Here is a 71,362-nt window from a genome sequence, read left to right as displayed (position 1 = left end):
AATAGAGGCCTCGACCTACATGTAGAGACAGATGAATAATATAGAGGCACAGTTAGCGTGGAGATAGCGAAGGATTCAGCCGTAGTTACGTCTCGGACGATGTGTGCGACTGAGGAGAAGGCAAAGGAAGTGTCTGGTGAATAGTGTATTGCTAGGAATAAGCCTGTAATAATTTGTAGAATTAGGCAGGTTGCAAGAAGTGAGCCGAAGTTTCATGATATGGAAATGTTGGATGGGGTGGGTAAATCAATAAAGCTGTAGTTAATTATTTTTAGAATCGGGTTAGATTTGCGTGTTGGGATCATGGGTGTTTTTGTAGTTGAAGTACAACGATGGTTTTTCATATCATTGGTCATGGTTGGAGTCCATGTGAGAACAATGGCATATATTTTATTTTTATTAAGTGTCTTATTAGTCATGGGGTTTATGGGATTTTCTTCTGAACCTTCTCCTATTTATGGAGGGTTAGCATTGATTGTTAGTGGTATGGTTGATTGTGTAATTATTTTGAATTATGGGGGGACTTATATGGTTTTAATGATGTTTTTAATTTATTTGGGAGGCATAATTGTTGTTTTTGGTTGTACTACGGCGATGGCTATTGAGGAATACCCTGAAGCATGGGGGTCAGGGTTTGAGGTTTTTGGAAGCTTTCTGATAGGGTTGGCGATGGAGGTGGGTTTAGTTTTATGAGTTTTAGATTTTGATGGGTTGGCAGTGATGGTTAATTTTGATAATATAGGGAATTGGGTAGTTTTTGAGGGGGAGGGATCAGGGTTAGTTCGAGGAGATTCTGTTGGTGCAGGTGCTTTATATGATTATGGGCGTTGATTAGTAGTGATTACTGGTTGAACGTTATTTGTTGGTGTGTATATTATTATTGAGATTACTCGTGGTAATAGATTATGTTATTAGGAATAGAGTTAGAATAAGAGGAATAAGAAAAGAGAGGGAGTAAAACTTGATTATACCTTTCTGAGTCGTTGTGATGGTGAAGGTAATAGTGTGGATATGTGAAATTGTTTTGGGCATAGATTTTTCTAGTCAGATTGAGTCCAGTAAGAGGGAAGATAGGTTTTGGCTTATAAGTAGATTTTGGTAGGAGGTCATATGGTGGATTGTAGTGGGATAATATCCTAGTATATTAGAGAATTTAAATACATGTGATGGTATATTTATTTTAAGTTCGTTGGTTATCAGAGTAAGGTCTAGGGCTACTAGGAAGCCCAAAGCGGTTAGGTACAGGGCTGAGAGTTTTAGGTGGAGGCGCATTGTTGATTGGGGGAGTGAGGTAGGAGAGATGTTACTGGTGATGAGAAATCCTGCTAGCATACTGCCGATTGTGAGACGTTTGATTGGGTTCAGTAGGGTGGGGTTATTCTCGTTAATGTTGATTGAGGTTGGGAAGCGAGGTTGTCCTGTTAGGGTTATGAAGATAGTTCGGGTGCTGTATGCTCTTGTCAGGGATGTGGCAATGAGTGTAATAGATAGGGCTCAGGCGTTGGTATATGACATGTTTGCAGTTTCGATGATAAGGTCTTTGGAGTAGAAGCCTGTGACAAAAGGTATACCTGTGAATGCTAGGTTGCCGATGATTAAGGAGGTTGAAGTAAGGGGTATTATTTTAAATAATCCTCCTATTTTTCGAATATCTTGTTGGTTGTTTAGGTTATGGATAATAGATCCGGAGCTGAATAGATCCGGAGATGAATAGTATAGCTTTGAAGAAAGCATGAGTACAGATATGTAGGAATGCTAGATATGGTTGATTGATCCCAATAGTAACTATTATGAGGCCCAGTTGACTTGAGGTGGAAAAGGCTACGATTTTTTGAATATCATTCTGTGTTAGGGCGCAGACTGCTGTAAATATGGTGGTGATGGCTCCTAGGCATAGTGTGAGGCTTTGGATTAATGTATTATTTTCTATTAGAGGGTGGTAGCGGATGAGAAGGAACACCCCGGCGACAACTATTGTGCTGGAGTGGAGTAAAGCTGAGACTGGGGTTGGGCCTTCTATGGCGGAGGGTAGTCAGGGGTGAAGTCCAAATTGAGTTGATTTTCCTGTTGCTGCCAGGAGAAGACCTATCAGTGGGAGAAGACTTGGGTTGGAGTTTAGAACGAATATTTGTTGAAAGTCTCATGAGTTATAATGTAGGGTAAATCATATTATGCTTAGGATAAAGCCAATATCGCCGACGCGATTGTATAAGACTGCTTGAATGGCTGCTGTGTTGGCTTCTGTTCGAGCGTGCCATCAGCCGATTAGCAGGAATGATATAATTCCCACGCCTTCCCAACCAATGAAAGGTTGGAAGAGGTTATTGGCGATGATTAAAATTAGTATAGTGATGAGAAACGTAAGAAGATATTTAAAGAATTAATATTGGGTCTGAGCTTATAGACCATAGTGAGAATTCTGTAATAGACCAAGTAATGAACAATGCGATTGGGATGAATATCATAGAAAAGTGGTCTAATTTAAAGCTTAGTGTTAATTCTAATGTTTGGATTGTTATTCAGTGTCAGTTTGAAATAATTGCTTCTTGATCCAGGAAAATGTCTAGGACTGTGGGAAGGAGGCTGATGATAAAAGTATATATTATAGTTGTTTTTACATAGTGTGGGTATGAGTGCTTTTTATTGGGTTTAATAAAAGTAATAGTAAACGGTAGGATTAGAGTGGTTAGGGTTATTATGGTGATGGAGGTATACATAGTTGTTACTTTTACTTGGAGTTGCACCAATATTTTGGTTCCTAAGACCAATGGATAGCTGTAATCCTTTAAAAGTTGGGAAAGCCGTATTTATTAAAAACGGAGGTATGGATTAGCAGTCCTTGCTAGCTTTCTCGGTAAATAAGAAGTGGTAGGCCTCTATGATTAGATTCACAATCTAATGTTTTGGTTAAACTATATTTACAAGAGGTAAAGCCTAGAATAATACTGAGGTTAAGGGTCAGGAGGATAATAGGGGCGAGGTGCATAAATATTAGTATGTTTTCTCGTGTAAAGGAAGGTTTTATGGTAGTAATATGATATGTGAGTATTCCTCGTTGTGTTGTGGTAAATATATGGAGGGAATAGAGGGCTGTGATCAGTATCTTAAGTCCTGTAAGTGTAATAGTGACATATGATCAGGAGAATGAGGTTATTATTACAAAGAGTTCCCCTACTAGGTTAATACTAGGGGGTAGGGCAATATTGGTAAGGTTTGCTGTAAATCATCAGAAGGTTATTAGTGGAAGTAGCGTTCGGAGTCCTTGGAAAAGTAGTATGATACGGCTATGGGTTCGCTGATAGTTTGAGTTTGCTAGGCAAAATAGTATGGATGAGGTGAGCCCATGAGCGATTATAAGAACAGTTGCGCCAGTAAAGCTTCAGGGGGTTTGAATGAGGGAGGCTATAATTACCAGGGCTATGTGACTTACTGAGGAGTATGGGATGAGTGGTTTTAGGTCTGTTTGTCAAAGACAGGTTGAGCTTGTTATGATTATGCCTCATAAAGATAGTATGAGGAAGGGGTAGGCTATGTATTCTGTTGTGGGACTAAGGATAGAGGTGAGTCGTATTATGCTATAGCCACCTAGTTTCAGGAGTACTGCGGCGAGGACTATTGACCCAGCAATGGGAGCTTCAACATGGGCTTTGGGAAGTCATAAGTGTAAGCCGTATAGGGGTATTTTTACTATGAAGGCTATTATGCGTACTAGTCAGGTAAGACTATAGGATCAGGTAAGACTATAGGATCAGGTAGTTGTTAGTTTTTGAGCTACAAGTGTTAGTAATGTGATGTTTAGTGAGCCTAAATTATTATAAGCATAAATTAGCATAATAAGTAGGGAGAGAGAGCCGGCTAGTGTATAGAAGAGGAGGTATGTGCCTGCGTTAAGACGTTCTGCTTGGCTGCCTCATCGGGTGATGATAATTAGGGTAGGAATGAGAGTGGTCTCAATTCGAATATAAAATATGATTAGTTCTGTAGCTATAAATGTTAAAATTAAAGAGATTTGCAAGAAGACCATTATAGAGAGGTAAAACTTTTTTCGTGGAGGGGATTCATTGTGTAAGTGGTATTGGCTTGCTGGGATTATAAGAGGTAAGAGTCAGGCGGTTAATATTAGGAGGGTTGGTGTTAGTGGGTCGGAAGATAAATAGGTTGAGTAGTTAAGGAGGTTGTTGCTGGTTTGGTTGAAAAATAACAGAGGGATAGTACTGATGATTAGACTATGCACAGTTAGGTTAATTCAGATTATGTTATTTTTGGAAAATCATGTTGTCGGTAGTAGTATAATTGTGGGGATAACTATTTTGAACATTGAAGTAAATTTAGGTTGTGGATATAGCCTATACCGTATGTGTTGGAGATTGAGATTAGTAGGGCAAGGCCAATCGCTGCTTCGCAAGCAGCAAATACTAGTAGGGCAATGGGTATAATATTAGCTAGGGAGGAATGTATGTTTGAAGCTGTAAGAGCACTTATAACAAATAGTGATAGCATTGTTCCTTCTAGGCATAGTAGGGAGGATATTAAGTGTGAACGATAGTTTAGCATGCCTAGGAGTGAGATTATAAATGCTAGTGTGATGCTTATATAGATGAAAGGCATTTGATCAGTATGACTATCATAATCTAATGAGTCGAAATAATTTGTTTTCTTTAAACTACTTACCAATTCGGCTCAATCTAGTCCTTTTTGAGTTCATTCGTAGGTCAGACTGAGAGTTAGAATAATAATTAGTATAATTGACATTTTAAGCATAGTTGGAAGCTCTGTTGTTTGAAGGGCTCATGGTAGGGGTAGTAGTAGGGCGATTTCCAGGTCAAATAGTAGAAAAGTAATGGCAACTAAGAAAAATTTTATGGAGAAAGGAATACGGGCAGGGTTTAATGGGTCAAAGCCGCATTCATAAGGATCGATTTTTTTGTGCATAAGAATTCAGTTGAGGTAGTCAGAATATGATGATGATTAGTAGTAGGGTTAGAAGAGTGTTAGTCATTAGGGTCAATACTAGGTTAATTACTCTTTTTCGAATATTATCGAAACTAGTTGATTGGAAGTCCAACTGTACTAGTTATATTAAAAGAATAGGACTCTCATCAGTAGGTAGAAACATAGAGGAATAATCAGACAACGTCTACAAAATGTCAGTGTCAGGCAGCAGCTTCAAAGCCAAAATGGTGGTTTGATGTGAATTGATAGAATAGTTGACGGATAAAGCAAGTAATAAGGAATGTAGATCCAGTGATAACGTGAAGTCCGTGAAAGCCTGTAGCAACAAAGAATGTTGAGCCATAGATACCATCGGAAGTAGTAAAGGGTGCTTCCAAGTACTCTGAGATTTGTAGTAGGGTGAAGTAAATGCCTAGTAGGATCGTAATGAGTAGAGCTTGAATTATTTGTTTTTGACTATTCTCTATTAGACTATGATGGGCTCAGGTGATTGTAACCCCTGATGCAAGTAGTACAGAGGTGTTTAAAAGAGGTACTTGTAGTGGATTTAGGGGAGTAATTCCTGTTGGTGGTTAGTGTCCTCCTAGGTGTGGGGTAGGAGCGAGGCTTGAGTGGTAGAATGCTCAGAAGAAACCAGTGAAGAAGAGAATTTCTGAGATGATGAATAGGACCATTCCACAAGGAAGGCTTTTTTGGACGGGTGTTGTATGGTGGCCTTGGTAGGTACTTTCTCGGATGATGTCACGTCACCCTTAGTATAGGGTTAATATATTGGTTAATAGGCCTAATATTAATAGAGTGGTGGAATGAAAGTGGAATCATAAAATTAAGCCAGATGTTATTAGGAGAGCTGAGAGAGCTCCTGTTAGTGGTCAGGGGCTGGGTTTAACTATGTGGTAGGCATGAGATTGGTGGGTCATTAGGTGTTATCTCATAGATAAAGGCTAACTAATAGTGTGAAAACATAGGCTCGGATCAGGGCTACTGCGATTTCTAGGATAGTCAGTAGTACTAGGAGTACGGAGATTAGTGAGGTAGCAGGGAGGTTGATGGCTGATAATGCTAGTGCAGCACTTCCTATTAGGTGCATTAGTAAATGGCCAGCTGTGATGTTAGCGGTTAAACATATAGCTAGGGCCACTGGTTGAATAAGTAGGCTAATTGTTTCAATGATTACTAACATAGGAATAAGGAGTGTGGGTGTGGCAGAAAATGGGCTAGAGAGCTTTTAGTTTTGAAGTGAAGACCTATAACTACTGTTCCTGCTCATAGAGGAATCGCTACAGCTAGATTTATAGATAATTGGGTGGTGGGTGTAAATGAGTGAGGTAGAAGTCCGAGAAGGTTAGTTATTGTAATAAGAATAATTAAGGACATAAGCATCAAGGATCAGGTTTGTCCTTTTGTATTATGGGTTGTTACTATTTGTTTTAGAGTGAGTTGGATTAGGTTTTGTTGAATAGTAATCAGTTATTAATAAGGCACTTGGAGATTGGAAGTAGTAATGCGGGGAGTAGGATGATGGGTACTGCAGCAGGCTCGTCTAGGATTGCTGGAGCGGTAAATGGAGTAAATCGATTTTTGTTTATTTTAATTGTCAAGGGTTGTTGTAGGTTTGTGTACGGGGGGTTTTTTGTAAGGGGGGTGAATAGTAATTTGTGTTTAGTAGTTTTAATTGTATAATAAGAAATAGTGTGGGGAGTATAGTTATGATAATAGTAAGTCATGTGGATGTATCTAGTTGGGGCATTTCACTGTAGAGAGGAATGTTTCTCTCGATCTTCAACTTAAAAGGTTAATGCTAGAGTAGCTGTACAGTGTATCCGTAAGAATATTTTGTAGAGAGTTGTGGAGTGAGGTGTGTTAGAAGTGGGGGGGGGTCTATAGGGTAAATACGGGTCCTATTTCAAAAATTTTTAGTGGAATTAATTCTGCGACAATAGGTATAAAGCTATGGTTGGCGCCGCAGATTTCTGAGCATTGTCCGTAATAGACGCCTGGTCGTATAGCGGTGAATGTAGTTTGATTTAAGCGTCCAGGAACTGCATCTGTTTTCAGGCCTAGGGTAGAAATTGTTCATGAGTGTAGACCGTCCTGAGATGTGATTATCATACGGACAGGGACTTCAATTGGAAGAACTACTCGATTGTCAACTTCTAGAAGTTGAAGGTCTCCTGGGTTTAAGAACAGCGAGGGGAGTATATAAGAGTTAAAGATCAGTCCCCCATAGTCTGTATATTCGTAGGTTCAGTATTATTGGTGTCCAGTTGATTTGATAGTAAGAGAAGGGTTGTTGATCTCATCTGTTAAGTATAGGATGCATAGGGATGGAAGAGCAATTAGGATTAAAATGATTGCGGGTAAGATAGTTCAAATGGTTTCTATTTCTTGAGCGTCTGTGATTTTGGTGTTGGTTAGTTTTGTTGTAAGGGTTGAAGATAGGACGTATAATACTAGGAAGCTAATTAAGGATACGATTATAAAAGTGTGGTCATGAAAAGTATTAATTCTTCTATGATAGGAGATGTGGCATCTTGTAGGCCTAGTTGAACTGGGTGAGCCATATAAGATATATAGGGTTTAAGCTATGACTTAGCTTTGACAAAGCTATGAAATAGTTTTTCTAATATCTTATTGAAAAAGTTGCAGAGTTTGCAGGGTTGGCTTGAAATCAGTTTTAGGAGGTTGGATTCCTTCCTTTTTCGCATAGTTTAATGTAGGCTGGTTCTTCAAATGTGTGATAGGGTGGAGGGCAACCGTGTAGTCATTCTAAGTTGGTGGAAGGTTGTTCAATTAATGAGACTTTACGCTTTGAGGCAAAGACTTCTCAGGTTATATAAATTATTACTACTACTGCTACTAGGGAGATGAAGGAGCCTATAGATGATATAATATTTCATGTGGTATAGGCATCGGGGTAGTCAGAATAGCATCGGGGTATTCCGGATAAGCCAAGGAAATGTTGTGGGAAGAAAGTTAAATTTACACCTACAAATATAATGGTGAAATGAGCTTTAGCATAAGTTTGGTCTAGAGTGTAGCCTGAAAATAAGGGAAATCAATGAATGAAACCTCCTATGATAGCGAATACAGCTCCTATTGACAGGACGTAGTGAAAGTGTGCTACAACATATTATGTGTCGTGTAGTACGATATCTAGTGATGAGTTTGCTAGTACGATACTGGTCAAGCCCCCCATAGTAAAAAGAAAGATAAAGCCCAAGGCTCAAAGTATTGCAGGGGATCATTTGATATTCTCTCCGTGAAGCGTGGCAAGTCAGCTAAAGACCTTAACACCAATGGGGATTGCAATAATTATAGTGGCGGAAGTAAAGTAGGCTCGTGTGTCTACGTCTATACCCACTGTAAACATATGATGGGCTCATACAATAAAGCCTAAAAACCCAATTGATATTATAGCTCAAACTATACCTATAGCCAAATGGTTCTTTTTTTCCAGAGTTATATGTTACAATATGGGAAATTATCCCAAACCCAGGCAGAATGAGGATATAGACTTCGGGATGGCTGAAGAATCAGAATAGGTGTTGATATAAGATAGGATCCCCTCCTCCATCAGGATCAAAGACGGTGGTGTTTAGATTTCGGTCTGTTAGTAGTATAGTAATGCTGGCAGCTAGTACTAGTAGGGAGAGGAGTAGAAGGATGACTGTGATTAATACTGATCAAATAAATAAGGGGGATTGATATTGAGATATTGCAGGGGGGTTTATATTAATGATAGTGGTAATGAAATTGATAGCTCCAAGAATGGAGGAGATGCCTGCTAGGTGAAGTGAGAAGATAGTTAGATCTACAGAAGCTCCTGGGTGGGAGAAATTTCCTGCTAAAGGAGGATAAACTGTTCAGCCTGTTCCAGCACCGGCTTCCACTATGGCAGATGCCAGTAATAGTAGAAAGGAGGGGAAGAAGTCAGAAACTTATATTATTTAGGCGAGGGAATGCTATGTCAGGGGCACCAATCATTAGAAGTACTAATCAATTTCTGAAGCCTCCAATTATGATGGGTATGACTATAAAGAAGATTATGACAAATGCATGGACTGTAACAATAACATTATAGATATGATCCTTGCCTAGTAGGTTGCCTGGTTGACCTAATTCAGCTCGAATAAGAAGGCTTAGAGCTGTGCCTGTGATTCCAGCTCATGTGCCGAACAGTAGGTAAAGAGTTCCAATATCTTTATGGTTTGTTGAGAATAACAGTAGACGAGCATAGGTGGGAAAAAGGAAGGGGAGGGGGGTAAAATGGCTGAGTAAGCATTAGGCTGTAAACCTAAAGACAGAGATTAAGTCCACTTTTTACCAGCCCCGAGGTGATTTTCATGTTGAATTGCAAATTCAAAGGAGCAGCTAATTTCTGCTGGGGCTTCTCCCACCTTTTTTCCCCTGCGGCGGGAGAAGTAGATTAAAGCCAGTTGGTTAGGGTATTTAGCTGTTAACTAAAATTTGGTGGGTTTGAGTCCCATTAATCTAGTAAGGGCTTAGCTTAATTAAAGTAATTGATTTGCATTCAGTTGATGCAGAGCAGAATCTGCTTAGAAATTAAGCATGGTTTGACTTACTAAGGGCTTTGAAGGCCCTTGGTCTTACTTAACCTAAATTTCTAGAAGATGGCTAAGGTTAGGGGGGAAATTGGTAAGAAGAGGGTGGTGAGGATAATGAGTGAGGGAATGAGAAGTGTGGGTTTTGTGCTTTCAAATTGTCACTTTATTTTTGTATTGTTGGATGTAGGAAGTAGTGTTATGGAAGTGGTGTAGATTAGGCGTATGTAAAAGTATAGGTTGAGTAGGGTTATGATAATTATAATGGTGGGAATGGTGAAGTTATTGTTTTTTGTGAGTTCTTGGATGGTAATTCATTTGGGCAGGAAGCCGGTTAGTAGGGGTAAGCCTCCTATACATAGGAGAGCAGATGATATTAATGGTATTAATCAGGTTAGTTTGTTTCAAGCGCGAGATAGTATGAGAGTTGTGGTGCTTGAGTTTAGGTTGAGAGCTAGGAATGCAGTGGTTGTTACAATAATGTATATAGCTAGGTAATAGATTGTGACATTTGGGTTGTAACTTAGTGTTATTATTATTCAGCCCATGTGAGTAATTGAAGAGTGTGCTATAATTTTGCATAGTTCTGTTTGGTTAAGGCCCCCTCAACTACCGACTATAATAGATAGAGTTGAGAGGGTTAGGAGAATGCTTGCATTAGTTGAAGGGTATATTTGATATATAATTGAGATGGGGGCTAGTTTTTGTCATGTGAGGAGGAGTAGGCTGGAAATTAAGGATGTCCCTTGAGTGACTTCTGGGACTCAGAAGTGGAAAGGAGCTATCCCTAGTTTTATGACTAGGGCTGTTGTTATAATTAAAGATGAAAGTTGGTTGATGTTGCTTGTTATGGTCCAGCATCCAGAGAGCAGGTTGTTGGAGATGACTGCTATTATGAGAATTATAGATGCGGTGGCTTGTATTAGGAAATATTTAGTAGCAGCTTCTGTAGAACGGGGGCTTGTCTTTTTGATTAGGATTGGGGTGAAGGCTAGTATATTTATTTCTAAGCCTGCTCAGGCAAGGAATCAGTGTGAGCTTAGTGATGTAATGAGAGTACCTGTGATTATGGTGGAGTAAATAATAAGTTGGGCTAGTGGATTAATTAGTACGGGAAGGGTATAACCAACATTTTCGGGGTGTGGGCCCGATAGCTTATTTAGCTGACCTTACTTTAGGATGGAGTGTGGTGGGTAGCACGGAGAAATTTGGGTTCTCAGGGGTAGGTTCAATACCTATAATCCTAGAAATAAGAGGATTAGGGCCTCTGTCATTTACTCTATCAAAGTAACTCTTTTGTCAGACATATTTCTAGGTCTGAGGGGGGATGTTGGAGATTGCAATAGGTGTTGAGATATGTCATATGAGAAGGGCTAGTGTGAGTGGGAGGAAGTTTTTTCATAGTAAGTGTATGAGTTGATCATAACGGAATCGGGGGTATGCTGTTCGGATTCATAAAAATAAAGAGGTTAGGAAAAGTGTTTTGGTGGCAAAGCATGTCGTAAATAGTTCTGGGAAGTGAATAGAGTACAATGTGCCTAGGAAGATTGTGGTTGTTAGAGCATTTATTATAATAATATTTATGTATTCAGCCATAAAGAACAGAGCGAATGGACCTGTGGCATATTCAATGTTAAAGCCCGAGACTAGTTCTGATTCACCTTCTGTGAGGCCAAAGGGAGCTCGATTTGTTTCAGCTAATGTGGAAGTGAATCATATTGTAGTCAGGGGTCATCATGGTAGGAGGAGTCAGAGATACTCTTGTGTTGTGATAAGTATATGAAGATTAAATGAGCTGCTTATCAATAAGATTGACAAGAGAATAATAGCGAGAGTAACTTCGTATGAAATTGTTTGGGCGACAGCTCGTAGTGCTCCGATTAGTGCATAGTTTGAGTTTGATGCTCATCCTGATCATAAAATAGACAGTTAGGCTAGATGTAGCTAGGATAAATAAAAGTCCCAGGTTAAAGTTAATTAGTGGGTGGGGTATAGGGAGAGGAGTTCATAGGAGAAGAGCAATGGAAAAGGCCAAGGCTGGTGCGGTAATGTAGAGAATGGTAGTAGATGTTGAAGGTTTTAAGGGCTCCTTGGCGAATAATTTTATTGCGTCAGCAAAGGGTTGTAGTAATCCATAAGGGCCAGCAATATTTGGCCCTTTGCGTAATTGTATATAGCCTAATAATTTTTGTTCAATAAGCGTGAGAAATGCCACAGCAGCTAGTACAGATATAACAAGGAGTAGAAGGTTTGTTGTTGATACGGTGTTAAGAAGAGGAGTTGAACCTCTGATTGTAAAGTTTTAAATTTTATGCAATTGTCGGGCTCTGCTATCTTAACAAACCCTGTTTTTGGGTTGAGTGGGTGTTATTTTGTTAGATTGAGATTAGGTCATCTATGGAATGAGGGCACTTTATGAAGTGGGCCTTATTTCTCTTGTCCTTTCGTACAGGGAGAAATATAGAATAGATAGAAACCAACCTGGATTGCTCTGGTCTGAACTCCGATCACGTAGGACTTTAATCGTTGAACAAACGAACCCTTGATAGCTGCTGCACCATTAGGATGTCCTGATCCAACATCGAGGTCGTAAACCCTATTGTCGATATGGACTCTGGAATGGGATTGTGCTGTTATCCCTAGGGTAACTTGTTCCGTTGGTGAAGTTATTGGATCCATTATAGGTGTTAGTCCGTTTTGGCTTGTGTAGCCTTAGCATAGGTTGTTCAGAGGTTTGTTTAGTTATGCTCCGAGGTCACCCCAACCAAAATTTTTAATGCAGGTGTAGTGGTATAAGGGTTGGTAGATTTATGTAGTTTTAATTGCATTAATAAATTAAAGCTCCATAGGGTCTGTTCGTCTTATTGTTTCCTGCCCCCCTCTTCACGGGCAGGTCAATTTCACTGGTTGAAAGTAAGAGACAGTTGAACTCTCGTGGTGCCATTCATGCGAGTCCCCATTTAAGGAACAAGTGATTATGCTACCTTTGCACGGTCAGGGTACCGTGGCCGTTAAACATGTGTCACTGGGCAGGCAGTGCCTCTACTACTGGTAATGCTAGAGGTGATGTTTTTGGTAAACAGGTGGGGTTGAGTCTTCTGAGTTCCTTTTACTTTATTTTAACCTTTCCTTAAGGCATGCCTGTGTTGGGTTAACAGTATGAGAAGTACTGGCTTGTTTGTATTTATTAGTACTGGGCTGTTAAGTATCGGTGAAGTTTTTTGGTCTGATTTAGGCTTATGCAATGGAGAAAATGTTCATATTACTTATATTTCTGATGGCTTCAATCTCATTACTTGTTACCAATCTGTTGTGGTCTTGCACGTTTTTACTGTTCAACCTAAGCAGGTTGTATGCGTCTAGAAATTTGTCAGTTTCTACTAGGCTTTCCAATTTGTTGTCGTATGATAGCCAGTTATGATCCTTTGAATTTCTGAAGTATCAGTTGTAATGTCTTCTTTTTTTATCTGTTGATTTTGTTTGAATCTTGTCTTTTTTCTTAGCCTGGTTAAAAGTTTGTCAATTTTGTTTAGCTTTCCAGAAAACCAACTTTTTGTTTAATCTTTTGTACTTTTTTATTTAAATTTTATTTCTGCTGTGATCTCATTTTCTTCTTTTGGGTTTAGTTTGTCCTTACTAGTTCTTTAAGATATATTGTTTATTTGAAGTTTTTCTTTTGTTTGGATGGTAGGCACTTCTAGCTATAAATCTCTGCCTTTGTACTGCTTTCTGTGTAACGTAAGTTTTGCTGTATTGTGTTTTCATTACCATTTGTTTCATAAAATTTTTCAATTTCTGTCTTAGTATCTTCATTGACCCACTAGTCATTCATTCAGGAGCGTATTGTTTAACTTCCATGTGATTGTATGGTTTTCAAAATTACTCTTCTTACTGACACCTAGTTTTATTCCTTTGTAGTCAAAGAAGATGGCCATGGAGACAGCAGCGTGGTTGGAGTGGTAGGAGCCGGCCATCAGCGAGAGCTGCTCCGGGCCTGGCTGCTGAGTGCTAGAGCCTGCGGCCCAGTGGCCTACTTCACTGTGGTTGGTGGTGGCGGTGACAGAGACTGCAGCATGACCAGAGTGGTAGGGCAGGGGCTATCGGGGCTGCACTTTTCGCAGTGTGGGGTGGGTAGGGGGCACTATCCAGGGTGTCATTGCCTGCATTGGGGGTACTAGTTGGCAGCACTGTAGAGGGCTGCACTGCCTACAGTGCAGGGGGTGGGTTATAGGCACTTTCTGGGGCCACAATGCCCATGGAGGAGGACAGGTAAAGGCACTATCGGGTATACGCTGGTGGCAGTGTTGGGGGGTGGAGGTGGGGTGCGCTATTGAGGGCAGGACTGGCCGTGAAGCGGGGGCGAGTTCGGTGCTATCAGGGGCTGCACTGCTGGCGGCAGTCAGCAGAGTTAGCAGCAACAGTGTGGCATCCAAGGAAGGAGCGGTTCTGCTCTCCCTGGACGCCACACTCCAGAGGGCCACCTACTCTTGCTCGTACTGGAGCACGGCAGGCGCACAGTGTTTCCGTGGGAATCCTGAGCGTGGCAGAGCCCCCACACCCACCGTGGCTCTTGGGCCCATGCACTCTGGGTCTGTGCCTTAGAGGCTGCCAGGAGCCCCGGGTATGGAGTAGCAGACACCATGGGGGAAAGGGCCCTGTGCGTGGAGACATCCAGAACAGGAATTGGCTCCTGGGTGTGGAGGGCTGGGCTGGGTCTGAATTTTTCTGCTGCTCCTGTTCCCCAAGGATTGCAGCCCCAGTGGGCCCAGTGGTTCCTGTGGAGTGGGGAGCTGGGTGCTGTGGTGTCTCCAGCACCCACTCCAGGCCCCAGTTCCTGGCCAGCTTGGGACAAAAGGAGAGGCTGAACTTTGGAGGGTGGGTGCAACTGCCTTTGCTGAAACTGGCCCCTGCCACCCAGTCCCTGGCATGACAAGTTGAGGCTCTTAATGATACCACCCCTCACATCTTCCTCTAGGCTTTTCTGGCTTTGCCCACCCAGCTGCTCTGTGCCAGGAGGAGGAGGAGACACCTGGAGCCTGTGACACCACGGATTGCCTCGCTGAGGCTGGGTGGCAGCGACGGAGACGGCAGCGTGCTGGAACGGTAGGAGAGTGACCACGCTAGGAGGTCAGGCGGCTAGAGCCAGGGTTGGGGGTCAGGCTTACAGCGATGGCCGGGCTGCGGCAGTGTCCGGGTGGTAGAAGCCTTGTAGGGTGGGCTGTTGCATAGGCAATGGGCCTGGCTTTGCGCTGCCACTGCCGTGGACATGGCCCTGTACTGCCCAGCCTTGCACTGGCCCTGCCCTACTGTTACCTAGACTGTCTTGGCCCTGCCTCTTGTCCTGCCCCTGGTCCTGTCATGGCACTGGCCCTGCTAGTGGTCATAGTCCTGCTCCTGTTCTGGCCTTGACCTGGCCTTGGACATGTCCTGGCCCAGATTTGTTCTGGCCCTGCCTTGGCCCATCCCTGCCCTGGCCCCACCATGGCCCTGCCTGTTGTGCCCTCTCCTGGCACTGACTTTGCCCTGTCATGGCACAGTGGTGCCATTGACCTGCCTTACACTGTCCTGGTTGTGCCCTGGCCCTGCCTGGCACTGGCCTCTCCCTGGACCTGCTCTGACCCTGCCTTGGCCTTTGCCCTGCCCTCACTATGGCCTGGACCTGCTCTGACCCTGCCTTGGCCTTACCCTGTCCTCACTATGGCCTGGCCCTGGCCTTGTTCTGGCTTAGCCCGGGCCCTGGCCCTAGCCCTGGTCCTACCGTATCCCTGGCCTTGCCCTTATCCAGACCCTGCCCCTGCCTCTGCCCTGGCCCTGGCCTGGAACCTGGTACTGTCAAGGACTTGGCCCGACTCTGCCATGGCCCTGGCCCTGCTCTGCCTTGGTCCTGGCCCTGACCCAGACCCTTTCCTGGCTGTGCCTTGGCCATGGCCTTTCCCTAGCCCTGAGTTGGCAGTGGTCTGCCTCTGGTCTTGCCACCACCCTACCCTGCCATGCACTGGATGTGTCATCAGCCTGCCCTGGCCCTACCTTGTCCCTCACCCTAGTCTTCGCTAGGCGCTGCTCTGGACCTGGCCCTAGCCCAGACCTGGCCCTGACCCTGGCCCTGGCCTTTGTCCTTCCTAGCCCTGGGCCTGAAGTGGACTTGGAGGTGTCCTGGCCCTGGAGTGACCTGGCTCTGCCTTGGCCTGTTCTTGCCCGGCCCCTACCATCACCTTGCCCTGTTCTGCCCTGTCCTAGTACTGACCCGGCTGTGGCATTGCCCTGCCCTACCCTGCCTTGGCTGTGCTCTGGCTCAATTCCAGCCCTGGCCCCGCCCTGTGCATGCCATGACACGACCTCAGCCTTGGCACTAGCCTGGTCCTTTCCTGGCATCAGCCCTGCTCTTTCTACAGACCGCCTTTTGTCATGTCCTGCACTGGCCATTCCATGTCCTGCCCTGCCCTGACTCAGCCCTGGCCTTGGCATTGCCTTTGGTCCTGCCATATTTCTTGCCCTGTCCCTATCCTGACCTTGGCCCTGACCCTTACCTTGCTCTAGCCCTGCCCTTGCCCTTACGCTGCCCCTGGAACTGTCCTGGCCCTGGCCCTGCCCTGCTTCAGACCTTGCCCTGTTTCTCCCCTGGCCCTGACTGTGAAATGCCTGGCCCTACCCTGGCCTTGCACTGCCCTGGCCCTTGCCCTGACTCTGGTCCTGTCACTGGAAGAGCCCCAGCCCTGTTGCTCGTCTTCCCATGGCCCAGACCCTGCCTTGGCCCTTCCCTGACACTGTCCTGGACCCTGGCTGTGCCAAGAACCTGCACTGTTGTTGCCCTTGTTTTGCTCCTGTCCCGAACCTGGTCCTGCCCAGGCCATGGCCATGGCCCTGTCCCTGCCCTGGCTGTTCCCTGGCCCTGCTCAGGTCTTGGCACTGTCCTGGCCCTGCCCTACCTTGGCCCTATGCTTTCCTGGCCCTGCCTTGCCTGCCTTGGCCCTACTCTAACTTTGACCCTGCGCTGGCCCTACCTTGGCCTTCACTCTAGCCTTGCCTGGGCACTGTGCTGGACCTGGCCATAGCACAGACCTGGTTGTGGCCCTGGCCCTGCCATGGCCCTGTCCCAGACCCTAGCCCTGCCAGGTACCTGTCCTGGCCCTGCTCTGGGCCTGGCTTTGTCCTTGGTTCTTAGATGACCCTGGCCCTGACCCTGCCCTTGCCCTGGCACTGGCCTTGGACATGTCCGTGGTCCTAACCCCGGCCCTGCCCTGGAGCTGCCACTGTCTTGGCTGTGCCTTGGCCCTGGCCCTGGCCCTGCCACAGCCATAGACCTGCCCTGGTTGGTCATGCCCTGCCTTAACCCAGTGCTTCTCTGGGCCTGCTCCACCCTGCCCTGGCTCCACCCTGCCTTTGGCCCTGCCCTGACCCTGCCTTGGCCCTCATACTGGCCCTAGTGCAAACCTGGCCTTGCTCTGGCCCTGTCTTGGCTCTGCCCCTGTCTTGGCTCTGCCCTGACCCTGGCCCTGAAGTGGATTTGAAGGTATCCTGTCCCCGGTTTAATCTGGCTCTGCCTTGGCCCGTCCATCTCCTGCCCTTACCGTGGCCCTGCCCCTTCCCTGGCTCCGCCCTGGTCTTGTGCTTACCTTGACCGAGGCCTTGGCCCTGCCCCAGCCTTGTCCCAGACCTGGCCATGGCCCTGCCCCTGCCCTGGGCCGGTGCTGGCACTGGCATGGACCCTGGACCTGGCTCTTGGCTACTTAAGGCCATACCCTGGCCCAGCCCTCCTCCTGACCCTGTCCTGGCCCTAATTTGCCCTGGCCCTACCCTGGTATGCTATTCAGGCCCCACCCCTGACCCTGTCTCTGTCCTGGCTCTAGCCAAGTTCCTGGTCCTGCCATGGCCGTGTTCCTGACATTGCCCTTTCCTGGTCCTGGCCCTGGCCCTGCCCTGGCCCTGCTCTGGCCCTGGTCTGAACCCTGGCCCTACAGTGGACCTGCCTAGACTCTGCCTCTGGCCCTACCTCTTCCCTGGCCATACCCTTGCCCTGGCCTAGGCTCTGGTCCTGGTTCTTGTCCTGCCCCAGCTGTGGCCCTGGCCCTGCCCTGCCTGTACCCTGTTCTATCCTGGCTGGCCCTGCCGTGGCCTGGTGTTGCTATTGCCCTGTCCTAGCCTCCCTTGCTTTTGCCCTAGATCTGCCCTGGCCTTTGCTCTTGTTTTGGTTCTACCACTGACTCAGCCCTGGACCTTCCCTGACCTTGTCTCAGCCCTGTCACTGCCCTGGCCTTGCCTTGGCATTTGCCCTACTCTCTCTAATGCCTGGTTCAGGTCCTGCCTTGCTCTGCTCTTGTTCTGTCCTGGCACAGCCCTGGCCCTGGCCCTAGCCCTGGTCCTGCCCTTATGCAGGCCTCACCCTGCCACTGCTCTGGCTTTGACCTGGACCTTGGCCATACAGTGACCCTGTCTTGACCCTTTCCTGGCCCTGCCAAGGATTTGCCCCGGCTCTGTCATGGCCCTGGCGTTTTCTTGGATTTGGATGTGTCCTGTCCCTTATTTGCCCCGGCCCTTCCCTAGTTCTGTCCTCCACTTCTCTGGGGTAGGGACAGGGTCAGGACCAGGCCAGGGCAGGGTCAGGACCAGGGTAGGGCCTTGGTAAGACCTGAAGATGGGAAGGGTCAGGGCAGCAGCAGGACCAGGGAAGGGTCAGGGCCAGGGATATGGTAAGACTAGGGGCAGAGCCAGCGCTAGGGCTGAGCCAAGGCAGAGCAGGAGAGATTACATTAGGTTATTATTTAGAAATTTTGTTTTAGATTTTTAAGGTAACTATAGTAGTCATAATAATATCTCCACTATGTTGTTTGTAATAGCAATATTATTTGCAGTAAATAATTACTAAATTTTAACTTATACTTTCTTTGCTTCCGGTAGTGTTCTGTGAGTATAATTTTATAAACACGTATATATGTGAGGCATCGATTCTCACAATTACTCTATGTGCTGGGTACTTATGGGATCCCCATTTTCCTAACGTAGGAAACAGACCAAATAGGTTAAGTACTTGGCCAGATTACTCCCAGCACTTTGGGAGGCCAAGGCAGGGGGATGGCTCGAGCTCAGGAGATTGGGACCAGCCTGGACAACACTGTGAAACCCCATCTCTACTAAAAATGTACAAAAATAGCTTATTAAAGTTTCTTGTAGGATTCTGGTTACAAAACACTGGTCAAATACACAGGGCATGGTTTGGGCAGGGCCGGGAACAAGGTCGGGCCAGGAAGGGGCCAGGGCCAAGGCAGGGCCAGAGCTAGACTTGGAGGTGTCCTGGCCCTGATTTGTCCTGCCCCAACGTTGGCCCAGCCCTGCTCTGGCACTTCCTGCCATGCCCTGTCCCTGGCCTGAGCATTGGCCCTGGCCCTGTCCTGCTTCTGGCCCTGTCCTGGAGTTGACCAGGCGTTGCCATGGCCCGGTCCTGCCATCGCCTTGCCCTCTGTCCTGGTGCTGCCGTGGCCTCAACCCTCGACCTGCCCTGACCCTGCTCAGCCCTGGAACTAACCTGACTCTGCCTTGGTGCTGGTCCTCTCCTCTCTATGGCCTGGCTCTGGCCCTGCCTTGTACATGCTCCGCCCTGCATGTCCCAACCTGGGCCCAGCCCTGGTCCTACCGTGTTCCTGGCCCTGGTTGTACCCTTGTTCTGGCCCTGACCCTGCCCTGGCTCTCTTCTGGCCCTTCCTTGGTCCTGCTCTGCCCTTCCATGCCCTGGCCTTGCCCTCACCCTGCACTGGCCCTGCACTGGTCCTGCTCAGCCCTGACACTGCCTTGGCCCCGGCTCTGCCTTCTCCCGAGCCTTGTCCTTGCCCTGCCCTGGCCTGACCCTGGGCCTGCCATGTCCATGACGTGGCCCTGGACCTGCCTTGCCATTCTCTGTCCTGGCCCTGTATTGTCCCCACCATGCTCTGGTCCAGCCCTTGCCCTGGTCCTGTTGCCAGTCCTGCTACTACTATGGCCCTGCCCTGTTTTTGGCCATGCCCTGTGTTACTGTAGCCCTGCCCTGCGTTGGCCCTGGCCCTACCCTGGCCTTCTCTTATCCTGGCCTGTCCCTACCCTGGCCTTTTCCACCCTGGCCTTTTCCACCCTGGCCTTTTCTACCCTGGCCTTGCTGTTCCCTGGCCTTGTCCTGCCCTGGCTCTGCCCTTGCTCTGGATCCTCCCTGGTTCTGCCTTCTCCCTGGCCCTGCCCTTGCTCTTGTCCTGTCCCTGGCCCAGCTTTGTCCTGGGTCTGACCCCTGGCCCTGACAATGCCCAGGCCCCACACTGGCCATGCCTTGACCCTGGCCCCTCCTTTGGCCCTGCCCTGGCCCTGTGCTATCTTAGTCCTGCCCTGGCCCTACCCTCACCCTACCCTGGCCCTGCCCTACCCTGGCCTTGCCCTGCCATGATCTTGCCTTTGGCATGCCCTGGCTCTGGTTCTGTCCTGGCCCTGCCCTTGCCCTGGACCCTCCCTGGCCATGTTTTTTCCCTGGTCCTTCTCTGGCCTTGCCCTGGCTCTGGCCCCTTTCTGGTCCTGCCGTGTTTCTGGTCTGCCCTGTCCATGTCCCAGACCTGGCTCTGGTCCTGGACTTACCTCTCCCTGCTCTGCCATACCCTGGCCCATTCCTTGCTCTCCACTGAAGCTGGCCTGCCTTGGCCCTGTGCTACCCTAGACCTTCCCTGACCCTCTGCCAGCCCTGGCCCTGCCATATCCCTGCCCCGGCCCTGGTTCTGCCGTGCTTTGGGCCCTGGCCTTGGTCCTGACTTGTCACTGGCTGTGACCCTGCCCTTGGTTTTTCTTTGGCCGTGACCCTGCCCCCGTTCTGTCCTAGTCCTGGCCCTGTCCCAGTTCTGGTCGTGCCCTGGCCCAGCCCTGACTGGTCAGTGCACTACCTTGGCCCTGCCCTGTCCAACGCTGCCCATGCCGGGGCCCTGCCTTGGCTCTGGTCCTGACTTGGCCATACCCATGGCCCTGCCCCTGGTCCTGCCATATCCCTGACCCTGACTTGGCCCTGGTCCTTATCTGGCTCTGGTCCTGCGCTGCTTCTGGCCCTGCCCTGGCCCTGGCACTACCTTGGCCCTGGCCCTGCCAAGGCTCCCACTTTCCCTGGCCTTTCCTTGACCTTGTGCTACCCTGGCCCTGCCATGCCATGGCCCTGCCTCTGCCTTGGCCCTGCCTCTGCCTTGGCCCTGCTCTGGGCATGGCCTTGGCATTTGGCATGGCCCTGCCCTCCCCTGCCCTGCCCCTACCCTGGACCTGCCCTACCACTACCTGGCCTGTCCCAGCCCTGCCCTGCCCTGACCCCATCCTGGCCCTGTCTTGGCCCTGTGCTACCCTGTCCCTGCACTGTCCTGGCCCTGCCCTTGCACTGGCCTTTCCCTGGCCCAGGCCCTGGATTAACAAAGTTGTATAATCATCAATCACCACTGATTCTATGCAGAACATTTTCATCTTCCCAAAAATAAACCTGTTAGTAGTCACTCCCTGTCCCTCTCCCCTCGCAGCCCTTGGCAACCACTATTGTAGTTTTTTGTCTCTGTGGATTTACTTACTCTCAACTAGACATTTCGTACGAATGGAAACATTCACATGCCTTTTCGTGTGGCATGTACCAAGATTTTTGAAGTATACTTTTTAATTTTTGTCTGATGTTTTCTAGATTTTAAAGTTTAGATTTTTTAATCTTTCTGGATTTAGGTTTTTTTGTTTGTTTTTTTGGGTTTTTTTTTTTTTTTTTTTTTTGAGACAGAGTTCTTGTTGTCCAGGCTAGAGTGCAATGGCGTGATCTTGGCTCACTGCAACATCTGCCTTCCAGGTTCAAGCAGTTCTCCTGCCTTGGTCTCCCTGATTTAACCTGGCTCTGCCTTGGCCTGTCCCCGCCCTGGCCCTACCATGGCCCTGCCCCTCCCGTGGCTCTGCCCTAGTCTTGTGCTGACCCTGACCCAGACCTTGGCCCTGCCCCAGCCTTGTCCTAGACCTGGCCATGGCCCTGCCCCTGCCCTGGACCTGCGCTGGCACTGGCATGGACCCTGGCCCTTGCTCTGGCCCTTTGCTAGTTAAGGCCATACCCTGGCCCAGCCCTGGTCCTGATGCTGTCTTGGCCCTAATTTGCCCTGGCCCTACCCTGACCCTGCTATTCTGGCCCTAGCCCTGGCCCTGTCCTGGCCCTAGCCCCATTGCTGGTCCTGCCATGGCCCTTGTCTTGACATTGCCCTTTCCTGGTCCTGGCCCTGGCCCTGCCCCAGCCCTGCTCTGGCCCTTGTGTGAACCCTGGCGCTGCAGTGGACCTGCATGTAATCCCGAATAGCTGGGATTGCTGGCATGTGCCACCGTGCCTGGCTAATTTTGTATTTATAGTAGAGATGGGGTTTCTCCATGTTGGTCAGGCTGGTCTTGAACTCCCACCCTCAGGTGATCCGCCTGCCTTGGCCTCCCAAAGTGCTAGGATTACAAGTGTGAGCCACCATGCCTGGCTAAAAAATATGTTTTAAAAAATGTATTACCAAAAAAAAAAAAAAAAAAAAAAACTAGCTAGATGTGGTGGCAGGCACCTGTGATCCCAGCTACTCAGGAGGCTGAGGCAGGGAGAATTGCTTGAACCTAGGAGGTGGAGGTTGCAGTGAGCTGAGATCATGCCACTGCACTCTAGACTGGACAACAGAGCGAGACTCCATCTTAAAAAACAAAAAATGAAATAATAAAGTAGTATTCTTACCCTTTTCTACTCACATTCCCACTGAGCTTATTAGTAGTATTGGCTGATGTGTATCCTTCCACTCACATCTACTTACCCATACATTCAAATGCAAAATACACACATGCAGGATGGTTGTGGTTGTATTTTAAAATGAAATTATTTTATGCACATTACTTTGCATCTTGCTTTAAGAAAATATTTTAGCTGTTCCTCAAAATAGTTGATAGAGATTTAACATATTCTGAGTCCTCAGCAGACGGCTTGTGAAGGCAGCACCACAGCAACAGTTGCTCAGAGGGAACTGATTCAGGAACCTCGATTTAGCAATAGAGCCTAGGGTTTTCCAGCTCAGTGTCTTGAGCCTGTCTCTGCTGGTCATGTCAGTTACGTACTATTCAATCCAGAAGGTGCTATTTACATTGTAGTACATACATAGTCATTGCCTACTGAGTCATATAGATAGAAAAGCCAGTTATAAATTTTATGCCCCCCGTTTGCTGCAGCTGTCAGTGGTGAGAAGAATGATTGAGTGTAGCTATAGGAGACTACTTCCATTGGCATGCCGCCTGCCTAACATACACAATTTTGTTAAGATATACAGATAGAATTATTATGCTAATAGCAAATATTTTATGTAGCTCACTATGTTCCACGTACTCTTCTAAGGGCTTCATGTTAATCCCCAGTTATACACCTGGTTGGGGGAGGTGACTCATGCCAGTAATCCTAGCATTTTAGAAGGTTGAGGCAGGAGGATCGCTTGAGCCCAGGAGTTTGAGACTAGCTAGAGCGATATAGTGAGACCCTGTCTTAAAAAAAAAAAAAAAAAAATTTAAATACTTACTGAGGCATGGTGGTGCATGCCTGTAGTCCCAGCTACAATGGGAGGCTGTGGTAGGAGGGTCACTTGAACTTGGAATATTGGGACTGCAGTGAGCGGTGATCAAGCCTCTGCACTCCAGCCTGGGTAACAGAGCGAGACTCTGTCTCATAAGTAAAACGTTTTGTATAGATTCCCATAGAATTGAGTTAGACATCAGGCATAGAATTATTAGCCACTTGATGTCTGGCTTGAGTGTAAAACACGTAATAGGGGGCAGCTTTAAACCATCTCAATCAATAGCCTCTAACTTCTCAAGAAGGTTCTTATTTCATGAATTTCTAAGCGAGAGACTACCTGGATGAAGACATTTGGTGGATACCATTTTGAGATGAGGAATCTCAGTTGGGAAGCAGGGAGACCTCTGCTTTACTGGAGCTGCCAATGATATAGTTGAGTGTCCCCCTGAAAGAAACTTTAGAACAAGACTTTCATCATGCCGCATCTCTATGGAAAAGGAAATTCTTTAAAAGAAAACAAAGGCAAACAATTGATAATCTGATTCTCATGGGAAAGTTTTCATTATAAAAGAAAACAAGGGCTGGGTGCCATGGTTCATGTCTGTAATCCCAATACTTCGGGAGGGTGAGGTGGGTGGGGAACCTGAGGTCAAGAGTTCAAAAACAGCCTGGCCAACATGGTGAAACCCTGTCTCTACTGAAAATACAAAAATCGGCCAGGTGTGGTGGTGTGCACCTGTAGTCCCAGCTACTTGGGAGGCTGAGGCAGGAGAATCACTTGGATTCAGGAGGTAGAAGCTGCAGAAAGCCAAGATAGCACCACTGCACTCCAGCCTGGATGACACAGTGTGACTTCATATCAACAAAAAATGAAAAACAAATAAAAACAATGTATAATGGTCAAAAAAGGACGAAAGAAAGAAAAAAAGGACAAAGTATACTGGTCAGTATTGTAACAGTGAGATAGTCCCTCTTTGAGATTAGAAAATAACAGTATACTCAGAGTAGCATCAATAAGAACCAATGTAAAATAGACAAGATTCACTATCTACAAAAGTCATCTGCACCAAGTAGCAACGTATGAGTGTGTGGTTGAGAATATGGTCAAAATATGTGTCCTAGAAGGAAGAGGCCTCAAGAGAAAGGTCAGAGCTGGAAATGTAGATTAGGGAATCTAGGTCAAAGTTTTGAGATTTTCAGAGTCCTGAGAGAATTTAAAAGGTGAAATAGCTGGGTGTGGTGTCTCATGCCTTTAATCGCAGCACTTCGGGAGGCCAAGGCAGGCAGATCATGAGGTCAGGAGTTCAAGATCAGTCTAGCCAACATAGTGAAATCCCGTCTCTACTAAAAATACAAAAAATTAGCCAGGTTATGGTAGCACATGCCTGTAATCCTAGCTGCTTGGGAGGCTGAGGCAGGAGAATCACTTGAACCCAGGAAGTGGAGGTTGCAGTGAGCCGAGATCATGCCACTGCACTCCAGCCTGGGTGACAGTGGGAGAGTCCATCTCAAAACAAAAAACAAAAACTAAACAAAACAAAAACCAGAAAGGAGTAGAGCTGAACAACACAGGTTGCTGCATTTAGAAATGAAGTGGGGTCAGAGGAGCAGAGGGAGCATTTGGTCACCGCTCGCAGTTGCTGCTGAGTAAAGCGGAGTAAAGTCCTTGACGACCCTTGGAGTTTTTTATTGGAATTATTAAAAATCAGATTTCAGTATAAAAAACAAAGTAAGTGATGAAAAATAGATTTCTAGATGAGACCATGTGTCATAGAGTCCAATGGAAGGGGAGAAACAGGGTAATAGAAAAGCCACAAAAAGTAGACAAAGGTTGTGTTTTTGTTTATTATAGAAAAAATAAACTTTATTTAAAGAGAAGTGATTAAGAGAAAGGGAAAAACTGAAACCTATGGGTGAATACTTAGAATGACATTATTTAACTCAGCCTGAAGACAGATGAGGATCAAAAATGTAATGAACTAGATAAGAGTTTTCTAAAAATCATGTTAGTAAGATGTAATTTAAGAAAACTTGGTATATCTTAAATATTAATGACATTTCTAGAGTATCTTTAAAAACTAAATATAAATATAACTACTATTTTTTTCTTTTTTTTACTAACCCTTAGTATTTTATGTGTAAAAACCCTCATTTGTAACAAAGATTGTTGGCAGTTTAAATTTCAGAAAAGATAATGATGAAAGTATGAATCATTTTTAGCAGTATTAAGAAAAATTACTATTTTTGAAATCTGCCCTCACTGGCATCAGGTTTATAAAATGCACTTTATACACCTGCCTAAATAAGTATTACTCATCCATTTATGAAAAATACGTTTGAGATAAAAGAAGGGTCTCTAGATTTTACAAAATAATTTTAAACACTTTTTTTAAGACTGAAGAAAAAAATGAAGAATTAAGAAAACTTTTTGAGTGAATATCATCACTGGAATATAATGTGAATCGAATAAGAAAGAAAAATCATTAACTAGAACAAAAGGCAACTGGGTAAGGTTTTCCTATTGTAGAACATGTTAACCATTTATTAATTGATTTAACTCTAATTTTACTTGACTAAAACCTAGATACAAATTCATGTTATGTCTGTATTTTCATAATTAAACGAATTCTATTTTGAAATGTATTTTACAAGCTCACAACACAACTTTATAGGCATCTGCGTCGTGGGGGCAGGAGTCAGCTGAGCTGCTGGGGCAAGGTGAAAGTTTTTTGAATGCCAAAATATTATACTTATTTTATTTTATTATTATTATTATTATTTTGCTGGGGGACAGAGTCTGGTTCTGTCTCCCAGGCTGGAGTGCAATGGCCCGATCTCGGCTCACTGTAACCTATGCCTCCAAGCAATTCTCCTGCCTCAGTCTCCTGAGTTGCTGGGATTACAGGTGTGTGTCACCATGCCTGGCTAATTTTTGTATTTTTAGTAGAGACAGGGTTTTTCCAAGTTGGTCAGGCTGGTCTCGAACTCCTGACCTCGTGATCTGCCCGCTGCAGCCTCCCAAAGTGATGTGAGCCACCGCGCCTGGCCACTTACTCTTTAATGGTTTTGAAAACAATGACAAAGCCTTGGACAAGTAATGTCAAGTACACTCTTCATTATCTAGCTTGAATTTTGATTTCTGAAGATATTTTTGCTGTCTGTGGTCATTTTTTCTTCCCTTTGTAGTAACCTCTGCTGCATTCAAATTCTTTAAAGACCTATTTGTGTCATTCTTTAACATCAAAATTTACCTTGATATGTAGCTTATATTTTGTTTCTGCTTCTTTCTTTTTCTTTTAGATATAAAACATATTGGAAGTTTACTCATTTTACACAGTACCTCCGTTGTATACATGAAGTATACATGTTATAAAACTTCTGTTTTACATAAATAAATTTCATATATATATAAATATATGTAAAACCTAAAGAAAAAGTAAAATGAGCATTCACGTTTTGATCACTTTTTTTTTTAATGGAATGTGTCTTTGAAGCCCTGAACACAGCTACTTCTCTATTTATTTACTGAGCACTTAAGTTTGTTTTTGAATCTAATCGACATTTTTCTGACATTGCCTTTCTCTACATGGTTTTGTATCTCTTTCATTTTGTTGACATCATGTCAGCAAAGATCTCTAGATCTCTTCTTCAAAGTCTGTAAATCATCACACATCTCTCTGCCCCTTTCCCTTTTTCTAAAACGGCCTGTTTCCTTTTTCTCCTCAACTCAGATACTAAAGATGTTTTCTTCTCTTTTTCTACATTGAATGATCTCCTTGATGCTTTTTGTGTGTACTTTTTTCTCTTCTTATAGACTGCGGTCAATGGGTGTCAAAATGTATTTTTGTGTCTTTTTCAAACATATGTGTTTTACTTTTTTATCTTGGTTACTCATCTCTGGGTTATGGCTTATATTTAGTAATAGGTTATTTTACTTAGCATACCAACATGGATATGAATAGTTTATTTACAAGAAGTGTAGTTAGGCCAGGTGTGGTGGCTCACACTTGTAATCCCAGCACTTTGGGAGGCCAAGGTGGGTAGATCATTAGAGGTCAGGAGTTCAAGACCAGTCTGACCAGTGAAACCCCATCTCTACTAAAAATACAAAATGAACCAGGCATGGTAGTACACGGCTGTGATCCCAGTTACTTGGGAGGCTGAGACAGGTGAATCACTTGAATCCAGGAGGCAGAGGTTGCAGTGAGCCGAGATCACACCATTGCACGTCGCCCTGGGCAACAAGAGTGAAATTCCATCTCAAAACAAAACAAAACAAAATGTATGGTTATAATATCACTTTACCTGCTATATATGCCATAAATTATTCTTCATATTATTTATCTAAGATTGTAATTTCATATAGAATGCTTTCAAACTATGTTCAGTTGAAACTGAAAGGATCATAGCTTATAGATTTGTTTCTTTGATATGCCATAACATAACATCTTTTTAAACAATTATTAAATAGTTACTCTTAAAAATACTTGACTTACTATGTACATTTTTGCAGATATAAGAAACTCCTGGAAAGGACAATAAATATGTTATATGTATTTGGAAATGAAGACTTTGGTTTCCATGGAGACTTAAAAACAGATAAACTGAAAATGGATATTCTGATTAAGAAGCTAAACCATAAGGTAATTTCTTTTAAAAAAATTATTTTATCTTAAGGTCTAGATTACCTGAGCAAGGCATGCAGGTGTGTTACATAGGTAAACGTGTGCCATGCCATGGTGGTTTGCTGCACCGATCAATCCATCACCTAGATATTAAGCCCCACAGGCATTAGCTATTGATCTTGATGCTCTCCCTCCTGACCCCAACAGGCCCCAGTGTTTGTTGTTTCCCTCCCCAAGTCCGTGTGTTCTCATTGTTCAGTTCCCACTTAAAAGTGAGAAGATGCAGTGTTTGGTTTTTTGTTCCTGCATTAGTTTGCAGAGGATAACAGCTTCAAGTTCATCCATGTCCCTGCAAAGAGCATGACCTCATTCGTTTGTATGGCTCCATAGTATTCCATGGTGTATATATACCACATTTTCTTCATCCCGTCTATCGCTGATGGACATCTGGGTTGATTCCATGTCTTTACTGTTGTGAACGGTGCTGCAGTGAACATACAAATGCATGTATCTTTATAATAGAGTAATTTACATTCCAACATACGGTAATTTTAAATCAGTTTTGGGATCAAAAATCACATAATTTGGGAAAATATTAATAATGAAAAAACCCAAATTCTGCCAAAATATGTTGAGAAAATAGAGGATAAATATATCTTTTCAGATTTTAAATGCATCAGGCTCTTAGTTAATCTTCCCCAGAACTGGGAAGACCTAGAAGGGGAGAGATTGGGCTACATTAATGAGATCCATTTCAATCTCTTGGCCCTGCAGCGGCCATTTCAAAATATGTCAAAAATATATTTAGGGGTTAAATATTTTTATTTCCTTCAGCTTCTTCTCTCTGTGATGCTGGACCGGAATCGGGTTAGAAAGTGAGCCACATTATAAAGTTAATAAAACCCATCTGATGAGATTTTATAGTTTGAAGTGTGTGATTCCCAGACCCTGTGGATAGAAATTGGAGCCAAAGAAAACAAGGTCTTATTCCTCAATATAAATCTCTCAGTGCTTTAAGCAGTGAAAGAAAGATTTTTCATTTAATTTTACTGAGTTGATACTAATGAAAAGAATAGTTTTCAAAACATGAATCCTTTTTTCTATAAAAAGGACATGCTGTTGATTCTCTTAGGCCTTGACCTCTGGCCAGTGATCTGAAACCAAGCAACATCTGTCTCCAGATCACTAGTACCAAAATCACTAGTACCAAATTAATTAGGGGTGGAGGATAACAGGTTTATTGAGAAATAATGAGCACACCATGCAATTCACTAATTATAATATACAATTCATTCACTTTCATATTTTGAGAGAGTTCTGCAGTCCTCGTTACAATCAATTTTAGAACATTTTCATCACCCTAAAAACAAACCCCACATTATTTAGCCATCTTCACTAGTTTCCCCTTCCTCCCTCAGCCCTAGGGAACCACTCACCTTCTTTGTATAGATTTGCCTATAAGCCTCTGAAATAAAAAGCAAGCGGTCTACAGTGACTGGCTTATTTCACTTAGCATAATTTTTCATGCTGCATCTGTGCTGTAGCAGGTATTGATGCAGAGTTTTTGCTCCTTAGTTCAGCTAAATCTGGGTTCTTCTGTCATGACCAGGAAAAATTAAGCACGAAGACACATTGAAGGGTGAGGAGGACAGAATTTATTAAGTGAAAGGAAAGTGCTCAGCAAAGAGAGGGGTCCTGCAAACAGGTTTCCACCTCACAATTGAATACCAGGAGCACATGAGCTGAAGTGGTCAGGCTCCTCCCCTGCATAAGGCGGGAATTCCTGGTGACTCCTCCCCATCCCGCCAGTGCTTGTAGGCCTCCAGTCCTCTGCCGGCATGTCCAGGCAAGACAAGTCCAGGTTCCCTTATCTGCACATAACATTGCAGAAATATCTATTCAAAATCTTTGCCCATTTTTTAAATTGGGTTATCTTGTTGTTTATGAATTGCAGACATTCTTTATATGTCCTATATATGTAAGTCCCTTATCAGATATATGCTTCTCAAATACTTTCTTCTACTCAGTGTCTTACCTTTTCACTTCTTGATACTGTCTTCTCAGGCACAGCAGTTTTCAATTTTGAAGTCCATTGAATCCATTTTTCCTTTGGAGTCATAGCTAAGAAAACACTGCGAAATGCAGTCACAAAGATTTATGCCAGGGTTTTCTTCTGAGGGTTTTATAGTTTTAGCTGTTACAGTTAACTGTTTTGAGTTAATTTTTAAATAAGATATCTGGTCCAGCTTTATTTATTTTTTGCATATGGATACCCAGTTTTCCCAGCACCATTTGTTGAAAAGACTATTCTTTTCCCATTCTGTTCTTTTGTTAACCTTGTATAAAATCAATTGACTGTAAATGTGCAAGTTTATTTTTAGATTATCAACTCTTAGCTTGTTTATGTCTATTCTTATGCCAAGGCCAAATCGAATTTAATGAGGAGTTTTTTTCCATCATATTGCATATTACCAGATGTCTTATGTCATAATAAAAATTAAATGTAGTGGAATATCTTTAACTTCACTTTTTGTGTCTCGAAGATGTCTCTGGCCAGCTTATACCTTACTTAGTCTAAGACATGATGGGAAGTCAGGCTTACAAGACACACTTGATTTCTTTTTTTCTCCGTTCCAACCTTTAGTCTCTTTTCCATTGCCCCACTCTATAGTTATATTTGCGGAAAGTTTTGATCACAGGATATGCTGACGTAGTCTAATATTTAGTGCATTATGTTTTGCTAATTCATTGTACTTCATAGAATCTTCCATAGCTGTCTACCATCCAGGAAGGAGAAGTTTAAGTCTGAGCTGCCAGCTTTCCTCAGTGGAAATCAAGTGAAGTCATCATCTTTCAGTTCGCAGATCCTCTTTCCACCTGGTAGCTGGTTCTCTCGGGTAGCATTGTGGCTAATACTTTTCTTGGTGCCAATCTTGCATTCTCAGAAACCACAGTTCCCTGTATTGACCTCCTTTTGCTGAAACAGAGATGCACAGCTCTGCTTTCTAGCTCAGTAGATGATTCTTGGAATATAAAGTTTAATTCATTCCAAGAAAAAGTCTTAGGAGTGCAGCACTTCAAAATCAGGTAACGTTCAGGCAGTTTATCAGAGACACGTAGTAGATTAGTATTTTGACTTTTGAAATTTCAGAGTGTGCTATAGAGACGCATTGTGGCATAACATAGAGATGGGATGGTCTTAACTCCTCCATACAAACAAGCTTGAAGTAAGGTGAAGGAGAAATTGCATTTGATGTCTTAGCACTCAAAGCGTGCTGTTTATTTTGCTTCTTTGAAGACTAAAAATCATTCCATAATGTTCTCCTTATTTCCTCACTGAGAAAAGGAAAATGAAAATTGAACACTAGATCGATTAATAAATACTCAAAGCTTCTTCTTTTAGGATTTTAGTTCATTGAAATCAGGTAAATGTCTGATTTTGGTTATGTAACCAAGTATTTCTAGTTGTTTCTCAAATCATATGTCTTCTTGCTTCCCAGTCTGGTCTCCTAACTTGAGGGGAAATTGTAAGGAGACACCCTGGCCTTGTTATCAGAGCTCATAATTGAAGGGGGTTTTAGGAAAAGTTCCTCCTCAGCAGCTTATGTCTCTCTCCTGGTTATCTGCTGCTTCTCAGTAATGTTTGCCATCAGTGAATAAATCTCAACATTTATTAGATCCTACTTTAAAGGAGACTCTTTTCTGCTACACAAGTTATGTTTCCTGTCCTTTATTTTTCTAACAATTACCCAGAGTTTTGTGACTTACAAGAAAAACATTTCGTTTGTTCATGAACCTGTGGTTTGGAAAAAGCTTGGCCAGGAGAGCTTGTCTCTGCTCCCCTCAGCTTCTCTAGGAACAGCTGATCATTTGGGGAAATGGAATCATCTGAAGCTTTGCTCACCCACGTGTTTGATGGCTGATACTGGCCATTGGCTGGAACCTTGGTTGGGGCAGGCAGCATGAACACTGACCCTGGCACTGCCAGGCTGTCTTTGTGGCCTGATCTCTCTCACAATCTCTGGGGGCTGAGTTCGAAGGGAAAGCAGTCTGAGATAGGGAAGCCACATGGCATCCCTTTTACTGCATTCTATTCATTAGAAGGAAGTCAATAAGGTTGGCCCATATTCTGTTTTTAAATGGGATGAATATAGCCTCGCTTCTGTTCTAATTGACATATATATATATATATATATATATATATATATATATACACACACACACACACACACACACACACATAATTATGGCCATAGAGTGACATTTTGATACATGTACATAGTGTGTAATGATCAAGCTAACTAGCACATTTACTACTTCAGTCATTTTTCATTTCTTTGAATTATGAACATTCAAAATCTTCTGGCTTTTAAAAAACATACTATAAATCATAGCCATATTCACCCCACAATACCACAGAACACCGGAACTCATTCCTCTTATCTAACTGTAATTCTCTATCCATTAACCAGCCTCCCCTCTCCTACTTCTGTGAGCTTTTTTGTTGTTGTTAAGAGACAGGACTTTTCTAGTGTAGTCTGGGCTCTGGGCAACTGTAGTCATCCAGATTGGAGACAGTGGTTTGATCATAGTTCACTGTAGCCTCAAACTCTTGGGCTCACATGATCCTCACACCTCAGCCTCCTGAGCAGCTGGGATTATGGGCATGCAGCACTGCACCTGTCTGATTTTTGACTTTGTAGAGATGTCTCCCTATGTTGTCCAGGGTGCACTGGAACTTTTGGCCTCAAGTGATTTTCCTGCCTTGGTCTTTTAAAGTGCTAAGAAATAACAGGCATCAGCCATGTTACCCAGCCCTCAGTTTTTCTTCAGCTCCCACACATGAGTGACAATGTGCAGTATTTATCTGCACTTAACATAACATCCCTCAGACTGATCCACGTGGCCACAAATAACAGGGTTTAATTCCTTTATATGGTGAATAGTATTCCATTGTGTATGTGTACCACAGTATTTTGTCCATTCATTTGGTGGTGGACATATAGGTTGATTTGATACATTAGCTGTTGTGAATAGTGCTACAATAAACATGTGAGGACAGGTATCCTTGTGATCTATTGTTTTCTTTTCTGTTGCCTGAATACCCAGTAGTGGGGTTGCTGGGTCCCTGGGCAGTCCCATTATTAGATTTTTGAGAAAAACTCGTGTTGTTTTCTGTAGTGGCTGCACTAATTTACCTTCCCACCAACAGCATGTAAGAGTTTCCTGTTCTCTGGAGCCTCACCAGCATTTGTTATTTTTATATCTTTTCAATGATAGCAATGTATTCAAATTGAAGCAAGATTATATCACATTGTAGATTTGATTTATATTTCCCTGAGGATTAGTGATACTGAACATTTAAAAATTTATTTGTTGGCTATTTGTATTTCTTTTTTCTAAAAACAAGTATAGTTAGATATTTTGTTCGATTTTGAACTCAGATTTTTTTTTTAACAGTCAAGTTGTTTGAGTTTCTTGTACATTTTACATATTAGTCCCTTATCAGATGAATAGTTGACAATATTTTCTCCCACTCTACAGGTTTTCTCTTCACTCAGTTGTTTGCTGGCCAGAAGCTCTTTAGCTCAATGTACTACCATTGGTCCATCATTTGTTTTTTCCTATGCTTCTGATTTCTTACCCATAAAAATCTTTGTGCAGACTAATGTCCTCAAGCCTTTTCCCTATATTTACTTACAGTAGTTTGATAATTTGGGGCCTTACATTTCAGTCTTCAATTGATTATGAGTTTCTTTTTTATATGATGTTACAGAGGAAGCTAGTATCATTCTTCCCCATATGGATATTTAGTTTTCCCAGTGCCATTCATTTGAAGAGACTGTCCTTTCCCCAATGTATGTTCTTGGCACCTTAGTCCAAAATCAGTTGGCTTTAAATATGTGGATTTATTTCTGGGTGCTGTATTCTATGGCCTTTACCCCAAGAATCATGACTTCTTAAAATGCATTTCATATTGTCCTGAAACATTTGCAGTCTAAGGAAAGGCTTATGGCATTGAATCCTTATTTACAGGATTCATTATTTTGTGTCTTTTTGAAATACGGTCTTTGTCTGTCATCCAGGCAGAAGTGCAGTGGTGTGGTCATAATTCACTGCAGCCCTGAACTCTGGGTACAAGCCATCCTTTTGCCTCAGTCTCCCAACTAGCTGGCTCTACATGCATAAGCCACCATGCCCAGATAATTAAAAATAAGTATACACACACACACACACACACACACACACACACACACACACACACACATACACACATATATATAGACATGGGAGTATCACTATTTTGCTCTTGCTGATCTCAAATTCCTGGCCTCCAGTGATCTTTCTGCCACAGCCTCCTAAAGTGCTGGAATTACCGGCATGAGCCACCATCCCTAGTATAGAGTATTAAATTATTTTCAAAGTCTTATTCCCAGAGCCATTTATTGACTTTGGCCTAAATCACCCACTATGATATGTCTGACACCGTTTTGACATATTATGGGGAGTGAGGATGAGGGAGGGGGTTAGACACTTTTCACTGAGAGATCACTTAGTGCCATTGAAGGAGGAACAGAAATGTATTATCAGGAAAATAAAAGTCAGATGAAGTGCAAAAGTTCTCTGGAAAGATGATGACAGTAAAGCATATATTTTTGTGACTCATGGTAGCTTTAACTTTGCTCTTAAAATTCAGAGTAATTTAAGGCTTTACATTTGAAGAATGTACTGTGTTACAGATAACATTTTATTGCAAGTAAATACTTTTCAAAATTTGCTATTGGTTTTGTATTAGATTATTCTTAGTCTATATCAAACTATATTATTTTATTCATGCAGTTTGATGATCTTATGGCAGAGAAGGAAGCTGTATCTTCAAAATGTGTCAGTTTGGTGAAAGACAATCAAGTTCTTCAACAGGAGTTATTATCTATGAGAAAAGTACAACAGGAATGTGAAAAACTTGAGGAGGATAAAAAGATGTTGAAAGAACAAATATTAAATCTTAAGACACATATGGAAAACAATATGGTAGAACTTGGCAAAGTACAAGAATATAAATCAGAGCTAGATAAAAAGGCAATGCAGGCAATAGAAAAATTAGAAGAAATCCATTTACAGGTTAGTTTTTTAAATCAGGTAAGTTTATTTGTAATGTGCTTTCATTTATTTCACTGCAAACTGTATTTTGGATATGTATATATTGTGTTTCTTCTGCCTCTCTTGTAGCAATTTGCTTTGTAGAGTTCTAGAAAAAAATGGCATCTGTTTTTTCTTTTAAACATTTAAATTTCCATTATTACTATAACAAGATCAATCTTTCAGAGTAATGATTCTCACTATGGAGTCATTTGATGATTAAGACCAGTTGGCATAAGAAAAAATTGTGATTTAGAGATTATGTGATACTTTTAAATTGGTCTTAAGCTACATTGTTCTTTGATCACTTTTTAAAATTATGAATGCATTCTATTACTTCTTGTATGACCAGATTACATTAACAGTAACATAATTATGATTTCAAATTTGTATAAATCAGACTTAATTCTGAATTCAGTTATTAGTTTTTTTGATATTGCTGATAAATATGTTAAGCTCCAGCCTTTTTTTTTTTTTTTCTTTTTTTGAGACAGAGTCTTGCTCTGTCACCCAGGCTGGGGTGCAGTGGCCGGATCTCAGGTCACTGCAACCTGCACCTCCCGGGTTTACACCATTCTCCTGCCTCAGCCTCCCGAGTAGCTGGGACTACAGGCGCCCACCACCTCGCCCGGCTAGTTTTTTGTATTTTTTTAGTAGAGATGGGGTTTCACCGTGTTAGCCAGGATGGTCTCGATCTCCTGACCTCATGATCCACCCATCTCAGCCTCCCAAAGTGCTGGGATTACAGGCTTGAGCCACCGCGCCCGGCCCAGCCTCTCTTTTTTTTTTTTTTTTTAACATATTCAAAATTGCTCTTTGAATCACTGACTCAAAATGAAAGGCAAAAATCATATGGTAATTAGGTTATAATTGTTTTAAAAATGTATTCTTTTCATTCATTTTAGACACAAGCACAACATGAAAAACAATTGGAGCAGTTAAGCAAGGATAACATGGCTTCACTAAATAAGAAGGAACTCATGCTTAAAGATGTGGAATGTAAATTCTCCGAAATGAAAACTGCTTATGAAGAGGTTACAACCGAATTGGAAGAATATAAGGAAGCCTTTGCAGCAGCATTGAAAGCTAACAATTCCATGTCAAAAAAAATAACAAAGTAAATCAAAACATACAATTGTAGGAAATGAATTAAGCTCACTAATTTGTTTTGAAAACATAATTTTTAGTGAGATGGCTTCAGGAGATTAGTACGAAGTGAATGCTAATTTGATAATGTAATTTTGGAAAATAATGTTAGTAAATAATCTTACCTTTAAAATATTAGTCAAGGATAATGTCTGTCCCATTTCTATTTTTTATTTTTATTTTTTTGCTTTTGTATGACTTTTTTCCTCTGAAAACTCTCATGTAGTTAATCTGATCTGTTAGTTTTTGTCACTAAGTATTTTTGAAGATTTATAATTCATAAAGCGATCTTGTTATAAAATTACTTGTCAGAGTTTCCCTAAATAGAAAGATTAATGAGTTTAATTTATTCTTCGGTAGATCACAACCTACACCCAAAGTGTCGAGTGGTACTGCTACTCTGGGCACAATCGTTTTTAATTGTGATTTTTAGTATTATCAATAGAGGGTGTCTCAAGAAAGACTATTTGTGTAACATTTTCAAGATGTTACAGAAAGGCATCCTTGTGAAATAGGGAATAATTATCAAGGAATTTAAAGAAGTGTAATTCACAAAGTCGTTAAAAAGTAACACCTTGTTCAGCCTGAAGATTTGTGTGGAAGGGAGAAAGAACAAGCCCCCCACTCCAGTGCCTTGGTCACAGTGCTGGGGGCTAATTGCCTTCAGCGCTGCTTTAGTTCTTTTTATTCCAAGCCACACCATCTAGTTCTCCCCAGGAGTTGTTACTCTGAGTTCTTCCTCAGTGCCAAATGCTTAATTGTTCCCAGATAATGGGTGAAATGTACAAGGGTGAAACCTAAAATTTCTTTACTAAACAGAACTATTCCTAGATTTTTTTTTTGTTCATTTTACAACATGATGTTTTGATATAATGATTTCCAGTGAAGTGGTTCTTATACTCCAACAAATCAACATATTCATTTTCCCGCATAGTTACCCTTTAAATACAAGTATTTCTAATGGAATCTTTAGAATCTCACAAGTGGAGCCATTTTAGAAAGCAGCAAGTTTCACCTGGTGAGCCGTGCATCACTGACAGCCATTTCCCTCCCCGTCTACTTTGTTTGAACTGCTTGTTCAGTATAAATTACCTTAGAAACACGGGTGCTTCTTTAGGCTTACAACAGGTATGCTGTCACACATCTTCGGTGTGAAAACACCGTTTAGTGGGTACTTTGGTTTACTCTCAGGGCAACGTTTTAAAAACTGCAAGTCATTAAGAATCATTTAAGGAAAAATGAAATACTAAGCATTTGTCTTTGCTGTCTTTACAGATCGAATAAGAAAATAGCAATGATCAGCACCAAGCTCCTTATGGAGAAAGAGCGGATGAAACATTTTCTCAGCACTCTTTCTACAAGGCGAGACCCAGAGTCACCTTGTGTTGGAAATCTTACTAGTAGAGGACTCAACAGAAAATATATTCCCCAAATGCCCATCAGAATTCCTACTTCAAACCCACAGACTTCAAATAACTGCAAGAACTACTTCACTGAGGTTAGTTATATGATCGTTTCTCTTTTGGCTTTCATTTCTCTAATATAATTCCTCTTTGTAATTTGGTGAAATACTGAGTTCTGTTGACTTATGCATGTTAAGTAAAGATCATAATTAGCTATGTTAACACAGAAAGGAAATGGGAACTTTTCATTTTTTAATTCCCTGGAGCTCCCATTTTCAAGAGATACCCATTTCCTAGCTTTATTCAATACATGTGACTAAACTGACACATTTAAAATGTCTTTAAAAGCTGCATTTAAGTTAGGTTTTAGAAATTGCATGTTATTGCCGAATAACTGACGATATACCTTGAGATGCTTTGGCTTACTCTCTAATTCTAGTTTAGTTGCAGTGCATACTACCGCCTTTTTTTTTTTTTCTTTTCTTTTCTTTTTTTTAATACAGTGTCTCATTCTGTTGTCCAGGCTGGAGGGTCGTGGCACCATCTCGGCTCACTGCAACCTCCACCTCCCAGGTTCAAACGATTTTCCTGCCTCAGCCTCCCAAGTAGCTGAGACTACAGGCGCCCACCATTACACTCAGCTAATGTTTGTATTTTTAGTAGAGAAAGGGTTTCACCCTATTGGCCAGGCTGTTCTCAAACTCCTGACCTTGTCATCTACCTGCCTCAGCCTCCCAAAATGCTGGGATTACAGGCATGAGCTACTGCGCCCAGCCCATGTCACTTTTAAAGTTTGTTTGCAGCAGACACCACGGTGACTCATGCCTGTAATCCCAGCACTTTTGGAGGCTGAGGCAGGTGTGTCACAAGGTCAGGAGTTCAAGACCAGCCTGGCCAAGATGGTGAAACCCCATCTCTATTAAAGTACAAAAAAATATTAGCCGGGTGGGGAGTGGGCACCTGTATTCCCAGCTACTAGGGAGTCTGAGGCAGAGACTTGCTTAAACCTGGGAGGCAGAGGTTGCAGTGAGTCGAGATCACACCACTGTTCTCCAGCCTGGGTGACAGGGCAAGACTCCATCTTGAAAATAAAAACTTTTAAAAAAGTTTATTTGCACCATCTCAACTCTTCCCACCCATAATCACAACCGAATGATTGGCATCCAAACACTTTACCACATATGGATGTTTATTATTTAGTAGAATCCAATTTAATTGCATTTTATGAATTAAACAAAACCCTAAAATGTTAATTTCCTTTTTTATGTTAAAAGCTTTGTGCTTGGCCAGGTGCGGTGGCTCAGACCTGTAGTCCCAAGGCCTAGAAGTTTGGGACGCTGAGACAGGTGGGACGCTGAGACAGGTGGGACGCTGAGACAGGTGGAACACCTGAGGTCAGGTGATTGAGACCAGCCTGGCCAACATGATGAAACCCGTCTCTACTAAAAATACAAAAATTAGCAAGGCATGTTGGCAGGCATGTGTAATCTCAGATACTCAGGAGACTGAGGGAGGAGAATCACTTGAACCCAGGAGACAGAGGTTGCAGTAAGCCAAGATCATACCACCGCACTATAGCCTGGGTGATGGAGACTATCTCAAAAAAAAAAAAAAAAAATCGGTTTGTGCCTTTCTTACATAAGAGTACGTCCTCTGACTATAAAAATCCTGGAAGAAATCCTAGGAAATGCTCTCCTGGATATCATGCTTGTCAATTAATTTATGGCTAACTCCTCAAAAGCAACTGCAAGAATAACAAAATTGACAAGTGTGATCTAATTAAGCTAAAGGGCTTATGCACAGCGTGAGGAACTATCACTGGATTAAACAGATAGCCTAAATAATACAAGAAAATATTCACAAACCATGGATACAGCAAATGCTTATTATCCAGAATCCATAAGAGACCTAAACAAATCAACAAGCGAAAAATAAATAACACCGTTAAAGCTGGGCAAAGGCCATGAACAGACACTTCTCAAAATAACATAATGTAAGTGGCCAACAAACACATTAACAAATGCTTACCATTGATAATCATCAGAGAAATGCCAAATAAAACATCAGTGAGATACCATTTCACACCAGTCAGAATGACTTTTGTTAAAAAGTAAAAACATATATATATAAACATATATATATATGTTGGGGAGGTTGTGGAGGAAAGGAAACACACACTGTTGGTGGCAATATAAATTAGTTCAGCTGCTATGGAGAGCAGTTTGGAAATTAAGTACTAAGAATGACCGTTGGATGAAGCAACCTCATTACTCTACTAGGGATATGCCTAAAGGACAATAAATCATTGTAACATAAAGATGCATGAACATGTGTGTTCATTGCAGCACTATTCAAAACAGCAAAGACATGGAGTCAATCCAGGTGCATCCAAGGTAGATTGAAAATCCAAGCTAGATTGGAGAATTCCATATATACAATGGAATACTTTGCAGCCATGAAAAGAACAAAATCAGGCCCTTTGCAGCAACGTGGATACGGCTGGAATCTACTACCCTACTCAAACTAACACAGAAACAGAAACCAGATATCTCCTGCTTTCACTCATGTGAGAGCTACATATTGGGTGCACATTATCATAAACATGGGAAAAATAGACACTGAGAAATAAGAACGGGGAGGGACAGAGTGGGCCAGGGTTGAAAAACTACTTATTGGGTCATATGCTCACTACTTGTGTGATGGGTTCAATTGTACTCCAAATCTTGGCATGCCTCAATATACCTTTGGAAAAAACCTCCACAGGTACCACCTTAATTGAGAATACAAACTAGAAAAAAAAATTAATAAAAGAAAAATTTACCATAAAAAAGTTTAGTATAAGTAGAGAATAGAAATTTCTTTTTAAGATAAAAATTTATTGGAGTAAAAAAACAGATTAAACTTTTATAAAGGGGAGAGTTCTGCTAAGAATTTCAAAGTAATGCATTCATTGTAAAAGATGACTTTAATTTTCTTTTTCTTTTTTGAGAAAAGGTCTCACTCTGTTGCCAGTCTGGAGTGCAGTGGTGCAATATTGGCTCACTGCAACCTCCAACCCCTGGCTTCAAGTAATTTTCCTGCCTTAGCCTCCCAAGTAGCTGGGACTACAGGTGTGGGCCACCACGTCTAGCTAATTTTGTATGTTTAGTAGAGACCAGGTTTCCTCATGTTGGCCAGGATGGTCTCGATCACCTGACCTCGTGATCTTCCCGCCTTGGCCTCTCCAAGTGCTGGGATTCCAGGCATGAGCCACCACACCTGGCCATTGTTTAACCTTTGTACTAATAAACACCACCTTTCTAAAATTATGTATATGCAATAGACCAATATTAACTGTGTTTTTGTCCAATTACTCTAAGCAACATTACACAGATACATCCTCTGTTATCTAAATTAAAATAAGTAGAAAATTTACTTTATGTATGTGATTATTTTTCTTTTGAAGCAAACTTCAAGTTATGTCTAGTCACTAAAAATACTAAAGACCACAATTTGTAAGTGATATATTATTTTCATGATAATGTTTTTTGTTTAACTTAAACATTATTATTATTTTCACTTATTTTAGATGGAGCTGGACTGTGTAGAACAAATAATTAGAGAGACAAAGAGAAGTATGTTACCAAAATTTATTCCTTAAATTTAGGTTTATTTTAGAAATAAAATTTAATAACAAATGGCATTCCTTTTCATTGTTGGGTTAGTAGATACCATCTTAAGTATTTTTCTCTTATGCACATCTAATGAAAGATATGAAAACAAAAACTTCCACAGAGAAGACTGTCCTTGTGCACCATAAATTCATCACATCCCATAGCTTCAAAAATTCCCAAGAAGTCTATGCATCTCTTTTTCACTGGCTCTACACTTTGTTAAGTTTTTCCATCCTCATGGAACTGTCAGCCAGCACCCTGAAACGATTCTCAGAAAACAAAGGCATCATCAAGTTCTCAGGGTTTTGGTAGAGATTGAAGGCCAACAGATGTCAAATTCATTCAGAAATACTTAGCTGAGCAATAACCCTTCGTAGGCAGTCACTTCACAAGTGACATTTTAAATCTCCTGTCATTTACTGTGTCATTGGCTTATGTCTGTTCTCAGGAAAAGTTCCAACTTTTTCACCATGAAATAAAAACACCCACATCAATGTGATTCCTGTCAAGTTACTCAACCTTGTCTCTCACCACTTACTGCACTCTGCCCTTTGCTCTAGCGCCAAACTGGATGGAGCGGAACTCTGCAGGGCTCTTCCCCACCTCAGGCTCTTTGCCTGCACCTCTTCCCTCTCTCTGATGAGCTTTTCCTTGTCCTTCAGGTATCAAGTTATATTATCTCCTCCACCAGAAAGCCCATGATATTGACATAAAAGTGGGATAGAGGACCCTTCTGTGTGTTCCAGTAGTGCCCTGCTGTATACCTCTCGTGTATCCATGACTCCATATGGACATTGTCTTGTCTGTTTTTTTAGGGTATAGCTTATGACTGTTGGGAGGTGGACAATACCATCTTCATCTTGAAATTCTAGTGCTGGTTCTAGAATCTTAGCATGTGTCTGTTGAGTAGATGAATGAAGAATGGAAAAGCTCTGATATTTAAACACAATTAGATTTAATGCCATGTGTAAATTATTTAATAGTAATTTTGTATTGTAAATGTACATACATATTTCTCATTCTTATTAACTCTGATAAAGTTCTCAACTCTTTAGTTTTTAAAATCACAATGAGCTAACCAAAGTGTTTTAGGTAAAGAACATAATTCTTTGTTTTTCTTTCCAGCTGTTGCTGTGTTGGACACTTTCACCCGTCTACTTTCTTCTACAGAATCCACTGGTAAGCCACATCTAATCAAGAAAATATTTAACCATAAAATCATAAGGACAAATTTTGTGATATGAAAGATTATAAAACTTTATTACTGGGCTATTTTCACAACATTTTAATTGTTTCTCATAAAATATACAACATCACAATCTTTACCGAAGTAGGATATTTTTGTATCATATGTATGAAGATAACTTGTAGGGTATTTTAAGTGATGTTTTTCAGTCTCTTCAGTTTTAAGTGGATCTTGCAGATGAAAACCAGTATTATTGAATTTGACATACTGAGATTGCCCAAATGCCAGCTGTTTAAACAGCCAAACAACCAAGTCATCATTGATTCTTTAGTAGAGGTCATCGAAGACTTACTTGCATGTCACAGTCTTTATTACTTAGGAGACCTAAGGAGTACCTGCCAGGCTTGTCCATGCTAATGTTATGATTTTCTTTTTGTAGTTGAACCGTATTTTGCGTGGTGATGATCTGAGGCTCTGTAAATATCTGGTTACTCCTCAAAACACACTAGATTTGGCATTTCATGGATGACTTGTGTTTGAGCAATTATTACTGCAATGGTTGCCAGGTGATTATTTTCTGATTCTCTTCTTTGTTCTACATGGAGAAATAAAACCAATAAATAAGGGAGAAGGGAAAGCTCATGATTCTGGTGCTCCAATTCCCCAAGATTAGGCCAGTGGTAGATATTCTAAGCTGACTCTTTATGTCTTTTTGATTTGTGCCTGTTACTCTGTCAGCACTTTTTTACTTTCTGGCACAAGATGTTCTAAGATAATCTTGTGTTTTCTCTGCCCCAGCCCTGAAATGAGTGATTTTCCTTAGAGGTAGAGGTGGAGCCACTGAGGAAGCACAGGCGAGCCCTCCCCAGCATGTGCTCACTGGTCCCCAACAGAAGAACAGCTGCTGCATCCACTGAGGTACCAAGAAACTAGCAAAGGGCCTTCTGGCTGTCTGGGGACAGTCCTCATGTGGTCCCTGGCTCAGCCTCAAGGGTTCTGGGTTAGTCTCCCTGCAGCCTCTGTGCTGTGTCTCTAGATCGGGCTCTGCGGGAAGGGCCCCGGGAGACCCAGCAGCACAGGGTGTCTCGTCTGCCAAATGTCCCTCCCTTCCTCCCACTCTGACACTCAGGGATAGGGTAGATGGGGTTTCCAGGCTGTGCCAGGCCACCTCACTTTCTCCTCTGAGATGAACCCTGAGGGCCTTGGGGGATGAGTGTGAAGCTGGCTACCTGGAGCCTGAGGCTGACTGTCTCTCCCTGTGTCTTGGAGGAGAGGCCTTGTCCCAAGAAAACCCCCAGGGCTTGACCCCTGGGCATGCATGCAGGGAGGGAGGGTCTGTGGGCTAAGGGGGGGCATGGTAATGAGACTTTAAGCAGCACTGTTCAGGGGCCGGGTGGGTAGACCGTGGTCAGAAATGACCTGGTCATTAGGACCTAGTCAGTTGGTACCTGATCACCAGGGGCCTGGTTAGTGGTGTTCTCCTCCATAAAGTTCTCATCAGTGGGGACCTGGCAACCTAGTCATTGGAAGCCTGTTCAGTGGGGACCTGGTCAGTGGGGGTCTTATTAGTGGGGCCTGATTGGTTGGAACATATACAATGAAAAACTGGTTGGTGGGGGCTCTACAGTATACCAGGGGCCTGGTCCGTGTGGGGCCTTGGTGGCTTGGTGCTTGGTCAATGAGGGCCTGGTCAGAGGGGACTTGGTCAGCTGGGTAATGATCCATGGAGATTTGTTCAGTGAGGGATGGGAGGGCGGCAACCTGGGAAATTGTGGTCTTGTCAGTGGGAACCTGGGCAGTGGGGACCAGGTCAGTGGGAAATTGGTCAGTGGAGTCTGGCCCATGAGGCCGATTAAGTGTGAGCCTGGTTAGGAAGACATGGTCAGTTGGGACTTGGTCAGTGGGACCTGGTCAATGGAGGAGTGGTCATTAGGGGCCTCGTCAGTAGGGATCTGGTCAGGGGCGGCTGGTCAGTAGGAACCTGGCCATCTGGCCACTGTGTGACCTCAGGAGAGGGTTTGTCTGTGGAGTCTCCTTGCTTCCATCTGCAGGGAAGGTGAGTCAGGGCACCCTGGCAGGTGGTTGGTAAAAGAAGATGAGAAGATGTGTTGAATCCAGCACTGTTTGGCAGACCTACAACTTTACACAGGACCTGTATTCCACCTAGAGAGGATGCCAGCCCTTTCTGCTCTACCCGGTGCCCCTCCTTTGTCTGCATCCCCAGGACCCCCATGGATGGGGAAGGCAGAGATTGGAGAGCACCTGTAGAGGCTCTAATGCTGGCCACGGGCCCTGGTTGTGACAGTGGTGAGACCTGGGTGCTCCCCTGAGTGTAGAAGCTAAGCCTGGCCAGAGAAGCAAGACAAACACACACATACGCACACACACAGGCACACACACATGCACAAACACACTGCATGCACACGTGTCAGTTCAGGGGGTAGAGGACACTGACCCTGGGCCCTCTTGACCCAAGCAGGTTCCAGTTGTGCTGGGTTGTGTCACCCCACGATGTCACTGTTGCTGAGCCCCCATCGCCTCTGTGTTGTGGAGCAGTTAGAGGCACACAGCAGAGTCCGTGAGTGGCTCTGCGTGAAGGACTGTTTTCTATCTGAGAAGCACATCTCAGCACAGCTGACTCATCAGACTCAGGTGAGTGGGACCTGCTCTCTTCTCTTCCTCCTGGCTTGGGGACAGTTGCTATCAGGTGGGTGGTTTTGGCCTCTGGGCAGCTACTGAGGATAAATCCTAAACACTCACCGGGTGCCTGTTCTGCACTGACAGTCATCTCATTCATCCTCACAGCAATTCCATTCTGAGTCTCCTCTGGACACCCCCAGGACCACCAGGACAACCCCATCAGGGCCCTGTCACCAGGCCCAGTCTGGCTCCATGATAACCAAGACGCAGGTCCAGAGACAAGCGCCCTGCATGGTGCCTGCATGTGACTCCCCTTGGTGGGTAGTGACCAGCTCACCATGGAAGAAGCCAGGGCAGCATGCGGCCAGCTGCCCTGCAGCCTCAGATGACTCCTGGGCCTTAAGAAGTCATTCTTAAAGGGAAAGCTGGTCACTTTGAGGTCCCTGGAAGGAAGGGTGAATGTGTCATCCCAACAGCCCTGGCAGCCAGCAGCATGCCATCCATCTTCTCACCCGATCTTTGTGACAGAGGCCACCTTCTGGGGCACAAGTCCCATACCTAAAGGGTCCTATCTCAGTCGGGCCTCATCCTGAGCCCTGGGATGGGAGAGGCACCATGCACCCCCCTGCAGCAGCCAGGAATACCACCCAGGGGACTCATCCTTCTGTGGCCCTGGCCAGACTTAGAATTTGGCCCAAGACAGGACAAGCTCAGTCAGAGCAGCTTGTCAGGACCCAGGGCCTATGTATGCCAGACATGGCCACGCTGGCTCAAAGAGCAACCAGCCACCTCTGCAAGGGTGTGCCAGGAGCAGGTGGACCAGCCACCAACCTCATCCACTCAAGAAAACAGAGATGGCCAGCTTCTCACACCCTGAGTGACCACCACCTGACAGCTGATGAAGTGGAGGCCTGAGGAAAAGCAGATGGCACTGGGGCCCTGCTTCCAGGGCAGAATAACTGATTGACCCTGACTGGCAGTGAGTTGGGGACTGGTCCACCTGCTCCTGGCACACCCTTGCAGAGGTGGCTGGTTGCTCTTTGAGTCAGCTTGGCCTTGCCTGGCATGCACAGGCCTCAGTGCAACAACTGCGCTGCAAATGGAGCCACATAGAGGGTATGAGCAGCAGGCTCAGGAGCAGGCTGTGCGCTGCCTTTGGGGCTCCAGCCCATGCATCAGGGCTCCTACAGCACTGTGGGCTTCTTGGGTGCCATGAGGCAGACCACAGGCCATCCTGAGGAGGACTCTGGTAAGAGCTTCCTTGTGTATGTGGATGATGTCCAGGATGTTGGCCTGGTGTCCCTGAGGCAGCACTAACAGGTCCATGACTGGGTCCAGGTCCTGCCTGGGCTGATTGGTGAAGATCTCCCTGGCAGCACTGAAGTGGCATCTATGTTCAAGTGCAGAAAGGGCCCAGTCTGGTGGATGAACCACACGGCCAGCTTCTGGGTGTGGGCAGGATGCCACATCCTTTGTCACTTCCCGATGTGCCCCACCAGCACTGAAGAGACAGCCTGGAGACAGGGCAAGAGGAAGGCTGAGAAGGATGAGATGGTGAGTCCCAGATTCTTCCTGTCCCTGAGCCCACCCTGAGTGACCCTCAACCTTTAGGAATGGGAGAGCAAGATTGACAGCTTCAAGTACTTCACCGAGAAGATAGACAACAGGGCACTCAGCTCAACTTCACAGCCAGTGAGTTGACATGCAAGCAGATGATGGTAACAGGCTTTAAGAAAGAGCATCAGATGGCAGCCAGTACTTCAGCCTCAGCCAGGCATTGGAGTTGGACCAGGCCATCCACTTCACCATAGAAGCCTTCCACACTATCAGTGAGCTCTTTGCCAGTCAGCCCAGGCAGGACCTGGACCCAGTCATGGACCTGTTAGTGCTGTCTCAGGGACACCAGACCAACATCCTGGACATCATCCACATGCACAAGGACGCTCTTACCAAAGTCACGGAGAGCCGGCAATATGTGACAGAAGTGAAGACAGAGGTGCAGAGGCTGATGACGTCAGAATCGCAGGAACAGGATTTCTTTGGCTACTTTGGCTGAAATTCACCACTTTCATCCAATTCCAGTGAGAGACATGGACTCACAGATGCTGCATTTCTTGCAGCAAAAGATACTGTTTTTTCAAAATGCCACCCAGGAATTGATAGTGTTGAATGACTAGATACTCGATCGTGGACTGCTTCCAGTTCAAGGATTCATTCTACAGAGAATAATAACACTAGAGCAAAGAGCTAGTGCACGCTATCGGTGGTAGCACAAGGATGGTTTTGTGATCAACTGAAATCCAGGTGAATACAGAATTGTGTAGGAAACAGTTAATATGATGATACAATAGAAACAGTAGCAAACATGAATTAAATCATGCTATGAATGCCTAAACTACCATTGTAACTTTTGGAAGAATAATACCACTTTACTGCTTTTTGAAGTATGAATATTTTAGTGTATGTGCTATAGGCCTCAAATCCTATAAAGAATCTCCAAGAAGTTGGCTGGATAAAGCCTGCTGTGGATGTCTTTATACTCAAAGATTGATGATGTAATTTGCATGTTTGTCCCCACCAAATCTCCTGTTGAATTATATTTCCTATTGTGGAAGGTGGATCCTGGTGTAAGGTGATTGAATTATGAAGGCAAATTTCTCATGAATGGTTCAGCGCAATCCCCTTGTAGCATCCTCACAATCATGAGTGACTTCTCATTAGATCTAGTCACTGAAAACTCTACGTCACCTCCCTACTCTCCGTGTTTTCCTCTTGCCATGTGAGACAACTTACTCACTCTTTCTTTGTCTTCCACTTCCACGATGATTGATAGATGTCTGAGGCCTCCCAGAAGCAGAAGCCACTGTGCTTCCTGTCCAGCCTGCAGAACCATGAGTCAATTCAACCTCTTTTTCAAAACAAATCATACAGAAAATGGCAAATGAGGATTGGAGCATTGCTATAAAGATACCCAAGAACATGGAAGCAGCTTTGGGACCATGTCATGGGCAGGGGTTGGAAGAGTTTGGAAGGCTCAAAAGAAGACAGATAGATGAGAAAACTTTTGGAACATCATAAAGACTGGTTAAATGGTTGTGACAAAAATCCTGACGGAAACATGGACAGTGAAGGCCAGGCTGAGGAGGTCTCAGATATAAGAAGATTTCTGGAAAATGTCTTCCTTTTGGATATGGAAAGCTTATACAATGCCTGTACCATCATTGTGCCTTAGAAGCAGTGAATTCCCTTTCTATTTTCGAGGCTCATAGGCAAAAGGGACTGTTGCCTTGACTCAGATGAGACTTTGGACTTTGTAACTTTGAGTTAATGCTGAAATGAATTAATGCTGAAATGAATTAATGCTGAAATGAGTTAATACTCATGCTGGAAAGGCATGATTGTATTTTGCAATGTGCGAAGGACATGAGATTCCTGGGATCAGGGACTATTCTGTCCCTGTGTCCCTACCAAAACTCATGCGGAATTCTATTTCCTAATGTTAGAGATGGAGCCTAGGTGACAAAAGATTTAGTCATTAAAGTGTAGGGGTGGATCATTCACGAATGATGAAGCACCATCCCCTTGATGCTGTCCTGAGAGTGAGTGAGTGCTCATGTGATCTGGTTGTTTAACAGGCTGTGGAACCTCTGTCCTCATTCTGTGTTCCTCCTACTCCTGCCTTAGGAGACATCTCGTCGTCCCTTGGCTTCATGATATAATTAGGAGGCTTCCTGATTCCTTCCAGAAACAAAAGACACTAAGCTTCCTTCACTGCTTGCAGAATCATGAGTCAATTAAACCTCTTTTATTTACAATAATAAAGAAAAGTAAAACTGCCAAGAGGAGCTGTGAGATGTCTTCAAGGCCTTTTTCCCTTTGTCTTGGCTATTAGCACAGGGCTTTTTTGTATGCACATTTCTGAAGTCTTCTTCAATTTTTCCCCTTAAATTGGGTTTTGCTTTATTACTACATAGTCAGCCTGCTTAGATACCTGCTTCAGATACCTGAAAAAGTAGAAGCAGGCTCAGTAGTGGCTAGCAAACAAAGATTGGAAGGGTTTGGAGGGATTGGAGCATGATGGAAAGATGAGGGACGGGGAGGGAGTGATTTAATTATGGATGGGCAGGGGGTGTGGAAGGAAATAAGGGGGGAGGGTGGGAAGGAATAGGCTGGCTGTAGGGTGGTTTCGAGGGTGGTGGGTAGTAGGCAGGGGTAGTAGCCTGCTGCAGAGGCAGAGCCTCATGGAAAACCCCTACTAGGGCAGTGCACCTGTGGCTTTGCAGGTTTGAGCCCGCATTGCCACTGTCAAGGACTCGACTCGTGTTCAGTGCCTGTAGCTTGTCCACACTGAGGGTGCAAGCTGTTGGTGGGACTATGATTCTGGGGGTTGGAGGGTGGTAGCCACCTGCGTGGGGGCTCCAAGTCCATATTTTCCTTCAGCACTGCCCTAGTAGAAGTTTACCAAGAACCCTGCCTCTGCAGCAGGCTTCTGCCTGGAAACAGCAGGGGGTGGGGGTGGCAGGCATATCCTTCACCAATGGTTAAGCACCATCTTCTTGATGCTGTCCTTGTGATAGTGTGTTCCCATGAGATCTGGTTAGATAACAGGGTGTGGCACCTCTTTCCTCTCTCAGTCTTGCTTCTACTCCTGCCATATGTAGCATGTCCTTGCCCCTAGGCCTTCTGGTATGATGGGGAGGTTTCCTGAGTCCTCCCAGAAGCAGAAGCCACTATGCTTCCTTTACAGCCTGCTGAACCATGAGCCAGTTAAACCTCTTTTCTTTATGATCATATGGAAAATTAGTGCTGTAAAGTGGAGCCCTGAAATGCTTTCAAGGCCCTTTCCTCTTTGTCTTGGCAACCAGCACTCAGCTTCTTTTCATGCAAATATTTGAAACCTTTGTGAATTTTCCCCCGAAAATGGACTTTTCTTCTTTTATTACATTGCCAGGCTGTGACAAAGAGAGCTGACAATGTAGAAGCAGGTTCAGAAGTAGGTAAAAGACAGAGGTCGGGAGAGTTGGGAAAGCTAAGAAGACAGCAAGATGAGGAAAAGTTTTTGGACCACTGTAGAGAATTGTTAAATACTTGTGATCAGAAGGCTGACAAAAGGATAAACACTGAAGTCCAGACTTAAAAGGTCTCAGATGAAAATGAGGAATTTCCTGTTAACAGGAGTCAAGGTTCCATTTGATTGGCCTTAGCAAAGAACATGGCTGTGCAGTGACCCTGCCCCGGAGATCTGTGAACTATGAACTTGGGGGTGGTGATTCAGGATGTAGCTGGTGGAATGAACATCTAGGCAGCATAGCATAAGAGGTGTCCTGTCTGCATTGAACAGCCTGTGTTCTTATGTGTTACCTAAGAAATGACTTCAAGATAGAACTTCTATTTAAATGAGAAGTGGAGACCTAAAGTTCGGAATATTTTCAGCCTGGCCAAGTGTTCAAAAAGAAAAGCTGATTTTGAGTGGGAAAATTCAAGAAGCCTCAGGGTATGTGCATAAAAACCAGTCCAGTGCAAATAGACAAGACAATGGGAAAAAGGCCTTGAAGGCATCTCAGAGACCTCTGCAGCATCCCTTGCTGTCACAGGCCCTGGGGCCTAGGAGAGAAGAATGGTTTTCTGGAAAAGCTCCATGGCCTTGCTGCTGTGTGCACCCTCAGGACACTGCTGGCTGCATCCCTGCAGCCCCAGCTCCAGCCATGGCTGAAAGATGCACAGGTACAGCTTGGGTCACTGCTTCAGAGGTGGCTTCAAGCCTTGATGGTTTCCATATAATGTGAAGCCAGCAGGTGCTTACAGCAAGAACAGAGGCTTGAGAGCCCCCATCTAGATTCCAGAAGATGTACAGAAAATCCTGGATGTCCAGGAAGAAGCTTTTCCATAAGGCAGAGCCTCATGGGAAACCTCTACTAGGGGAGCCAAGAAGGGACATATAAGGTTGAAGTCCCCACACAGGGAGGCATCATCCTCCCAACCCCAGATTCATAGACCCACAAACAGCTTGCACCCTCAGTGTGGAAAAGCTACAGGCACTCAACACCAGCCCTGTCCATGAGAGCAGCCACAGAGGCTGAACACTGCAAAGCCACAGGTGCAGATCTGCCCAAGGTCTTGGGAGCACAGCCCTCACACCCCTGTGCAATGGATGTGGGACAGGGATTCTAAATGGATGATTTGGGAGCTGTAGGATTGAGTGACTGGCCTGCTGGATTTTGGACATTTATTTATCCTATGAGTCCCATCTGTGTTTTGTGCTTCTTTCTAGCAATTTTGTTTTCTATCGGCTGGAAATGCTTACCCATTGCCTGTATAATCATTGTACCTTGGAAGTAGTTAACTTGCTTTATAATTCAGTGGCTCGTGGGCAGAAGGGACTGCAGACTTGTCTCAGATAAGACTTTGGGCTTTGGACATTTGAGTAAATGCTGGAATGAGTTAAGATTTGCGGGACTATATGGAAGGCATCATTGTATTTTGCAATGTGAGAAAACCACGAGATTTGGGGGACCAGGGACAGAATAATATGATTTATCTCTATGTCTCTCCCAAAACTCATGTGGAATTGTAATGGAAAATGTTAAAGGTGGGGACTGGTGGAAGGTGATATAATCATGGTGGAGAGTGGAGTTTGGATGGGGAAGGGTGGGGAGAACTGGGGTGTATTGGGGTGGGGAGAATTGAGGGGAAGGTGGTGGGGTTACGGGTAAAAGGCAGGGGTGGGGTGGATCCTTCACAAATGGTTAAACACCATGTCCTTGATGCTGTCCTTCTGACAGTGAGTTCTCTTCACGATTTTGGAGCTGTGAGATTGAATGAACACTGGCCTGCTGGGTTTTAGGTGTCCATTGTGCGTGTGGTCCCATTTGTGTTATTTTTCTTGGAAATTTCTTCCCTTTGCATTGAGGAAACTTACCCAATACCTGTACCGTCATTGTACCTTGAAAGAAATGAATGCACTTTTAACTTCAGTGACTCATAGGCAGAAGAGATTGTAGCCTTGTCTCAGATGAGACTTTGAACTTTTTACATTTGAGTTAATGTGGGAAAGAGTTAAGCTTTTGGAAACTTTTGAAAAGGCATGACTGTGTTTTACTCTGTGAGAAGGACCTGAGATTTGGGGGGCTCAAGTTCAGCATGATACATTTTGGCTGTGTGCCCCTAGAAATACTCATGTGGAATTGTAATCCCAAATGTTGGAAGTGGGGCCTGGTGGGAGATTATATAATCATGGATGGGAGGGCTGGGGTGGAAGGAAAAAGGGGTGGGTAAGGTGGGGAAAAGTAGGCTTGCTGTAGGGTGGTGCGAGGGTGGTGGGTGGTAGGAAGGGGAAGTAGCCTGCTGCGGAGGCAGAGGCTGATGGGAAGGCTCTACCAGGGCAGTGCACCTGTGGTTTTTCAGCTTTAGCCCCCATGGCTGCTCTCCTGGGCTGGGCTGGTGTTGAGTGCCTGTAGCTTCTCCATACTGAGGGTGGGAATTGTTGGTAGGTCTATGGATCTGGGGTCTAGAGGATGGTGGCCTCCTGCATGGCAACTCAAAGCCCTTATTTTCCTTCTGCACTGCCATATTACAGGATTTCCAGGAGGCTCTGCCTCTGCAGCCAGTTTCTGTCTGGAAGCAGTAGGGGATGGAGGTGTGTTGCGGGGCAGATCCTTCACCATCTTATGGTGCTAAACAGCACCATCTTCTTGATGCAAATGTCCTGATAGTGCGTTCTCATGAGATCTGGTTTTATAACAGGGTGTGGCACCTGTATCCTCTCTCAGGCATGTTCCTACTCCTGCCGTATGAAACATTTAATGGCTGCTTTCCTTCTGGTATGATTGGGAGGCTTCCTGAGTCCTCCCAGAAGCAGAAGCCACTATGCTTTCTTTACAGCCTGCAGAACCATGAGCCAACTGAACCCCTTTTCATTACGATCACACAGAAAATAAGTACTGCCAAGTGAATCTATGAAATATCTTCAATGACTTTTCCCCCATCGTCTTGGCGATTAGCACTGGAATTCTTTTTAACGCAAACATCTGCAGCCTTCTTGAAGTTTCTCCTGAAATGGAACTTCTTTTCTTCTACATTGCCACGCTGCAACAAAGAAAGCTGAACAGGTTAAGAAGTGGGTAACAGCCAGAGGTTGGAGAGTTTGGAGAGCTTGAAAGAAGACAGGAAGATGAGGGAAAATTGGGACCATTGTAGATACCTGTTTATCTACATAATAGCACACCTATTGGTGGGTCTATGACTCTGGTGTCTGGAGGATGGTGGTGTCCTGCGTGGGGGCTCCAAGCCCATGTTTTCCTTCTGTATTGCACTAGTAGAGGTTTTCCAAGAGGCTCTGCCTCTGCCTCAGGCTTCTGCTTGCAAACAGCGGGGGGTGGATATGGGGTGGTGGGTGGATCCTTCACCAGTAGTTAAGCACCATCTTCTTGATGCTGATCTCCTGATAGTGGGTTCTCATGAGATCTAGTGGTATAACAGGATATAACACTTCTTTCCTCTCTCTATCTTGCTTCTACTCCTACCATATGAAATATTTCTTTGCTCCTTGGTCTTCTGATATGATTGGGAGGCTTCCTGAGACCTCCTAGAAGCAGAAACAGTTATGCTTTCTTTAGAGCCTGAAGAACTGTGAGTCAATTAAACCTCTTTTCCTTATGTACATACAGAACATTAATGCTGCGAAGTGAAGCTATGAAATGGCTTCTAGACCTTTCCCCCAATCTCTTGGTTATTTGCACTGGGCCTTTTTTAATGCAAATATTGGAGACCTTCTAGATGTTTCTCCCTGATAATGGACTTTTCTTCTTTTACCACATTGCCAGCCTGCGACAAAGATGGCTGACAATGTAGAAGTGGTTCCGAATTGGGTATTAGCCAGAGCTTAGAGAGTCTGGAGAGCTTGGCAGAAGACAGGAAGATGAGAGAAAGTTTGGATCACTGCAGAGACTTGTTCAATAGTTGTGATTAAAAGACTGAGAGAAGGATGCACAGTGAAGGCCAGGCTTAGAAGATCTCAGATGAAAAAGAGGAACTTACCGGGAACAGGAGCCAAGGTTTTTTGTTTTGCCTTAGCAAAGTAATTGTCCACAAAGTGACCCTGCCTGGGAGATCTGTGAAACTTTGAACTTGAGGGTGATGTATCTGGTGGAATGATCTTCTAAGCAGCAAAGCTCAAGAGTTGTCCTGCCTACATTGAACAGCCCATGCTCTTATGTGTGATCAAAGAAATGACCATAAGTTGGAAATTATATTTAAATGAGAAGCAGAGCTTAAACTTTTGGAAAATTTGCCAACTGGACAAGTGGTCCAAAAGAAAAGCTGATTTTCAGGGGGAAAATCAAGAGGGCTTCACATATTTGCATAAAAAGGGACCCAGTGCTAATAATTCAAGACAATGGGAAAAAGGCCTTGAAGGCATTTCAAAGCTCTTTGAAGCAGCCCTTGCTGTCATTGGCCCTGGGGCTTAGGTGAAAAGCATGTTTTCCTGGGCCAGCCCCATGGCCCCACTGCTGTGTGCAGCCTCAGGACACTGCTGCCTGCATCCCTGCAGCTCCAGCTCCAGCCATGGCTGAAAGATGCACAGGTACAGCTTGGGTCACTGCTTCAGGGGTGCAAGCTCCAAGCCTTGGCGGCTTCCACATAGTGTTAAGCCAGCAGGTGCACAGAGCACAAGACTAGAGGCTTCAGAGCCTTCATCTACACTACAGAGGATATATCAGAAAGCCTGGGTGTCCAGCGAGAAGCTTTTCCAAGGGGCAGAGCCTCATGGTAAACCTCTACTTGGGCAGAACAGAAAGAGAGTATAGATAGGGTTGGAGTCAACACAGAGGGAGGCACCATTTTCTAGACCCCAGTTGCATACACCCACCAACTGCTTGCACCCTTAGTGTTGAAAAGCTACAGGCATTCAACACCAGCCCAGCCCATGAGGGCAGCTATAGGGAAAAGATTCTGCGGTGGCACCGCTGCAGAGCTGCCCAAGACCTTGGGATCCCAGCCATCACACCACCATGTGCTCTGGATGTGGACATAGATTCTGAAAAGATGATTTGGAACTGTAGTATGGAATGACTGGCCTGCTGGGTTTTTGACTTGCATGGGGTCTGTAAGTTCCATCTGTGTTTTGTCCTTCTTTCTGGCAAATTTCTTCTTTCTGGCTTGGAATGCTTACCCAATCCCTGTACAATCATTGTACCTTGGAAGTAATTAACTTGCTTTGTATTTCAGAGGCTCAGGGGCAGAAGGGACTGCAGCCTTGTCTCAGAAGAGACTTTGGGCTTTGGACATTTGAGTAAATGCTGGAATGAGTTAAGACATTGGGGAACTGTAGAGAAGTCATCGTTGTATTTTGCAGTATGAGAAGAACATGAGACTGGGGGGCAAGGGGAGAATAATATGATTTGGCTCTGTGTCCCTACCAAAACTCATGTGGAATTGTAACGGGGAATGTTAAATGTGGGGCTCAGTAGAAGGTGATTTAATCATGATGGACACTGTGGGTGGCAGATCCTTCACAAATGGTTAAATTCTATCTCCTTAATGCAGTCTGTGTGATATTTATGATAAATGAATGCAGTCCTGCTGGGCTTTGGACTCGCATTGGGCCCGTGTCCCAGTTGTGTTATTTTTCTGGGAAAATCTTCCCTTTGGATTGAGAAAGCTTACTCAGTGCCTGCACTGTCATTGTAACCTGAAAGAAGAGACTTATCTTTCACATTCAGGGACTTCTAGGCAGGAAGGATTGCAGCCTTGTCTTGGATGAGACTTGAACTTATTACATTTAAGTTACTGCTGGATTGATTTAAGACTTTGAGAAACTTTTGAAAATGCATGTTTGTATTTTTCTCTGTGAGAAGGTCATGAGATTTGGGGGTGCAGGGTCAGAATTACATGGTTTGGCTGTGTTTCCATAAAAAATTCATGGGGAAGTGTATTCCTGAATGTTGGAGGTGCGGCCTGGTGGGAGGTGATTTAATCATAAACAGGTTAGTAGCGGTGGAAGGAAAAACCAGTGGGTAGGGTGGGGAGGAGTAGGCTGGCAGTAGGGTGGTGAGAGGGTGGTGGGTAGCAGAAAGAGGGAGGAGCCTGCTGCAGAGGCAGAGTCACATGGGAAACCTCTACTAGGGCAGTGCACCTGCGGTTTTGCAGGCTTTAGCCCCATGGCTGCTTTCATGGGCTTTGCTGCTGTTGAGTGTCTGTAGCTCTTCCATACTGAGAGTGCAAGCTTTTGGTGGGTCTAGGAATCTGTGGTCTAGAGGACAGTAACCTGTGTGGACCATCCAAGCACAAATATATATATATTTGTATTATATACATATATATTTATATTATATACATATATATATTTTTGTGTGTGTGTGTGTGTGTGTATATATATATATATATTTTTTTTTTTTTTTCTTTTTCCACTGCCCTAGTAGAGGCTTTCCAAGAGGCTCTGCCTCTGCCTCAGGCTTTTGTTTGGAATCAGTGAGGGGTGGGGGTGGTAGGGGCAGATCTTTCACCAATGGTTAAGCCACATCTTCTTGATGCTGACCTTATGATAAGGAGTTCTCGGGAAATCTGGTTGTATAACAGGGTGTGGCACCTTTTTCGTCTCTCTGTCTTGTTCCCACTTCTGCCATATACAACATCCCATTGCAGCTTGGTCTTCTGGTATGACTGGGAGGCTTCCTGTGTCCTCTCAGAAGTGGGAGCCTCTATGATTTATTTAAAGCTTGCAGAATCACGAGCCAGTTCAACCTCTTTTCTTTCTGAGTATACAGAAAATTATTCCTGGGAAGTGGAGCTATGAAATGCCTTCAAGTCCTTTTCCCTGTTGTCTTGGCAATCAGAACTCAGCATCTTTTCAGGCAAATATCTGAAGCCTGCATTAATTTTTCCCCTGAAATGGATTTTTCTTGTTTTACCACATTGCCAGGCTGCAACAAACATAGCTGAAAATGCAGAAGCAGGTTGAGAAGTGTGTAACGGCCAGAGGTGGGAGAGTTTGGAGGTCTTTGAAGAAGACAGGAAGATGTGGAAAAGTTTGGACCAACGTAGAGACTTGTTAAATAGTTATACTTAAAAAGGTGACAGAAGGATGGACAGTGATGGGCAGGCTTAGAAGGTCTCACATGAAAATGAGGAGCTTGCTGGGACCAGGAGCCAAGGTTACTTTTGTTTTGCCTTAGCAAAGGACATCAGTGCACGATGCCTCTAACCTGGAGACCTGTGAAACTTTGAACTTGAGGGTGATCATTTAGAGTGTATCTGGTGGAATGAACTTTTAGGCAGTAAAGCTCAAGAGGTGTCCTGTCTGTGTCGACCAGCCTGTGGTCTTATATGTGACCCAAGAAATGACGTAAAAGTGAAACTTATATTTAAATGAGAATAAGAGCTTAAAAGTTTGGAAAATTTGCAGGCTGGCCAAGTGGTCAAAAAGAAAAGCTGATTATCAGTGGGAAAGTTCAAGAAGGCTTCAGAAATTTGCATAAAATGGAATTCAGTGCTAATAGCCAAAACAATGTTAAAAAGGCCTTGAAGGCATTTCAGAGACTTCTGCAGCAGCCATGAGGCCTGGGAGAAAAGAATGGTTTCTTTCTCCAGCTCCATGGCCCCGCAGCTGTGTCCATCCTCAGGACACTGCTGCCTGCATCCCTGCAGCTCCAGCTCCAGCTCCAGCCATGACTGAAAGATGCACAGGTACAGATTGGGTCACTGCTTCAGAGGGTACAAGCTGCAAGCCTTGGTGGCTTCCACATTGCGTTACGCCAGCAGGTGCACAGAGCACAAGACTGGAGGCTGGAGATCCTTCATCTAGACTCCAGAGTATGTACGGAAAAACCTGGGTGTCCGGGTTGAAACTTTTCCAAGAGGAAGAGCCTCATGGGAATCCTTTACTAGGGCAATACAGAAGGAATATACAGGGTTGTTACCCCCACACAGGGAGGCACCATTCTGCAAACACCAGATCCATAGACTCACTAACAGCTTGCACCCTCAGTGTGGAAAAGCTACAGGTACTCAACACCAGCCCAGCCCATGAGGGCCACTGTGGGGGTTAGACCCTGCAAAGCCACAGGTGCAGACCCGCCCAAGTACTTGGGAGCCCAGGCCTCACACCCTTGTGCTCCGGATGTGGGATCTGGATTCACAAAAGATGATTTGGAGCTGTTGGGTTCTATGACTGGTCTGCTGAGTTTTTGACTTGCATGCGGTCTGTAAGTCCTATCTGTGTTTTGTGCTTCTTTCTGGCAAATTTCTTCCTTTTGGCTGGGAATGCTTACCCAATACCTGTACAATCATTGTACCTTGGAAGTAGTTAGCTTGCTTTGTATTTCCGAGGCTCAGGGCCAGAAGAGACAGCAGCCTTGTCTCAGAATAGACTTTGGGCTTTGGACATTTTGGTAAATTCTGGAATGAGTTAAGATATTGGGCAACTGTAGAGAAGGCATCATTGTATTTTGCAGTGTGGGAAGTACATGAGATATGGGGCTTAGGGTCAGAATAATATGATTTGTCTCTGCATCCCTGCCAAACTCATATGCAATTGTAATGGTGAATGTTAAAGTTGGAGCCTAATGGGAGGTGATGGAATCATGGAGAAGAGTGTGGGTTGGAGGCAGGGGTGTGGGGGGAATGAGGTAATTTATTTTGTGGGTGGGGGTGAAAGATGAGGGTGGGGGTTGGATCCTTCACAAATGGTTAAACATTATCTCCTTAATGCTATGCACATGATACTGAGTTCTGTTGATGACTTTGGAGCTGTGAGATACAGTGAATACTGTCCTGCTGGGTTTTGGATGTACATTGGGCCTATGGGCCCATTTGTGTTATTTTTCTGGGAAATTCCTTCCCTTTGGAATGAGAAAGCTTACCCAGTTCCCGTACCATCATTGTACCATGAAAGAAAAGAACTCTATTTTAAATTCAGGGACTCATCCGCAGAAGGGCCTGTAGCCTCATCTCAGGTGAGACTTTGAGTTTTTTACATTTAGAATGACTTGAGACTTTTGGAAACTTTTGAAAAGTCATGATTGCATTTTGCTTTGTGATAAGGACTTGAGGTTCTGGGATGTCAGTGTCAGAATGATATAGTTTGGCTGTGTGTCCCTATGAATCTCATGTGGAATTGTAATCCCTAATGTTGTAGCAGGTGTCTTCATTATGGGTAGGAGTTGGTGGTGGTGGAAAGTAAAAGGGATGGGTAGAATTGGGAGGAGTCGGTTGGCAGTATGGTAGAGGGAAGATGGGGACTGGTAGGAAGGGGGAGTAGACTGCTGCAGAGGCAAAGCCTCATGGAAAACCTCTAGTAGGGCAGTGCACCTGTGGCTTTCCAGGGTTTAGCCCCGGCAGCTGCTATCATGGGCTGGGCTGATGTTGAGTGCCTATAGCTTTTCCACACTGAGGATGTAAGCTGTTGGTGCATCTGTGATTCTAGGGTCTGGAGGTTGGTGGCCATCTGCATGGGGGCTCCAAGCCCATATTTTCCTTCCGCACTTCCCTAGTAGAGATTTTCCAAGAGGCTCTGTCTCTGCAGCAGGCTTCTGTCTGGGAACAGTGGGAGTTGGGGGTGGGAGTGAATCCTTCACCAATGGTTAAGCACCATCTTCTTGATGCTGTCCTTGTGATAGTGAGTTCTCATGAGATCTGCTTGCATAATGGGGCATGGCAGCTCTTTTTTCTCTCTATCTTGCTCCTACTCCTGCCACAAGAATCATCTCATTGCCCCATGACAATCTCGTACGATCGGGAGGCTTCCTGAGTCCTCTCAGATGCAGAAGCCACTATGCTTCCTTACAGCCTACAGAATCATGAGCCAAGTCAACCTCTTTTCTTTATGATTATAGAGAAAATCAGTAGTGCAAAGTTGAACCATTAAATGTCTTCAAGGTCTTCTCTATTGTCTTGGCAATCAGCACACAGGTCCTTTTCATTCAAGTATCTGAAGCCTTCTTGAATTTTCCCCCCTGAAAATGGACTTGTCTTCCTTTACCACGTTGCCAGGCTGCAGCAAAGATACCTGATAATGTAAAAGCAGTTTCAGAAGAGGGTAGCAGACAGAGGTCGGGAGAGTTTGGAGGGCTTTGAAGACAGGAAGATGAGGGAAGTTTGGATCTTTGTAAAGAATTGTTAAATACTTGTGATCAGAAGGCTCACAGCAAAACAGACAGTAAAGATCAGACTTACAAGGTGTCAGATGAAAATGAAAAATTTGCTGGGAGCAGGAGCCAAGGTTCCTTTTGTTTTGATGTAGCAAAGAACGTGGCTCCACACAAAGAAAAGCTGATTTTCAGTGGAAAACTGAGGAAGGCTTCAGAAATTTGCATAAAAAGGAGCCCAGTGATAAGAGCCAAGACAATGTGGAAAAGGCCTTGAAGGCATTTCAGAGATCTTTGCAGTAGCCCCTGCTGTCACAGGACCTGGAGCCTAGGAGAGGAGAATGATTTCCTGGGCTAGTTCCATGACCTCCCGACCCCCATCTATGAGTAGCCTGAGGACACTGCTGCCTGCAATCCCTGCAGCTCCAGCTCCAGCTCTGGCCATGGCTGAAAGATGTACAAGTACAGCTTGGGTCACTGCTTCAGAGGGTGCAGGCTAGAAGCATTGGTATTTTCCTTATAGTGTTAAGCCACTGGGTGGATGGAGCATGAGAGTAGAGCCTCTCTGGAGATTTTGGAAGATGTATGGAAATGCCTGGGTGTCCAGGCAAAAGCATCTCAGAAACGCAGAGCCTCATAAGAAAGCTCTACTAGGGCAATGCAGAAGGAAAATTTGGAGTTGGAACCCCCACACTGGAGGCCACCATCATGCAGACCCCAGATTGGCAGACCACCCTGACAACTTGTATCCTCAGTGGGGAAAAGTTACAGGCACTCAACAGCAGCCCAGCCCATGATGGCAGCTGTGGGGCATAAACCCTGCAATGCCACAGGTGCAGAGCTGCACAAGGCCTTGGGAACCCAGCCCTCACACCGCTGTGCTCTGCATGTGGGACAAGGTTTTTAAAAGGGTGATTTTGGAGCTGTGGAATTGAATGACTGGCCTTCTCAGTTTGGAGTTTCATGGGGCCCGTAAGCCCTATCTGTGTTTTGTTTTTTTCTGGCAAAATTCTTCCTTCTGGCTGGGAATGGTTACCCAATGCCTATACAAGCCTTGTACCTTGGAAGTAGTTAACTTGCTTTATATTACAGAGGCTCACGGCCTAAGGGACTGTAGCCTTGTGTCAGATGAGATTTGAAGCTTTCAACATTTTTATAAATGCTTTAATGATAGAAGATTTTAGGGGGCTGTAGGGAAGGCATCATATTTTGCAATGTGAGAAGGACACGAGATTTGAGGAGCCAGGGACAGAAGACTACCATTTAGCTCTGTGTCCCTACCAAAACTCATGTGGAATTGTAATCAGAATGTTAAAGGTGGGGCCTGGTGGAAGGTGATTTAATCGTGGTGGAGAGTGGGGGTTGGAAGGTTGGGGGGTAGGAAGAATGGGGGAATTGTGGTTGGGGTGAGGGGTGAAAATTGGGAGTGGGGGGGCAGATCCTTCACAAATGGTTAAACACCATCTCCTTATTGCTGTGCTTGTGACAGTGAATTCTCTTCATGATTTTAGAGCTCTGAGATTGAATGAATAGTGGCCTCCTGGGTTTTGGACTTGTTTTGCACCTGTGGTCCGATTTGTGTTATCTTCCTGGGAAATTTCTTCCCTTTGGATTGAAAAAGCTTACCCAATGCCTGTACCATTATTGTACCTTGAAAGAAAGGAACATCCTTTTAAATTCAGGGACTCATAGGTAAAAGGGACTGTAGACTTATCTCAGATGAGATGTTGAATTTTTTTACGTTTGAGTTAAAGTTGGAATGCGTTAAGACTTTTGGAAACTTTTGAAAAGGCATGAATATATTTTGCTTTGTGAGAAGGATGTGAAACCGCAGGGGATCGGGGTCTGAATAATATGATTTGGCTGTGTTTCTTTACCAGAACTCATGTGAATTGTAATCCTTAATTTTGGAGATGTGGCCTGGCGGGAGGTGATTTAATCATGGATGGGAGAGGTGCAGGAGTTGGAGGAAAAGTGGGGGGGCGGGGAGGGTGGGGAGTAGGTTGTTTGTAGGGTGGTAAGAGGGTGGTGGGTAGTAGGAAGGGGGAGTAGTCTGCTGTAGAGGCAGAGGCTCATGGAAAGCCTCTACTGGGGCAGTGCTTTGCAGGGTGTAGCCCCATGGCTGCTCTCATGGGCTGGGCTAGTGTTGAGTGCCCGTAGCTTTTCCAACTGAGAGTGCAAGCTGTTGGTGGGTCTCTGAATCTGCAGTCTGGAGGATGGTGGCCTCCTGTGCTGGGGTTCCAAGGCCGTCTTTCCCTTCAGCCCTGCTCTAGTAGAGGTTCTCCAAGAGGCTCTGCCCCTGCAGGAGGCTTCTGCCTGGAAACAGTGGGCGGTGGTGTGGGTGGAAACTTCACCAATGGTTAGTCTTCTTGATGCTGATCTCCTGATAGTGAGTTCTCATGAGATCTGGGTGTATAACAGGGTATGGCACCTCTTTCCTCTCTCTGTCCTCCTCCTACTCCTGCCATATGGAACATCTCATTGTCGCTTGACTTTCTGGTATGATTGGGAGGCTTCCTGAGTCCTCCCAGAAGCAGAAGCCACTATGCTACCTTTACAGCCTGCTGAACCATGAGCCAATTAAACCTTTTTAAAAATAATTTTACAGAAAATTTGTACTGCAGAGTGGATCTGTGAAATGTCCTCTAGGTTGTTTTCCTCTTTCTTTTACTATTATAATTTGACTTCTTTTATATGTATATATCTGAAGCCTTCTTGAATTTTCCCCCTGAAAATGGACTGCTCTTCTTTTACCACATTGCCAGGCTGTGACCAAGATAGCTGAAAATGTAGAAGGAGGTTCAGAGGTGAGTAACTACCAGACACTGCACAGTTTGGAGGGCTGGGAAGAAGACAGAAAGATGAGGGAAAGTTCGGACTACTGTAGACACATGTTAAATAGTTATAATGAAAAGGGTGACCATAGAGACTTGTTAAATAGTTGCAATTCAAAGGGTGACTGAAGGATGGACAAGGGAAGGCCGGGCTTAGAAGGTCTCAGATGAAAATGAGCAACTTACTGGGAACAGGAGCCAAGGTTACTTTTGTTTTGCCTTAGCAAGGAACTTGGCGGGATAGTGCCTCTGCCCTGGAGACCTGTGAAACTTTGAACTTGAGGGTGATGATTTAGGGTATGTCTGGTGAAATGAAATTTTAGGCAGCAAATCTCAAGACGTGTCCTGTCTGTATCGCACAGCCTGTGGTCTTCTGTGTGACTGAATAAATGCCCTCAAATCGAAACATTTTTTAAATGAGAAGCAGAGTTTTAAAGTTTGGAAAATTTGCAGCCTGGCCAAGGGGTTAAAAAGAAAAGCTTATTTTCAGTGGGAAAATTCAAGAAGGCTTCAGAAATCTGCATAAGGTGGAGCCAAGTGCTGATAGCGAAGGCAATGTTAAAAAGGCCTTGAAGACATTTCAGAGAGCTTTGCAGCAGAGCTTGCTCTCACAGACCCTGAGTTCTAGGACCGAAGAATGCTTTCCCGGGTCAGTCCCATGGTCACACGGTTGTATCCATCCTCAGGGCACTGCTGCCTGCATCCCTGCAGCTCCAGCTCCAACTCCAGCCATGGCTGAAAGATGCACAGGTACAGCTTGGGTCACTGCTCAGGGGTGCAGGCTCCAAGCCTTGATGGCTTCCACATAGTGTTAAGCCAGCAGGTGCACAGGGCACAAAACTAGAGGCTTGGGAGGCTTCTAATACACTCCAGAGTATGTACGGAAAAACTTGGGTGTCCAGGCAGAAGCTTTTCCAAGAGGCAGAGCCTCATGGGAAGCCTTTACTAGGGCAGTACAGAAGGAACATAGAGGAAGGAACATAGAGGGTTGGAGCCCCCACAACCCCACTTCCCCACACTAATTAACATCAATGAAACATTCCTACCCTATTAAACCCAATCAAATGTCTCACAACTGGCAGCCTATATGCACCACTTTCCAGACCCCAGATTCATAGACCCACCAACTGCTTGCACCCTCAGTGTGGAAAAGCCACAGGCACTCGACACCAGCCCCACCCATGAGGGCAGCTGTAGGAGACAGACCCTGCACAGCCACAGATGCTGAGCTGCCCAAGGCCTTGGGAGCCCAGCCATCACACCCCTGTGCACTAGATGTGGGATGTAAATTCAGAAAAGATGATTTGGAGCTGTAGGATTCAATGACTGGCCTGCTGGGTTTTTGACTTGAATAGGGTCTGTAAGTCCCATCTGTGTTTTGTGCTTCTTTCTGGCAATTGTTTTTCCTTTTGCCTGGGAATGCTTCCCCAGTGCCTGTACAATCATTATACCTTGGAAGTTGTCAACTTGCTTTGTATTTCAGAAGCTCAGAGGCAGAAGGGACTGCTGCCTTGTCTCGGATGAGACTTTGGGCTTTGGACATTTCAGTAAATGCTGGAATGAGTTAAGACTTTAGGGGACTGTAGAGCAGGCATCACTGTATTTTGCAGTGAGACAAGGATATGAGATTTGAGGGGACCCGGGTCAGAATAATAGGATTCGGCCCTGTGTCTCTACCAATACTCTTGTGGAACTGTAATGGGGAATGTTAAAGAGGGGCCTGGTGGGAGGTGATATAATCATGGAGAAGAGTGGGGGGTGGAGGTAGGGGCATGGAGAGAATGGGGGAGGTTATTTTGTGGGCGTGAAACACAAGGATGGGCGGCGGATTCTTCACAAATGGTTAAACGCTATCTCCTTAATGCTGTCTGCATGATAGTGAGTTCTCTTGGTGATTATTGAACTTAAAGATTGAGTGCATAGTGTCCTGCCGGTTTTTGTTTTTGTTTTTGTTTTTTCTTGGAGACAGAGTCTCGCTCTGTCGCCCAGGCTGGAGTGCAGTGGCCGGATCTCAGCTCACTGCAAGCTCCACCTCCCAGGTTTATGCCAGTCCCCTTCCTCAGCCTCCCGAGTAGCTGGGGCTACAGGCGCCCGCCACCTCGCCCGGCTACTGTTTTGTATTTTTTAGTAGAGACGGGGTTTCACCGTGTTAGCCAGGACCTGCTGGGTTTTGCACTCACATTTGTGTTATTTTTCTGGGGAATTTCTTCCCTTTGGATTGTGAAACCTTACCCAATGCCCGTCCCATCATCGTACCTTGAAAGAAAAGAAATCCCTTTTAAATTCAGGGACTCACAGCCAGAAGGGACTGTAGCCTTGTCTCAGATGAGACTTGGACATGTTTACATTTGGAATGAGTTAAGACTTTTGGAAACTTTAGAAAAGGTATGATTGTGTTTTGCTCTGTGATAATGACATGAGGTTCTGGGGTATGAGGGTCAGAATTATATGGGATGGCTGTGTGTCCCTATGACACTAATGTGGAATTGTAATCCTGAAAGTTGGAGGTGGGGCCAGGTGGGAGGTGATTTAATCTTGGACGAGAAGGGATTGGGGTGGAAGGAAAGGAGGGGTAGGGTGGGGAGGAGTAGGTCGTGAGTAGGGTGGTGGGAAGGTGGAGGGCAACAGGAAGGGGGAGAAACCTGCTGCAGAGGCAGAGGCTCATGGAAAACCTCAACTAGGGCCGTGCACCTGTGGCTTTGCAGGCTTCAGCCCCCATGGCTGCTCTCATGGGTTTGGCTGGTGTGGAGTGCCTGTACCTTTTCCATTACTGAGGGTGTGAGCTGTTGGTGGCTTGTGAATCTGGGTTCTGGAGGACGGTGGCCTCCTGTGTGGGGGCTCCAAGCCTCTATTTTCCTTCTGCACTGCCATAGTGGAAGTTTCCTAAGAGGCTCTGCCTCTGCAGGAGGCTTCTGACTGGAAACAGTGGGCGGTGGTGTGGGTGGTTCCTTCACCAATGGTTAACCTTCTTGATGCTGATCTCCTGATGTGAGTTCCCATGAGATCTGGTTGTATAACAGGATGTGGCACTTCCTTTCTCTCTCCATCTTGCTCCTACCTTGACATATGAAACATCTCATTGCCGCTTGCCTTCTGGTGTGGTTAGAAGGGGCCTGATCAGTGTGGGCCTGCTCAGTGGCGCTAGTCAGTTGGGACTTGGTCAGTGAGGCGTACTTAGTGGGGGTGTGGTCAGCAAGGGCCTGCTTAGAGTGGGTCTCAGGGGTTCTAGGAGTGGGGGTCTTGGTGAGTGGGGACCTACTGGCAGACAAATGTTTGGTGTCTGGTCAGTGCAAACCTGGGCTGCGGGGCTTGGTCAGTGGAGACCTGGTCAGCTGGGGCTTAGTGGTGGCTTTGTCAGTGTGATCTGGGTCACTGGTGACCAGGCCAAGGGGTGCTATTCAGTGGAGGCCTGGTCACATGGGTCTTAGACAGCAGAGGCTCTTGTCAGTGGGTCCCTGGTCAGGGCAGCCTGGTCAGTGGAACCTAATCATTCGGGTCCTGGTCAGAGAGGTCTTGATCAGTGGTGACTTTTGTAGCCTCGGTCTATGGGGTGACCTGGTCAGCGGGGATCTGAGCAGTGCGTGTCTGTTCAGCGGGGTCTACTCACTGGGTTCCTGGTCAGAGACATCTGGTCACCTCAGGCCTGGTTAGTAGGGGCCTGGTCACTGGCAGCCTATTCCCTGGAGGCCTGGTCAGTGGACCTTCATCTATGGGGCCAGGCAAAGGGGTCATGATCTGTGGAAACTGATCAGTGAGGCCTTGTGAGTAAGGACCTGGTCAGTGATCCCTTGTCAGTGAGGCCTGGTCAGTAAGGTCCTGGTCAGTGAGCCCTTGTCAGTGAGGCCTGGTCAGTGAGCCCTTGTCATTGAGGCTTGGTCAGTAAGGTCTTGGTCAGTGAGGCTTGGTCAGTAAGGTCCTGGTCAGTGAGCCCTTGTCACTGAGGCTTGGTCAGTAAAGTCCTGGTGAGTGAGGCCTGGTGATTATGGGCCTGGCAGCGGGAGATTGGTTTATGGGAGCTGGTCATGGGGGTCTATTCAGGGAGGGTGTGGTCAGGGAGGAGCTGATGTGTGGGATCTGGTCAGCAGGGATCTGGTAAATGGGGACTGCTGAGCACTGCTGGGAGATGTCAGAGGAAATGCACATTATCAAAGGACCTGTGGACAGCTGGGATGGTCCAGTGGTGTCCAACGGCCCAGTGAAAATGGAAAAAGCAGGTGTTTAGATGGACCTGGGAGATCTTGCTCAGAGATTCTGAAAGGACAAAGGTAGAGTGGCCGGAGAGATGGTCGCAGTCTATGGGCTGCACAGGATGGATGGAGGAAGCCAGGGAACAGGCAGGGTGGACAGCTGGGGTGCAGAGAGAGGCAGGTGCATGCTGGGGGTCAGACCCTGTGAGGACTGTGGGGGTCAGGTGGGGTGGGCTCCAGGTGCACCCTCAGTGCACTGGGCAGGTCTCAGGACAGGCTTCCTGGACCCCACCCGGGTGATGTGGTCACTCCCTGGGGGACTGTTGTCAGGCCCTGGTCACCCATCCTGGGCAGAACAATCCCATCTCCAGACTGGACTTTCTCAAATCCTGCAGAGGGTACAGCATCCAGCCCAAGAGCGGCAGCCCCATGGTGCAGCCTGAGCTCTCCTTGGGCCTGAAGCAGCCCCTGCCAGCCCTACACTCCCTGGTCTCCCAGGTCCCGCTTTTCCAGTGTCAGCCAGCAGGGAGGACATGCCCTCCCTTCCCTATGTGTCTCCTGGGCTGAAATTTGTGGCGCATTGGGACAGGGATGGTACTTCCCTCAGGCCCATTTAGGGAGGGGCCTGGCTCCCAGCCTGGCACAGGTCCTCAGCTCTGCCTTGGTTGCCTTAGAATGAGATGGGTCAGTCCGCACCCTGAAGGTAAAGGTAAGAGGCTGTCCCTGCTGTGTGCTAGGCTGGTCTAGGGATGGAGGACTTAACAGGTCTTCCCAGTGTGTCAGGCCTGGGCAGCACTCTCCTGTCTCAGGACTCAGAAAGTCCAGTCTGGAGATGGGATTGTTCTGCCCAGGATGGGTGACCAGGGCCTGTCAACAGTCCCCCAGGGAGTGACCACATCACCCGGGTGGGGTCCAGGAAGCCTGTCCTGAGACCTGCCCAGTGCACTGAGCGTGAACCTGGAGCCCACCCCACCTGATGCCCCCACACAGCCCTCGAAGGGTCTGACCTGCCAGCATGCACCTGCCTCTCCCTGCACCCCAGCTGTCCACCCTGCCTGTTCCCTGACTTCCTCCATCCTCACCAGCAGGATGCGATGGGCAGAGGGACAGCCTATGTGCACATTTGGTGGCAAGTAGGAGTGACACATCATCCCTGGAAGGGGCCATGTTTCCTGCCAAAGTCAACCCCAGAACTCTGTCCCTGAGGTGTTTTTACCAAACCCAAAACCCACAACTGCCGTTGTGGCTCAAGGGTCAGCACCCGCTAGTGCCAGGACACTACTGGGAGGCTGAGGCAAGACCATACCCCATGCTGTCTGTGGCCTGAGGACAGGGTGTCTTGGAGCCATAAGGACAAGCCACCAATGGCCATTGGGTCATAGGGCCTCAGTACCAGTGTTTGCCTTTCCCTGGCTCCTTCTAGTTCAGTCCCATCAGGGCCATGGAGCCCAAGACCCAAAGGTTCCCTCCAGGAATCCTGGTGGCTCGGCTTACTTTATCGTGTTTCATCTGAGAGCAAAAATGTCAGATCAGATGCACAGAAAAATGGCTCAAAGTGTTTAATGACTAGAGGAAATCTAGGAGCAGCAAGAAGGTAATGTGAAGACAGGAGGACCTCCATGACCGGTGTCTGCAGAGCCAGGGATACAGGCACCAACGGCTGTGGCCTGGTACCACCTGCCTTTCTAGGGTGGATGGCACACTGTCCTTTGCCGGAGGACAGAAGGCCTGGTCACCAGCTTTTCTACCTGGCCCTGTAGGCATCACATTGCTGGAAGAGAATCTCATGCCAGAGCTTGGACCATGCCTTGCTCAGGGGTTAGGGGTTGTCTCTTGGTGACCTAAATGAAAAACTAGTTCCAGATCAGAGTTCCTGATGCTGAGCAATCATCCACTCTTTGAATCATGGGAGGGCAGGCCTGGTACTAGGTAGACCTAACCTCTTTGAGGAACCACAGACCCCAAGTCTGGAAACCTCCAGAATCCTCCAGCCCCTGATCCTCCCCTGGGACCCCTGTGGCCTGTCTCACTGAGCAGTCTTCCATCTGTAGATGTCTCGGCTGCCCTACAAGGGAGTCCCCTTTCAGGAGTGGGAACAGGTATGGTCACTGCTGCTGGATGTCTAGAAAGTAGAAACCAAGAACCTAGGGAAATACCAGGCACAGACTTTCCATTGTCATCCAGAGCAGGACAAAGAGGTCAGCTGGTGTCAGGAGCCCAGGTCTCCAACTGGAGGGAACGTCAACCCTACAGTGGGAGCAGGGGCCCATCGCATATCCTAGGAACAGATGGTAACGTAGGCATTGCAGGTAAGCCGGGCTTGGTACCCCTCCCTGGCTTCCAAGAGAAGCCAAACAAGGAGCTTTCTGCAGAATGAAACCTCTTTTCCATCCAGAAGCACTGCTGACTGTTTGGTGGTTGCCGTTGTGGCAGTGAGCTTTTTGTCCATTCTGAATGTTGGACTGGTTTCTCCTCTTGACCCTGCCCTACAGACCATAAAGGAGAACAGCAAGAGGCCCCCAGCAAACATCCACAGATGGCCCTGGACATCAGCCAGATTCTGAGAAACATGTCATGTTCTGGGAGGGCTAAGGCGTCAAGTAAGGTCTATGGGGCTGGAGGATCCCAGGGCAGGTAGAGCAATCCAGGGCCGTGGGGGCTTCTGTGGGAATCAGGAGGTCCCATGGTAGAGGCAGGGGTTCTACAGGAGGAGTCACAGAGCCGCCAAGGGCTCTCCTGGTCCAGGGAGCAGTCAACACCATGGACTGAACACCCGCTGGGCTCCAAGCCCTGGGCCAGGCTGGGGCATGTGGGGTTAGGAGGCAGCTCAGAGTTGGAGGCAGGGAGAGAAGTGTGCCCAGAAGGCACCCATTTCTGGATGTAATGTGGTCCTGAGATTCTGGCTGGGAAGTCTTTCCAGAGTTTCATACGTGTTATGGAACTGCTTCCTCTCCCCAGCCTCACCCTGCAGGCATCTCAGTAAGTATATTGCCACCATCTTGGAGCTGCATAGTGTAACGGCACCAGCAGATCTGCTTGTGCACAGACTTCCTGTACTACCCAGTCCTGAGGAGAGATGCTTCTTCAGGGCCTGCGACCTGGAGCACAACTTTACACACCATCATCCTGGAGCAGCACTGCACCCTCACTAGCCAGGGTGTTGATGACTTCCTCAAGGCCAAGGCCACGTTCAAGATTTTTGACTTCAGTGATTCATTTGTCCTGAACAAGTTGGGCTTCTCGGGGATCTTAATTGAGGAGGTAGAATGCAGCTTGAGATGAAGTGTCTGATCAAAGAATTTGAACTTGATCTGGAGGGCTCTGGGGAGCCATGGAAAGTGCTGGATACATGAGGGACAGTCAGATATGTTTTAGAGATGATTGTGGAAGGCTGCCTGGAAGGGATGAACAGGAGCCAGGAGACCAGGGAGGGAGCTTGTGGGGAGGCCTGGAGATGGCAAGGGAGGGATCCTGCTTGGATAAAAGGTCTTCAGGGACTGTCTCAGGTGCTCTCAGAGCTAGTGTGTTCAGAAGTCTTGTCTCCAGGATGAAAATGGGAAGGAGTTGTCAAACAAGGAAATATAAATGGAGGCTGGCATGTTTATGAGTGCCAATCGTGGTCCCGGTGTGGGAACTACTGTGGGAACTGGAGTCTCCCCATCCAAGGACATGGTGGATGGACCCTATATCTCTCCATGCTGCCTTTCCTTTCCCTCCCATTCTCCTGAGGGCCTCAGTGCATGGGCACTGTCCAACCTCTGGTGCTGAAGCAGCCAAGAAGCCCAAGACTGGGTGGCTGCCACTTAGGATATGACAGCACAGCCAGTGGCCTCCACTGCATCCTGTACAACCTCAGAAGACACCCAGACACTGAGAGTGCTGCCACCACGTGGTGCAAGAGTTCTGAGGGATTGCAATCCTGAAGACAATGAATGGTGGGTGCAGGGCATCATGGCCTGTTCCCCAGCCCCTCTCATTGGCTCTGCTCCAGGTGGTGAAGGGGCATAACGTTTCTGCCAGTTCTGCCATGATTGCCTAGCAGGAAAAGGAGCAGAGTCCAGAAGCAGAGCCCGGTATCCAGCCTGCCTAACAAGGGAAAATTTGTAGGCTTTGTGGACAGAGAGAGCTGGGAGTCCATACCTTCACCCACTAACTTGCTGAGACACTGGTAAAATCAGCTTTCTTTTCTTAACTACGTTTCTGTCATCTGTAAATTGAGGGGAATTTCTTCTACCTCATGAGGCTGCTTGGAGAATTAGTGACAGTGTGTGTAGAGCAGGCGCCACCCAGCAGGCATTTGGTGTCCAGACCACTCCTCTTCCCCCTTGATTTTCTGCCTCAATGTGCATTTTGTTCTTAAGACATTCACTCCCCTTAATTTTGCTCCTCCCTCTGATTCCTGCCTTATCGTCTATC

At 45.3% G+C, this 71,362-nt stretch overlaps 2 protein-coding genes across 2 annotated transcripts; both read left to right on the top strand.

The window, feature by feature from the left end:
- The first annotated feature begins 18,864 nt into the window (after window positions 1-18,864).
- On the top strand, window positions 18,865-20,510 carry LOC141407770 (uncharacterized). Its single transcript, XM_074003178.1, is given in 3 exon segments — window positions 18,865-19,620; window positions 19,623-19,758; window positions 20,344-20,510. Coding segments are annotated over 3 exon segments (1,059 nt in total).
- A 7,061-nt stretch (window positions 20,511-27,571) lies between these two features.
- On the top strand, window positions 27,572-69,411 carry LOC135965575 (ankyrin repeat domain-containing protein 18B-like). The gene is made up of 9 exons (XM_065522641.1): window positions 27,572-27,692; window positions 34,515-34,796; window positions 35,720-35,931; window positions 37,236-37,458; window positions 40,932-40,977; window positions 42,142-42,195; window positions 42,491-42,492; window positions 43,040-43,120; window positions 69,131-69,411. The coding sequence occupies exons 1-9, from the start codon at window positions 27,594-27,596 to the stop codon at window positions 69,239-69,241; spliced, it is 1,110 nt and encodes a 369-aa protein (XP_065378713.1). The 5' UTR covers window positions 27,572-27,593; the 3' UTR covers window positions 69,242-69,411.
- Window positions 69,412-71,362: the final 1,951 nt, after the last annotated feature.

The sequence above is a fragment of the Macaca fascicularis genome, chromosome 10 (assembly GCF_037993035.2).
Source record: "Macaca fascicularis isolate 582-1 chromosome 10, T2T-MFA8v1.1".
In the NCBI taxonomy this organism is placed as follows: Eukaryota; Metazoa; Chordata; class Mammalia; order Primates; family Cercopithecidae; genus Macaca; species Macaca fascicularis.
This window is presented reverse-complemented; position numbering and strand designations above follow the sequence as displayed.

Coding starts and splice junctions, on each gene's coding strand:
- LOC135965575 (XM_065522641.1), top strand. CDS start 27,594: ATGTTATATGTATTTGGAAATGAAGACTTTGGTTTCCATGGAGACTTA. Junction 35,932..37,235: donor ATGTCAAAAAAAATAACAAA/GTAAATCAAAAC, acceptor CTGTCTTTACAG/ATCGAATAAGAAAATAGCAA. Junction 40,978..42,141: donor AATTAGAGAGACAAAGAGAA/GTATGTTACCAA, acceptor TTTTCTTTCCAG/CTGTTGCTGTGTTGGACACT.